Source organism: Lepidochelys kempii, chromosome 14 (genome assembly GCF_965140265.1).
Source record: "Lepidochelys kempii isolate rLepKem1 chromosome 14, rLepKem1.hap2, whole genome shotgun sequence".
In the NCBI taxonomy this organism is placed as follows: Eukaryota; Metazoa; Chordata; order Testudines; family Cheloniidae; genus Lepidochelys; species Lepidochelys kempii.
In genome coordinates, this window is record NC_133269.1 from 32,554,228 (window position 1) to 32,626,316 (window position 72,089).

A 72,089-nucleotide genomic window follows, 5' to 3' on the forward strand; every position below is an offset into this window, starting at 1 on the left:
TCCCCACAAACTAGCTGTAGTATTTTTATTCTACAGTAAATCTGAGAAAATTGACAATCTATGTGTGAGATTTGGCATTTGAGGTGGGCTTAGGAGCGAGGGACCTATGTGCTCTCTCTACATCAAATTTAAAATCCTCCGGCAGACTGAGCACTTCTGCAAGGAGAAGGGAAACAAATTCTTTCTCTCTCTTTCAGATACTCCTATAATGCCCAAATCATTGCAGCAAGATCTCTGCTCAATGTCTGCCACTTTTGATTTAAGAGAAGATTAGTCTGTGAGGCTTCTCTGCACCTGGGCAGAGAGCCCTTGTACCTGAATTTCCACCGTTGATATTCACCCTTCTGTTTCATTCATGCATCCTGTCAGCGCTTCCAGAGAGGAGTCAATTGAAGTAAGTCAGCTGTGCTATGGCTTTGATATCTGATGTGTCTGCCGTGCCCACATCAGCCATCTTGCTCGAAGGGGAGAGGGAGATAGAGTCGGGTCTCCCGTTCTCCTTGTCTTTTGGCCACTTGCAAAGCTCACAGCAGTCAAATATTTATTTACTTACATTCCAGATATTTTCATGTACTTGGTCCTTTACTGGGGGTGGTCAGTCGGGGGCCCTAGATGCCAGATGGAAATGCATATTAGTGGATGGCAGGCTGTGGAGAGCAATGAATGTGCTCTTCCATACCGACTGGAGCTCCATGAATCCCTTCTAATCCATCCTATTACCCAGGTGCATCACTTCCGGTCTTACAAAAAAGCACTTACTTTGTTTTAAGTGAAGTCCTGTTGCCTACAATCTGTGAAACACCTTCTCCGGTGTTGACAGATGCTCAGCATCACTTCCAACTATGATGAGGATGTCATCGATCCTCACTACAACATGTGGGTTCAACAAATTTTTACAACCCTCTGGAAAATTCCAGGTACTGCTAATATTCTATATGGTAATTGATGGTACTGATATAATCCCTTGAGTGTTTTATAGTGGTACTTTTTTTCTTTTCTTTTTCTTTCTTTTCTTTTCTTTTTTTTTTACAGTCCTCCTTCAGCCTCATCTTCTGGTAAGCCTGCAACATTTCTAACTTACTAAATTTTTCAACCCCCACCTAACACTGCCAGTAAGTCCTCTGTCCTTGGAATGGAGTAATTGTCTAACCTGGAGACCTGATTCACCATGGCTTTATAATCCACACAGTTGTGGATGGTCTTATCTGGTTTAACCCTGGGTGTGATAGGTGTGGCACATTCAGAAATGATGGTGACATGATTCCCTTTCCCCCAGCCTGTCTAACTCAGTCTGTCTTTTCTCTGAGGGCATAAGAAACTGGTTTTGCTTTAAGTAATTTTGGTTTGACCCCATCCTGGACATAAATCCTGACTCTTACTCTATCCAGAGCCTCTGACCCTTCTTTTAAAATAGCCGGGTGAACATTCAAGACTTCCTAGAATGCTGGTGTTTTGTTAGGGTCTCATTTGAAAATTTCCTCCCAGTTCAGATTCAGTTCTTGCAAGCAATCTTTGCCTAACTGATTCTGACTTTCTCCCTAGTTTATTAGGGCTGGTAACCTTTTTCTTTTGGCTCTTATATTTTACAGGGACAAGCACAGAACCTACCACCAGGACAGGTTCCTGGTTTAGGTATGCAGGATCACTCCTGCATTAACTAGAGGTCTCAGTCCTGCTTTACACTGCTGATATGTATATTCATTGATCACACTAGCTGAAGTCCCTTTGTTTATTTCCATTTGTACTCATAGAATCATAGAATCTCAGGGTTGGAAGGGACCACAGGAGGTCATCTAATCCAACCCCCTGCTCAAAGCAGGACCAATCCCCAATTTTTGGCCCAGATCCCTAAATGGCCCTCTCAAGGATTGAACTCAGAACCCTGGGTTTAGCAGGCCACTGCTCAAACCACTGAGCTCTCCCTCCCCAAGGGATACTGACTGACTGTTTACCTCTACCATTACTTCATAAGGACTGACTTTCTTTCCTTTCAGACAATACATAGTATGTACCTCCTCCCCCTTGAGGAAAAGAGTCCTCTGTTTTTGTTCTTTTCCTCTGGACATTTGGAGTCTACCCTCCTGAGTTTGAGATACTGTTTGATAGTCACCTTTGTATTTTCTGACTAAATGTGCAATCTTGAGTTACTAGGCCTTTTTAAATTTACAAACAGATTAAAAATGAGCTTCTCCACAGCAGAAACACCCTTTGGAGCCTGAGTCCCTTTCAGCTTGCTTTGCCTTTTTTATACTCATAGACTTTAAGGCCAGAAGGGACCATCCTGACCATCTAGCCTTACCTCCTGGATATCATAGGCCACAGAACCTCAGTGACATACAACCTCTGGCTCAATAACCAAAGTCCTCAAATCTTGATTTAAAGCCTTCAATTTACAGAGACTCCCCATTTAACTGAGTCAGTTTGAGTTCCCCTGCATTGTAAGTGCAAATCTTGCAAATTTTTCACTGTTTGCTTCCATTGCTGTTACCAGTTCTACTGCTTTGGGACAGATTAAATTCATCTCCAACAGCAATTGTCTTTGAATACTTATACCACAAACAAATCTGTCCCAGAGCATATCCTCTAGGACATTTCTGAAGGAACAATATTCCATTAATCATTTCAGCTCTGCAACATACACAGGTATGCTTTCATCTTGTCTTCTCATCCTACTATGAAACTTGAAACGTTCCACAGTAATGTTTGGCTTTGTGTAGTGCTCTGTTAAGATCTTTTTCAGGTCTCCTAAACTTTTATCTCCTGGTTTCTGAGGCTTTAACAAACTCTTTATGAGAGAGTAGGTTTTACTGCCACAAAATTGAGGAAATCTGCTTTCTTTTTGTCCTATCCTATAATCTCATTTGCAAGAAAATAATAGCCCGGTCTTTCAATATATTTCTGCCAATCCTCATCTTCCACACTAAACTCTTGAGTTTACCATAAGTTCCAATTTTTTGTCTGAGTGGGACTTTATGACTGGGTTACTTGTGGTGGGGGTGACCGGGGCTCAACAGCCCTGAAGGTCTCTTCTGGATCATGTTTTATGTTCCTTAAATCTCATGCTTCAGGTCTTCAGTAGGTCACCTGCGAGGGTCAGGAAGGGATTTTCCCCCAAATGTATACTGAAGGAGGGAGGGAGGGGATGGTTGTTTCCTTTCTCTGAAGCATGAGGGATGTCCACAGCTGGAGATGGGACACTGCACAGGGTGGGCCAGGGCTCTGAGGTGGGGTGGATAATTATTTCTCACATGCTTGGCTGTCTGGTTGGTTCTTGTTCACAGGCACAAGGTCTAACTGATTGCCTTTTGTGGACTGAGAAGGAATTTTCCCCCATATCAAATTGGCAGTTACACTAGCTGATTTTTGCCTCTCTTTTTGCAATATGGGGCATGGGTTGCTTGCCAGGATTATCTGGGAATATCTCATTTAATCATTTCCCTAACATTTACAGGGACCTGGGGCACTGGTGCACCATGCTCCCTCTGTTCTCTGCCTGTGGCAGACAATAGTTTTGTCTCCTGTGAACTTTAATATTTTCTAATTCCAGTTATTGGGTTTAGTGTGCAGTTTCTGAGTGGTGTTGGAGGTTTATGATCAATTCAGACTGAATGAGTTAGTGGCCCCTTAGGCTTTGACTCTGACAGCTAGAGTTGCTGATGTTTTTTTAAAAAATCAGGGTTTTTTTAAACTTAGAAAATATCATGAGAATCCCATGCACATCCATGGTGCAAACAAGGCTGCTTGGATAGCAAGGTAGTCCAGTGACCTCAGGAGACATTGGTTCAGTTCCCAGCTCAACCACTGACTTTCTGTGTGATCTTGGGGAAGACACTTAACCTACCCTGGGCCTTAATTCTCCATTGGTAAAATGGAGATAATACCACTCTACCTCATTGCATTGTTGTGACTATAAAATATATTAATTTTGAGGCGCTCAGATACTAGTGATGAGGGCCATGTCAATCAGTGTTAGATTTGTGAGTATTCTGAGTACAAAATGTCGAGAAAAATTAAAACAAGTTACCACATGAACTTATTTTTTCACCTTTGTTCCCCCTACCTCACATGCCAGTCATCATTTGTGTTTGCCATCTCCTACTGTCGCCATAACACAAGCCCCGATCCTGCAAACACTTAGACAAGAACATAACTTTAAGTAGTTCCACGCAGGTCAATGTGCAAACAAATGTTTGCAGGCTTGGGACTTATAAGCTTCTCAGGATAGGGGTTTCATCCTAATTTGTTTCATAAAGCATCATGCACTTCTGTTATGTATGTAACACACAATCAGTATAACAAAACTTATTTCACAATCACAAAACTCAAAAATAGCTGAAAACCTATTCTGTTCAAACTTAAAAAAAAAAAAAAATCATTTCCGGGCTGAAACTAAGCATGAGAAATTTCAGCCCCAAAGTCATATTTTTAGCATTTTATGAGTACCTCATATGAAGATTTTGGATGGGATATAAATCACAATTAGAGAATTGCTATTAGGAAGGTTATTGTGCAAATTCTGTTGAAGTTAAAAGAAAAAAATAATTCAAGCCAAGCCTATTTATTTAATTTTATCCTTCTCAGCCTCAAGCTTGCAATCATTTATGCATCTGAATAACCCCACTGAAGTCAACAGAATTACTCATGTGAGTAAAATAGTCACATACATCAGAGTCTACAGGATTAGACTCAATACATTCAGATTAAATGTTAGGGCCAACAGCACAAGCTGTTGTTAGCATTATTGTAATAATTGCATCATTTCTTTTTAATCAGGACTAGAAATAGGAAATGTAATGGTGCCATTTTGCATGATCAGAGTTCCATATACCGTGTAAATTTTTAGAACATTGCAAGTATCTTGCAAATGCAAAGAAAAAGAACAGTTTACCATCAAATTAGGGAACAAATAGTAGCATATTATAAGTCTTGCTCTACAGCGCAGAACACAACTATGTTCGTCACTATATATTTAAATGTGGCAGATTTACTCTATCATAATTTAATAATTCAGAAGGCGTAAGAAGACACAGCCAATTAGCTGCAGTAATTTGCATTTTTATGCTTCTTCATTATTTTCCAAGTTCTTGTCTGCTATTATAGCACTACAAATACCATCTTTCAAAGGTGAATAGCCAATCTGTTATTTTTTTTTTTGAATGGTAATCAGTCCCCTTTAATTATTGAAAGACAAAACAAATTAATAAATTCCAAATAAAATGCTTTGTTTTTTTAAGTTAGTCATGAAACACCCTTTGTCAATGTAGTTTGTTTTCATTTGGTGCAGAGAGCGGTGCCTGTTCTCAAGTGTTCATTAGGGCTGTGATTCATAGGAGTTCTTAAACTCATGCCTAACTTTAATCATGAGAGTAGTCCCACTAAATGCAAGGGGACTACTCACACGCTTTAAGTCAATCATATGTGCAAGTACCTTCTAGATTCAAGGCCTAGGTTTGGACACAAGTATGGGAAGCATTCTCCCTGATGCAAGAATAATTACAAAGAGGAGTTTTGAATTTTCCCAGCCTTATGCAGGAGGAAGAGTGGGATTTAACCCCCTTGCCAAAGATATCGCTACTAAATACTGGATCTCCCACAGGAACTGTGCCACAAGAAGCTCTTTTACAACTGTTCCAGGAACCTTCTTCACAATGGGGATTCTAAGCCACATTAGAGCCAGTGTATAAATTACTACAAACTCTGGTCCCGATCCTGCAAACAGGCACACATTTGCTTAATTTTATGCACATGAAAAATGCCATTGAAGTCAATGAGCCCACTCATAAGCATAAAGTTATGTGCATGAGTGTTTGCAGGATTGGGGCCTCTGCCACTAAATTGCAGTGCAAATAGATTATACTATGCAGGCCCCAATCTTCGTCTGCAGGGTACATGTTATGCAAGCCCAAATAGGGAAAGAACAGGTTAAAGAATATTAAAATAAGTGTATTCAAGCTGGCAGGGCCTGATGAAATTCATCCTAGGGTACTTAGGGAAATAGCTGAAGCAATCTTGAAACCATGAGCAATTACCTTCAAGAACTCTCAGAGGACAGATGAGATCTCAGAGGACTGGATAAGGGCAGGTGTATTATCTATTTTAAAAAAAATGACAACAAAGAAGACGCAGGGAATTATAGACCAGTCAGCCTAACTTCGATACCTGGAAAGATACTGAAACAAATTATTATACAATCAATTTGTAAGCCCCTAGCAAATCAGTGTTTATGAAGAGTAGCCAGCATGGATTTGTTAAGAACAAATCATTCCAATCCAACTTAATTTCCTTCTTTGATTTATCTTGATTTTAGTAAGTCTCTGACATCATTCCACATGACATTTTCATAAGCAAACTAGGGAAATGTGGTCTAGATGAAATTACTATAAGGTAGGGATACATCTGGTTGAAAAAGTAGTTCAAAGAGTAGTTATCTCTCTGGCTGTCACAATGGGAGATGTATCAAGTGGAGTCCCAGAGGGGTCAGTCCTACGTCCCATGCTAGTCAATATTTTCATTAATGACTTGGATAATGAAGTGGAGAGTGTACTTATAAAATCTGTGGAGGATGTCACCTGGGAGGGATGACAAGCACTGTGCAGGACAGGACTAGAATTCAAAATGACCTTAACAGATTAAAGAATGGATCTGAAATTCAAGAAAGACAAATGCAAAGTATTTTACTTAGGAGGGAAAAACTAAATCCACAAATACAAAATGGGGAATAACAAACTGTATGGTAGTACTGCTGAAAAGGAACTGGGAGCTATAGTGGATAACAGGTTGAATGAGTCAACAATGGGATGCAGTTGCAAAAAAGGCTAATATCATTCTGCAATGTATTATCAAGAGTGTCGTAGGTAAGATATGGGCGGTAATTGTCCCGCTCTACTCAGCACTGATGAGGCCTCAGCTGGAGTACTGTGTCCAATTCTGGACTCTGCAATTTAGGAAGGATGTGAACAAATTGAAGAGAGTTCAGAGGAGAGCAACAAAAATGATAAAAGGTTTAGAAAACCTATGAGGAAATGTTAAAAAAACTGGGCCTATTTCGTCTTGAGAAAGGAAGACTGAGGTGGGACATTACAAAGAGGACAAAAAGAAAAGGAGTACTTGTGGCACCTTAGAGACTAACCAATTTATTTGAGCATGAGCTTTCGTGAGCTACAGCTCACTTCATCGGATGCATACCGTGGAAATGAAGTGAGCTGTAGCTCACGAAAGCTCATGCTCAAATAAATTGGTTAGTCTCTAAGGTGCCACAAGTACTCCTTTTCTTTTTGCGAATACAGACTAACACGGCTGTTACTCTGAAACAAAGAGGACAGTGATCAACTGTTCTCCATGTCCACTGAAGGTAGGACAAGAAGTAATGGGCTTAATCTGCAGCAAGGGCGATTTAGGTTAGATAGCATGAAAAACTTTCTAAATATAAGGACATTTAAGCTCTGGAATAGGCTTCCAAAGGAGTCTGTAGACTCCCCATCATGGGAAGTTTTTTAAGAACAGGTTGGACAAACACCTGTCAGGGATGGAGCTATACTGGAGATCCAGAACATGATCAGAGATGCCAGAGCTGTTGATGGGCTGCTGGAGATTGAATGTACTGTTTGGACTGTGCTGGGGAATTCGGGATTATGGTTGTGGGACTTTGGTACTAGCCCCACAAAGGGCTATTTATGCTTGGAGTGAGTGGGGGAGTCTGGAAGAAGGAAATTGAAAAAGAGGCCTCTTGCAGGGCCACCGTGAGGCCATGAGGGGTTGTCCCTGGAGGTAACCACCCTATGTTAGTCCCATAAAGTTAACAGATATTAAACCAATAGGGGTCTATAGAAATGTAAGCATTCTGTAAGAATTACTCCAAAATGGTAGTTTTCAACTTTTTTCATTTGCGGAACCCCTAAAACTATTCACATGGAGGTGCAAACCCCTTTGGAAATCTTAGACATAGTCTGTGGACCCCCGGGGGTCCACAGATCACAAGTTGAAAACCACTGCTCTAAAAAACTATAGAATTCACATCCTTCCTATGTGTTTTCGAAACCAAACAGTACAATTTTGTAACAGGGACATCATTCTCCATGATGTTCTCCAGAATGGTTCAAGAAACTATAGAAAGCTTATCATTTGCTATTCAATTCTTTTGGATATTTCCACAATGGTAAACTGTGGTGGTACACAACCCATTCCTCACTACCACTCAGTAATCTTGTGGGGTGGGGTTCATTAAACTGAAGTATACAGAGTACATAGAACAACCCTGATTTTCTGGCAGCAAATTAGGGTTCAAGAGTGGGAATGATTTCTGTAATTGTACTGAAGCAGCTATAGAAACTGCACTTTGTCAGAAGTGAAAGACTGAAAATAAGAGCTTCTTGGTGTGCTGTTTTTTTAAACCAGTGTGGAAGTATAACATTGTATAAGGGGACATGCTGGATACATTGTATATGAGAGGGCATGCCAAAACATGTTACAAAGTATCTGAGGGAGCACACGTAGGGACAGTTAGCTTTTGAATGGAGAAGCAATTAAGATAGAGCCAGCACATCTAAGAAGCAGGCATCAGAATGGAAGGTGTGAAGGGCAATTAGTTAAGTTAACTGGAAGCTGTTAAAGGAGATTGTCAAGGGTGGCAGGTAATTGAAGATACGTGACTGGTCTCAAGGATCTCGAAGGGTGGTGACTAAAATCTTTTTCTTCTTTTGTCTGTAACTTCTCTGTAACTTGTTCTCCAAAAAACTGTATAAATTTAAAGACACAAGCCCCACTCGGGGGGCTCACTTCTAAATGTATTAGCAGAGCAGCTTTGCTAATAAAACAGAGTGGTCTGATAAATTGTGAGTCTGAGTCAAACTTTGACACCAGTCTCCCTCTTTTTTTCTTTTTTTTTAAGTGCTGTGTGGAGTCTGGGTGTGAAGACGAGGTTTTGAGTCTTTCTTGGTAAAGACGGGGACACAGCTGAATCAGGTATAATAGCCACAACCCAGCAACCCCTGAGAATAGCAAGACAAATTGTCGTAGCAGGAGAAACAGAAATGGCTTGATGTTAACAAATGCCAATAAGTAGAGACATCACCTGACGTCAAAAATACCCAGAAGACTAAAGAATGGCTATTGAAAATAGTCCATTCTGCAAGAAAAGCAGTATTTCCACTGCTATATGTTGACTGGGGTGAGATTTTGTGCTGCGCTATTAGGAGTACCAATAGCCATGCCCCTGGCTTGCCCCCTACACCAGGGTCTGCAAAGGCGTTCTCAGGACAACCTGAGGCTGCACCAGGGCAGTCCTCCCACAGCTGGATCAGAGGTTCTTAGAACCCCATTTACTCTACTCTGGACCCTTTACCCAATGTACAGGGACCAGGGTAATAATCTTTCTTCAGGAATGCTATCTCCACTATACAGACACTAGTAGTCACATCATTGTTCAGGCAGAGTTCTGTTTGGCACCTCAATCAGAGAATTCCACCTCTTTGTTATGTCTGAGAAACCATACATTACCCTCCCCACATTTACAGCACTTAGTCTTCGAGGGAAGAATTAATTTTCTGAGAATTCACAAATTTGTTAATTAGCCTATAAATCAAACTTAATTACAAACTGGGCCCTTTAAGAAATTGACCCTGTGTTGCAGTCTTTGTATAAAATGATCTCAACAATGGAATAATGTGGACTTAATTTTTCAACTTAATTAAAATTAATTCATAAATTCATAGATTTTTTTAAGCCCAAAGGAAACACTGTGATTGTCTAATCTGACCTCCTGTACAAGCAGCTCTGGGACTCACCTGAATTAATTCCTGTCCCGTGCCCAATAGCTGCGGTTGAACTAGGGCATATATTTCCAAAAAAAAAATAATCCAATTTTGATTTTAAAATTTCTGGTGATGAAGAATCCACAACAAACCTTTGTAAGGTGTTCCATGGGTAAATTATCCTCACTGTTAAAAATACGAGCCTTATGTTTTTTGAATTTACCCAGCTTCAACTTCCAGTCATTGTATCTTCATATTCCTTTGTCTGCTAAACTAAAGAGCCCTTTACTGTCAAATTTCTTTTCTTCATCAAGGTACCTATTCATTTCAAAGGTTCACATGGACTATAAAAGAGAGAGAGACAAGGTGGATGAGGTAGTATCTTTTATTGGACCAACTTCTGTTCATGAGAGAGTCAAGCTTTTAAGCTGAAGAACAGCTCTATGCAAGGTTGAAAGCTTGTCTCTCTCACCAATAGAAGTCCATGCATCCACCTTGTCTCTCTAATATCCTGGGCTACAACAACACTGCACATAAAAGAGGGGGGCAGAAAACCCCACACAGTCTCTCTTTCACCTAAAACAACACATCTTTGGGCCTCTGGGAGAGATCCTGACCAAGGAAAGGGGCAGTCATAATCTTGCCTGGAAGACTGTGACTGAGAAAGTCCCTCTTGAACAAAACCTTGAACCAAAACTTGCTAGATTGTTTTAGACTTCTAGATGCATGTTTTTACTTCTATTTGCTTAAAACCACTTCTAATTTTCTCTCTTATTTGTGAGTTACTTTAAATACTGTGAATTAATTTAAATCCTATCATCTTTTGTTTTGTTTGTTTGTTTGTTTTTTAATCTAGACCAATCCAGTGCTGTGTTTAAACTGAACTGTTTGGCAACTCCAGTTAAAGTAGCAAATTGTTGAATAATTACTTTGTACAAGAGCAATGAACCTTAATATCTGAACTGTTCAGGAGAGGGTTGGACATTGCAGAGCACATGTTTTGGGGAAAATTCAGGACTGGGTATATGGTAGGGTCACCCTGCAAGTAGTAACCAAGGCTGGTGGAAGCCGGAGTGTGGCTGGCATGTTACTGAGAGGCTGTTGGGGTCAGAGATACTAGACCAGGGCTGAAGCAACAAAGAAACACTCAGGGTGTGTCCTGCATGCTGGTAGGCTAGTTGAGAGCAGCCCAGTGGGGGAGCTACAACAGCAAAGCATTGTGAGGGACCCAAGGCTGCAGGGCAGGCAGTGACACAACCCTTCTCTGGTCTGGACTGCACCCTGGAATGTGACTGTATGTCTCTCAGATTAGTCTCCCAAGAAATTGCAGATGCTTTTCCTATATACTATAGGTAGGCTTATCAGCTCCTTAAGCACATTCTTTTGTGTGATCAGGTAGGTAGATCACATTCTCTTGCATGATAAGGTGTGACCCCTTCACTTTCTCTTTGAGTTAAATAGATTGAGCTGCTCAAGTCTCTCACTATAAGGTATGTTTTCCAATCTTTTAATCATTCTCATGGCTCTTCTCTGAACCCTTTCCAGTTTATCAACACCCTTCGTGAATTGAGTACACCAGAACTGGACACAGTATTCCAGTAGTGGTTGCACCAATGCTAAATACAAAGGTAATATAACCTACTTACTCTTGCTTGATGTTCCTTTGTTTAGACAGCTAAGGATAAGATTAGCCCAATTAGCCACAGCATTACACTGGGCGCTCATGTTCAGCTGATTATCCACCATGATCTGCAAATCTTTTTCAGAGTAACTGCTTCCCACATTAGAGTCCCCCGTCCTATAAGTATTCCCTATGTTCTGTGTTTTTAACTGTTTGGGGGGCTGTTGTTTGTGTGACATCTCTAAGAAATACTTTAGGTTAATCTTTCCCCCTGAATGGATAATTCCAGAGTCTTCTCTAAAAAAGGTCAGTGTGACACCACCAGGCCAGCTCAGGTCAAAGCCATAGGCCAATTCACTTCTGTGTGAATATCAAAGAAATGTTAAGTGTACTAATTCATTTGAGTATTAATCTAATTCAAAGGAAATGTGAATGATATTGTCTTCTCATCTGTAACCTGTTCTCTGCTATCTCATACATAATGCATATTGTTAGGTAATAGCATGTAACAATCCATTAGTTCTCATGAACTTTACACATCAAGTAAATTCTCATCTTGATGCTAACACACACTTTTGATCTAGGTCAATTAAGTACAGGGACATACATAATGTAATATCTCTGTGATTTAATTGCCCATCAGACAGGATTGGAGCCTTGGAACAGGAAACGAAGAAGCATGCTGACTTCAAAGCATGGGTCATTGCATTCGACAATGGAAATCTTCAGGCTCAGTCTGCATTTAGTCAACAAAGGAAAAATGCATGCTGTGATGAAAACACTTGGATGATTGCTTTTTGTGGAAAGAAGCCGTAAATACTGATTCCAGGGAATGATCCTGTATCTCTGAACTGTTTTAGATTCGAAGAGGGTAGAATACTGAGTGAGTGGAAGGAGGTCCCCAAAGTGATTTTGGGTATCCCTGAGAGACTTTTGGAAAACTAGCAGACTACTACATCTCTGCTATCATCTTGGAATTATAAACTTTGACTCACCTGTTAATGTATTTTACCTGCTTAAACCTCTCAATAAGTCTGAGTTCTTTTTCTTAGCTAATAAATCTTTAGTTTACTAGTGAATTTACTTCAGCTTTGTCTTTGGTGAGATCCAGAGTACAAATTTGACCAGGGTAAGTAACTGACCGTTTGTGGTTGGGAGTAACCTAATGTGATGTGATATTTGGTATGGTGACCAATATCACAAAGCCCAGTTTGTCTGGGTGCCAAGAAGGGCTGGAGATCCTAAGGGGACTGTCTTTGACTCCATGGTAAGACTGATACAGAGATCCAGGAGTGCATGTTCGTTACTGGTTTGGTGAAATCTAATTATAGAATATACCACCAGTTTAGGGTGTCTGCCCTGTTTTCTGGCATCTGACCTGAATTTGGCATTCACAGTTGTGAGCTATTTCAGACAGAAAGACAGTGAGAACATCAGGATTAAATTCATTAAAGAGATTTGTATCCAAAATGTGAACCTGCCCCACACATTTTGCCATGTAGCCCTGGAGAGAAGCGGGGTTAACATGGCTTCCAAGTCCTTTCCCAGCATGTGAAGTGTGTGTGGGAGTGAGAAAGAGCCATGTACCTGCTCAAGGTACTTCTGACATCCTAGAGGGGAAAAAGAGAGAAAAATAATCTGAGACCCACTTGAAACACACTGAGGATTGCAGGGAAGGGATTTTGCAAATCTTAAAAAAAGAAGCTCTGGTCTGGTCCCAGAACCATGGATTACCTCAGCTAATGGGGCTTTTCCATCTCTCATATCTATATATCTCTAATTCGTCATAGAAAAATTGTAATGCACATTTCAGGAATTCACTGACAGCTGGACTCCAGTGCCCACAATTTGGGAATGGTCCTGTCCCTGTGGTGGGATCTGGGGTATTTCTTACTCTGTCTCACCTGCAGGAATTTGCTTACTAGCTTCAGATACTTCCCCTCCATCTCACTGATCAGCTCACTGAGATGGGAAATCTCCTCAGAGAGTTTAGTAACATTTTCATTCTGTATCTTCACAATCTCCTTGTCCTGTTTTTCCAGCTCAGCCAGCAGGAGTCGCTCTTTTTCCTCCAGGAACTGCCGCAGTTTCTGAAATTCAGATAAAATCTTCTGCCTCTCTGTTTCTGTCTGTTTCTGTAAGAAAATAGGGAAAGGGCTTGTTTGGGATGTGAATGGAGCCTGGGGTCCTTTCATGGAGTGCTGAGTGTACAGGAGGGAGAATTTCTTTGCACATTCTAAGACATCTAACACTTGCTTGTGACCTGTGATTAGTAGAAAGAGGATTTTCTCACACCTTCCCATTTGGCCCCTATATCTCTTAAAGGGATATTCTCATGTCTGACATGGTTAGGATATCGTGTTACCAGGGGCCTTTAAAAATGCAGATCCAAGGCCGCCGGAGGCAAGATTTAGCACTAGATCTGAGTGACATTTTTTGCACTAAACTTTTTTGGAGGGAAAAGGCAGATTCATTGACTCTGAAATATTTAATGAATTCTTCTCAATGTCACCCACCTTTTTTGGATGGATAAATAAAGAAATAAATAAGCAGATAAATAAAGAAATCATTTAAAAATCAAGAAAATGTTTTGATTATTCCATTTGAAATTAGTTTTTGCTTCAAAAAGTCCTTCTTCATGGTCAAAATTGAAGCAAAACACTCTGCCCAAGAAAAAATGGAACACTGATTTGCTAATTTTTTTAAAATTATTTTTGGTTTGACCATTTTTTCCCCAATTTCCAGTCAATGAAAAGTCCTGTTGTTTACTCAGCTCTACACAGAACTACGTTGACACAGATGTATGGAAAGAAAAAATGAATCAATTGAACAAAAGGTGCAGACAGGTACAGAACTGTGCATTGGATACATTCAGATCATTTTGGCAAGATTTTCGTCAAAGCCACAAAAGGTGGACAAGAATTCATTACCAGAAATGAAAGCTTAGAATCTGAAGATGGAGAAGAGGATTGTTCAGGCCATCTGTATGGAGGTGAGTGCACACATACACACAGAGCATCCGTGGTAACGGAGTAGTAGATAAAAGCCAACATTTCCTAAGGCCACAAGGGAATCTGCCTACAAACCAACCTCACATCCCATGTCAATGCAGGTTAATAACAGGAACCTACCAGATACTCCTGGCTTTTCTTCTCTCTATTCAATTTAAATCCCTGGAAATTTTCTCTCTCTTCCTTCAGAATCTTCAAATAGAGCTGGATTTTATCCTGAATCAACAGAAATGATTTGGGTGGTTTGATTTTTATTTTTAGGGGTGAGAGTGCATCTCAGTTTAACCCCTCATGGGAATTCAGACTCCCAAGGAGAAACTTCATCTCCTTACTGGCTTGGAGGGAGGGATAGCTCAGTGGTTTGAGCTTTGGCCTGCTAAACCCAGGGTTGTGACTTCAATCCTTGAGGGGGCCATTTAGGGATATGGGGCAAAAATTGGGGATTGGTCCTGCTTTGAGCAGGGGGTTGGACTAGATGAGCTCCTGAGGTCCCTTCCAACCCTAATATTCTATGATTCAGACTTTTCTCAAAGAGTCTTCCCCTTCTAACAGACTTCATCGCTGCTAGGGCCACAACAGCATGGTCTCATGGTTCAGGCACTGGTGTGGGCCTTGAAAGACTTTGGTCCTATTGCCCACCCAGTCGCTTTCCTGCTGGGTGACCTTAGGCAATTAATTTCCCCACTCTGACCCTCCATTTCCCATCCCACTCTGCATTTTTCTTCTCAGATTAGCCTATACATTAGAATATCCCTGCTCAGAGCCGGGATTGTCCCTCACACTGTTTTGTGCAGGTTCCAGCAAAATCAAGGTCAAATCTCATCTGGGGTCTGTAGTGGCTACTGGGATGCAAATAACAACAATGATGATAAATGCTAAGATACAAATCAGCAATGACAACATCAGCTTTTTAACTTGATATTCTCCAGTCTGAAGGCAACAGTCTCACATAGACAGGCCTGCAGGTGATTTAAACCTCACTAATCATTTAACAGCTTCTGTTCCATAGAGAGTTCCCTTAGTTCACCAGTGGGAGCTGGGTTTGAAAAGGATTCTGCTTCTCAGGTAAAACTTTCCCCCATTAGAAATTTTTCAAGTCTTAATTGTTTGCCCTTCCTGCCACCCAGCTGTCTCATTTATTGTTGATAGCATCTCCCATACAATGAAGGCCTTACAGAGTTGAACAATGCAGTCACACCTCTGACAGGCAACTTCCACCTGTCATAAAAATCCAAAGCTGTTACTCATTGAACTTGACAGCAATTCCCTACCTTGTACTCCTGGTTATCCTCCTTTATGGGAACCACAGTGTGAGCTCGGTGAGTCCGGGACAGATGGCAAACCACCCAGATGGGGGTTTGATTAGGGGTCTAGAACACATGAGTTATGAGGAGAGGCTGAGGGAGCTGGGATTGTTTAGCCTGCAGAAGAGAAGAATGAGGGGGGATTTGATAGCTGCTTTCAACTACCTGAAAGGGGGTTCCAAAGAGGATGGCTCTAGACTGTTCTCAATGGTAGCAGATGACAGAACGAGGAGTAATGGTCTCAAGTTGCAGTGGGGGAGGTTTAGATTGGATATTAGGAAAAACTTTTTCACTAAGAGGGTGGTGAAACCCTGGAATGCGTTACCTAGGGAGGTGGTAGAATCTCCTTCCTTAGAGGTTTTTAAGGTCAGGCTTGACAAAGCCCTGGCTGGGATGATTTAACTGGGAATTGGTCCTGCTTCGAGCAGGGGGTTGGACTAGATGACCTTCTGGGGTCCCTTCCAACCCTGATATTCTATGATTCTATGATCCTCTTCACAGAACAGTGTCAGAGCCTTCTGGCGTTCCACACACACTCCTGATCCCTTCGCTGCCTGGAAACTCAGCCATTTGGCTATTTCTAGGACATTCGCCAGCTGCCTGTTTGGCCTGAGGTTTCTCTGTTGCACAGCTTGTCTGCACTTAGGGCAGGTGATGCCTGTGTCTGATTCTCCCCAGCACTGGCTGATGCAGGCTCGGCAGAAATTATGCCCACACTCCAGAGTGACAGGTTCTGTGAAATACTCCAGACAGATGGGACAAGTAGCTTCATCCTGGAGACTTTCCACAAAGCTCCCTGCAGCCATGGCTCCCTCTGGACAGTGTAACAGGGTAAGGTTCACTTTCCCGAGCTCAGAAACAAGCCCCACCTGTAGCAGCACCTGGGTGTTTCCCTTCCTGGAACTGACTCCTGCTATTTGCTGAGCTGGAACGAGCCCCCTGGTAACTTTACAACCCTGGAGGCTCTTGTGAAAACAATACCACTAGGCTAGGCTGTGGTCCTGCAACCAGCCCCCTCTTCCTGGCAGCCAGGTCCAGGCAGTGAGACAGGAGGTGAGCCACCACTTCCCAAGCCAGGCTCTGTACACAAAGGCAGCAAACCAGAGTAGCCACTCTCAAACGTGAGAAGCATCTCTGTCCTGCCCCCTCTGCTCCACATTTGGGCCTGGCTGCCAGGGAGAGAGGCTGAGTGAGCCAGAAAAAAGCCAGGGGGAGGTGCAGCAGGAGAAGGAAAGGTCTCCCACACCCAGTCAGTAACTTTGGCAGGAAGAGCATGGCAGCACTGGGCTAAGGGTGGGAGGGTTGCTGGGGAAGGCACTGCGGAAAGGTTCCCTCTGCTCAGCCTGAGTTTGGGTCATTGCCCGCTGTGAGAGGTTGTCACTCCCCAGGGTGTAGTCTGGGAGTGGTTGGAACTGCTGTGCCTCCTAACAATTCAGCTGAGTTGTCCTTTCTCACACTGCTCTACTGGTGATACACAGCCAGCCGCTCCAGGCCCTGTTATCACCCAACATGACAGCAGGTGATGCCACACACCTAACTGAGTTACCTCAGTGCTTTACCTAAGCCACTCAAGGACAAACAGGAGATAACCTCCATTTTCCCAGCTCCCCAGCCTTGCTCCCCTATTGGAGTATGAGCCCAGAATTATACCATCTTGCACTGCACAGGATGTGTACAATGCAAGCTCATTAATTAATTTTCTCCCCCCTCGATGTGGGGAAGATGTGCAACAGCCTTTGTTTACCAAGCAGAGATTTTCCCAAACACCTCACTTAAAGACACACTAGTAAAGGTTTAACATCCCTGTGGTGGGGAAAACACTACAGCAGCCCAACACCATAGCATTTAATTTCAGAAAGGGGAACGACACAAAAATGAGGAGGTTAGTGAAACAGAAATTAAAAGGTACAGCGCCAAAAGTGAAACCCCTGCAACCTGCATGGAAACATTTTAAAGACACCATAATGGAGGCTCAACTTAAATGTATACCCCAAATTAAAAAACATAGTAAGAGAACCAGAAAAGTGTCACTTGTGGCTGAACAACAAAGTAAAAGAAGCAGTGAAAGGCAAAAAGGCATCCTTTAAAAAGTGGAAGTTAAATCCTAATGAGGAGAATAGAAAAGAGCATAAACTCTGACAAACGAAGCATAAAAACATAATTAGAAAGGCCAAAAAAGAATTTGAAGAACAGCCAGCCAAAGAGTCAAAAACTAAGAGCAAAAAAATTTTTAAGGACATCCGAAGCAGGAACCCTGCTAAACAACCAGTGGGGCCATTGGACAATCAAGATGCTAAAGGAGCACTCAAGGATGATGAGGCCATTGCGGAGAAACTAAATGAATTCTTTGCATCAGTCTTCATGGCTGAGAATGTGAGGGGGATTCCCAAACCAGAGCCATACTTTTTAGGGGTCTAAATTAGCTGTTACCACTCAAGAAAGAATTCTTGGAGTCATTGTGGATAGTTCTCTGAAAACATCCACTCAATGTGCAGTGGCAGTCAAAAAATCAAACAGAATGTTGGGAATCATTAAGAAAGGGATAGATAAAAAGACACAAAATATCATATTGCCTCTATATAAATCCATGGTATGCCCACATCTTGAATACTGTGCACAGATGTGGTCGCCCCATCTCAAAAAAGATATATTGGAATTGGAAAAGCTTCAGAAAATGGCAATAAACATGACTAGGGGTATGGAACAGCTTCCATATGAGGAGAAATTATTAAGACTGGGACTTTTCAGCTTGGGAAAGAGACAACTAAGAGGGGATACGATAGAGGTCTATAAAATCAGGACTGGTGTGGAGAAAGTAAATAAGGACTTTATTCCATGGATTCACCAAGGGAAGGTCATGCCTGACTAATCTAATCGCCTTCTATGATGAGATTACTGGTTCTGTGGATGAAGGGAAAGCAGTGGATGTATTGTATCTTGACTTTAGCAAAGCTTTTGACACTGTCTCCCACGGTATTCTTGACAGCAAGTTAAAGAAGTACGGGCTGGATGAATGCACTATAAGGTGGGTAGAAAGTTGGCTAGATTGTCAGGCTCAACGGGTAGTGATCAATGGCTCCATGTCTAGTTGGCAGCCGATGTCAAGTGGAGTGCCCCAGGGGTCGGTCCAGGGGCCGGTTTTGTTCAATATCTTCATAAATGATCTGGAGGATGGTGTGGATTGCACTCTCAGCAAATTTGCGGATGATACTAAACTGGGAGGAGTGGTAGATACGCTGGAGGGCAGGGATAGGATACAGAGGGACCTAGACAAATTGGAGGATTGGGCCAAAAGAAATCTGATGAGGTTCAATAAGGATAAGTGCAGGGTCCTGCACTTAGGACGGAAGAACCCAATGCACCGCTACAGACTAGGGACCGAATGGCTAGGCAGCAGTTCTGCGGAAAAGGACCTAGGGGTGACAGTGGACGAGAAGCTGGATATGAGTCAGCAGTGTGCCCTTGTTGCCAAGAAGGCCAATGGCATTTTGGGATGTATAAATAGGGGCATAGCGAGCAGATCGAGGGACGTGATTGTCCCCCTCTATTTGACATTGGTGAGGCCTCATCTAGAGTACTGTGTCCAGTTTTGAGCCCCACACTACAAGAAGGATGTGGATAAATTGGAAAGAGTCCAGCGAAGGGCAACAAAAATGATTAGGGGTCTGGAACACATGACTTATGAGGAGAGGCTGAGGGAACTGGGATTGTTTAGTCTGCGGAAGAGAAGAATGAGGGGGGATTTGATAGCTGCTTTCAACTACCTGAGAGGTGGTTCCAGAGAGGATGGTTCTAGACTATTCTTAGTGGTGGAAGAGGACAGGACAAGGAGTAATGGTCTCAAATTGCAGTGGGGGAGGTTTAGGTTGGATATTAGGAAAAACTTTTTCACTAAGAGGGTGGTGAAACACTGGAATGCGTTGGCTAGGGAGGTGGTGGAATCTCCTTCCTTAGAAGTTTTTAAGGTCAGGCTTGACAAAGCCCTGGCTGGGATGATTTAATTGGGGATGGGTCCTGCTTTTGAGCAGGGGTGTTAGGGGGCTTACTCCTTCACCCACTTACTTCCCTGGTCCTTCTCGCATGAACAGAGAGCAACAATACCCGAAGTCCAAAGGTGCAAACAATTCGATGTTTATTGGGGTGAACTTCCAGCAAGCATGATTCCAGTTTCCTTCCTTAGTATCCTCCTTCCCAGCTCTGACACCACAGAGCCTTACACCTGTGTCCCTGTTTCCATTCCTACCCTTAGCCAAACATGATTCCAACTTCCTTACTCCCATTCCCTGTTCCCATTTCCCCCTTTAGCAAAACATGATTCCAATTTTCTTACCCCCATTCCCTGTTCCCATCCCCCTTACCCCCATGCCCACGCCCACCCCCACCCCCACCCACTCACTTCCTCATTGACTACAGATTATATAGTAAAACTTGAGTTCTGCTTAGCTATACCTTAACCAATCATTTTCCTGAAATTTAACTAACCAATCCTAACATATTGTAACATGATTATATAACCAATTATATCCCACCACCTTAATTAGTTTACACCCAGCAAAATTAATTATACAGAAGACAGGAACAATCACAGAACCAGACAGAGATTATACAGATAAACAATAGCAAAGTTGAAACTATAATGACAAGAGAATACAGAAGTGAGGGTTTCACATCCCAGCTATTGATAAGTGAGTTCTTGCCAGACAGGATGCTATCAAACTAAGTTTCCTTTTACATTTTCTAGGCACTTCCCTTTCTCTGGAGGTGATAGGAATACAATCCTGTCCTGATAGTGCCTAACAGCCCAATTGCACCTTATTTCAATGTGACTAGTTTGGAATGTGAGGATGTGACCGTTCGCTTCCCAGCTTATGGCTGCCTCTGCTGCTTGGCCAAAGGCCTGAGCCTAAGCACAGGGCCACAAACTGTCACAGTAAGAGAAGGCCCTTACACTGGCAGACAGTGATTTCTTTCTTTTATACCTCTAGAACTAGCCAAGCGATAAGAATACACCTAAATTCTTAAAGTACAGGCCTTTGCAGACAGGCCTGAATATCTATATCCTAACACTCCACCCCTTTTTTTTCTTTTTCTTTTGGGATCCTCCTGCCCAGGTATCCCTGGAAAAGCATAGGACATATGGCGACACATTTCCTGATAGGGCATGGCATCAAGGTGGAAGGTGTCAATATTCCATTTGTCCCACTGCCCCTTGTGTAGTATAGTGCCCTGCACCTTCTCTCATACGGGCATACCACACCTATTCCAATTAGTGTTCCAGACTTCCCATTAGAGTGGGCCTGAGAAGGTTGGGTCCGGGTTGTCTAGTACACTGCAGGGTTTGGAGGGCTTATTACATTACTTATACGTTATCTCCCTATGCAACGTAACACAAGTACAGTTAACAATTCAAAATCCACAGCAACACTGAGTCCTGACCACTGCAGTATGGTCCAACATCCGAGACACCCCCAAAACACTGCCTCTCCTCCTTCAACAGGGTCACGATCTTATGTGTGCAGTTGCTGGCAGTTGCAACAAGCTGCCCCTGCAGGTTTTGCTTGCTTTTGTCCATATCATAAGTCCATTGAATGTTCACAGAGAAATGGGATATTGTCCAAACCAGCTTGACCACTTGGTATGGAATCAGGCAGTAGGCACTGGCTTATTTACAGCAATAAGATTCACAGATCCATTTGTGCACCAAAGTCCATATAGCAGAATGTAGATGTGTGTAGTTTGGTTATGAGCTGGTGTAATTGTGCCCCCAGTAATATGTACATTCCCAGCAAAACACCTTATACACAGTACACCCAGTTGTCCACCCCTTGCATAGGCCATTGATCCTGCTCCTCTATAGACATAGGAGAGGGGCACATCCAAACATCTTCTATTGATTTACACTAGATGACCTCCTGAGGTCCCTTCCAACCCTGATATTCTATGATTCTAAGTGTTTACTTATTCTCATAACACAAGAACTAGGGGTCACCAAAAGAAATTAATAAGCAGCAGGTTTAAAACAAACAAAAAAAAGTATTTCGTCATACAACACACAGTCAATCTGTGGAACTCTTTGCCAGAGGCTGTTGTGAAGGCCAAGACTATAACAGGGTTCAGAAAAGCACTAGATAAATTAATGGAGGATAGGTCCATCAATGGCTATTAGCCAGCATGGGCAGGGATGGTGTCCCTAGCCTATTTGCCAGAAGCTGGGAATGGGCGACAGGGCTTGATGATTACCTGTTCCATTCATTCCCTCTGGGGCACCTGGCATTGGTCACTGTCAGAATACAGGATACTTGGCTAGATGGACCTTTGGTCTGACCTAGTATGGCCATTCTTATGTTCTTATAAAACAAGTTTATTAACTACAGAAAGATAGATTTTAAGTGATTATACGTGATAGCAAACAGATCAAAACAGATTACCTAGCAAATAAACAAAATTGGAAACTAAGCCTAAATTACTCGAAAGATAGGATTTGAATTAGCAATATCTCCCCTTGTCTGATGATACAAGCAGGCTTGCACATTCTTAAGGCACAAGGAACATGTGCCTTGCAGCTTGGCTGCCCTTCCCCTGTTCCCAATCCTTTGTCTTCCAGAGCTTCTTTCAGGTGTTGAATTGTGGGGGAGCGAAGACAAATCATGATGTCACTCCCCACCTTATATAGTCTCTCCATATGGCAGAAACCTTTTGTTTCAAGCTAAGTTCCCAGCCCAGTTCACGGAAAAACACAGGTACCAAAATGGAATTTAGTGTCATGTGGTCTGGTCACATGGCCTTGCATGCCTTGCTGGGTCACAGGAACCATTACTCATAGACTGGCTGAAACATTCCCCAATGAAGACAAACCTTTTCCATGGTCCATTGTCTTTGCTGATGGGCTATTAGCACTTTCTAGCTTCTTCACTGTTATACCTGAGAGGCTAGTTGTGTGTGTTATCCAGAGTAAGCACAGTTGAAATACAGATACATAATTAATATTCATAACTTCAGATACAAAATGGTACATGCATACAAATAGAATAATCGTACTCAGCAAATCATAACTTTTCCATAGATCCCTCACATGACACACTTTGTACAAGATGTATCATAATTATGTCATAATCATATCATTATGATATCATTATGATGAATATGGGGTGCTGTGTCACACCTGCATTATGGGGTTTATCTCCTTTATGGATTGTCTGATGTGTATTAAGGTGTGATCTCAGAATGAATCGTTTCCCCCATTCGAGGCATTGATTGGGTTTCTCTTTATTGTGATTTGTCTGCTGGACTGTGGTTTCCTCAGGATCCTTGAATCCTCCCGCATATTTGAGAGTTTCAGCCACCTTCTTCCTGGGGTGGTTTCCGAGCAGCCTCTCTGACGCATGCCAATTTCCACAGGTTTTTCCTTCTTCCAAGCACTGTGAGAAATTCCCTTCAGCTCTTCTCACAAAGGTCCCCTGTGGTTCCACTTTCCCAGGAACTTCCTGATGTTGATTCTGTTCCTCGTTCTCACTCACTCTCTCATCACCTGCTGGGAGACAGAGAGACAATTCAGGCAGGAGTAAATGCCTGTGGTGGGGAGAAAAAGGAATAGCACAAAGGGAAAACCCAACACAATAAAGTTTCAAAGACTGAACAACTGTATTGTGCCTCCACATCCCATCCGAACACTCACAGGGAAGGAAACTCCTGCAGCTTACAGGACGATTGGAAAGCCATGAATGATATATATTGACTACAGCCCTGCATTGGGTGAGATGAGGCAGGACTGAGGCATTTGCTCACACCACGTTTTTGGGATTCTCAACATTTTCCCTCATTTGCCAGGTGGTTTCTCTGTCCATTTCACTGACTCCTTACCTATGTGGGTACCTCTCAGAATCACCCTTTCCTGGAAGGCCAGGAGATCAGGTACCCATGGCTCTTCTCCTCATTCCAGCCAGGTGATTGGGTCAGGTTTGGGAATGGGAAATCCTGCTCAGGGACTGAAATGAGAAAAGATCAGGGTGCATGGAGGATTGGTAGAGTATTTGTCACAAAGGACATTCCATGAATTGAACCTATCCCCATACTGTGCTGGGGGAACATGGAATCCAAGAGGACGGGAACACGGTTGCTGAGCCCCCTGGGGAGAGACAGATGTCTGGAGAGGTGAGGGGAATTGTCATGCCCTCACTAGGAGTTTTCAGGACCTGTGCACACTGATGGCCTTGCTGACACACACACAGCTCTGGAGTTAAAACCCTCCCTATTTATAAACCGGGAGAGCCCAGAGCCCTCCCATGGCTGGAGCTAGTCCCAAGAGGTGAGGTGAACAGGAATTCTGTGTGTAAGTGAGAAACAGTACTGACAAGACAATACATGGCTTCTACCCCCTTGAAAGCTGGAGGGGTGGGGATGATTTAGCATGTCCATTAGCTTTTGACACCCCTGTCCCATTGGAGATGCAAATCTCTCTCACACTGCAGCTATGGCATACAGGACCCATTCACCTCCAGTCCAGCTCATCAGGGAAGCACCTGACCAGATTTGGAAATGCAGACCCACGATTTCTAATAGCTGAGGGGACAGGAAATCCTTACCCAGCAAGGTCACAGTCTCATAATTCTCCTGCATAATGTCCCAGTAGAGGGCTCTCTGTCTGGGGTCCAGCAGAGCCCCCTGCCCTCGGTGAAGTACACAGCCACCTCCTCGAAGGTCACCGGAATCTGAAACAACAGGTGCTCCCCACTCAGTACCTGCTGCCCCAGCCAAAATCCCACTATTCATAAGAAAGAAAGAAAGAAAGAAAGAAAGAAAGAAAGAAAGAAAGAAAGAAGCTGGGGGGGAGGGCACAGAGTAGCAGAGTCTCACCCCACCCTGCTCAGGAGGCTTCAGGGAGTGGCAAGAGACCGAGAGCTCCCAGCAAACAGAGGAGGGCAGGGTCTTCTCATTTACCACACACCTACTAGGCTAGAGGTGGGCAAACTACGGCATGCGGGCCACATCTGGCCTGCGGGACCCTCCTGCCCGGCCCCTGAGCTTCCGGCCCCTCCCTTGCTGTTCCCCTCCCCCACAGCGTCAGTCACTGCGCAGCCAGCGCAATGCTCTGGGCGGCAGGGCTGCTGCAGAGCCCGGCCTGACCCGGTGCTCTGAGCTGCATGGTGGTGTGGCTGGCTCCAGCTGGGAGGCGCAGTTGTAGCTCTGCCAGGCACCGGTGCTCCAGGCAGTGCAGTAAGGGGGCAGGGAGCAGGGGGGTTGGGTAGAGGGCAGGGGAGTTCAGGGTGGTGGTCAGGGGGCAGGGGTGTGGATAGGGGTCGGGGCGGTCAAAGGGCAGGGAACAGGAGGGTTGAATGGGGGCAGGGGTCCTGGGGTAGTCAGGAAGGGGGGGGGGGGGGTTGGATGGGGCAGCTGGGGGCAGTCAGGGGCAGGGGTTCTGGGGGCGGTCAGGGGACAGGGAGAAGGGGTGGTTGAATGGTGCAGGAGTTCCAGGGGGGCAGTCAGGGAACAGGGGGGGTTGGATGGGGCAGGGGTCCCGGGGGGGTGTCAGGGGGCAAGAAGCAGGGAGGGGGCGGATAGGGGGTGGGGGCCGGGCCATGCCTGCCTGTTTGGTGAGGAACAGCATCCCCTAATTGGCCCTCCATACAATTTCCGAAACCTGATATGGCCCTCAGGCCAAAAAGTTTGCCCACCCCTGTACTAGGCAGACACCTACTAGGCACAGGCTGAGGTGGGAAGCAAAGTTCCAAGCAGGGAACAGAGACCCAAATCCCAGCACCTTCCCTTTCTATTTCACCGCAGTCTCTGACTAGGGGGTTCAGGCTCCAGCACTCTGGTCTCTTTTCCCAGCCCTGTCCAGGGGGGTTGTTTCCTGTTCCAGAAATGGGGGAATGTTCACCCCACCCTTCCCATGGGCCTATTCATAAATCAGGCCTTAGCCTGAGCAAGTCCCAATGGGTTTTTGGCACCCTGTCCTCTCCCTGCCTCACCCTGTGTATTTCCTCCCCCTCACCCCACCCTGACCACAGCACAAACCTACCAGCAGCTTCCTGAAAATCCCCTACCTGAGCTGGCTCCACCACAGCCATTTCCCTGCCCCATCCTCTGGAAGACTGGACAATCTGGAGGGAAACAATTGTTAATATTCAGCCTGTCAGAGAGAGAAAGGAAATTGGGGATGTTTCAGAAGGGGCTTTCGTCCATTTCACTCCCTGATTACACCCAGCCAAGGTCAGTCTTCATCACACATATAGGGCTGTATGAATTTAATGTGCTCCCTTTCGGACTGCGAAATGCATCTACCACCTTCCAGACACTGGTAGATAACCTTCTGGCTGGATTTGGGGAATTTGCAGTCGCCTGCCTTGATGATGTAGCTATATTCTCAGATTCATGGGCAGAACACCTGGTACATCTCCAAGCTGTCTTCCAGCGCATAAGGGAGGCAGGATTAACTGTTAAGGCCAAAAAAGGTCAAATAGGCCTAAACAGGGTAACGTACCTTGGACACCAGGTGGGTCAAAGAACTATCAACCCCCTACAGGCTAAAGTAAATGCTATCCAAAATTCGCCTGTCCCTAAGTCAAAGAAGCAGGTCCAATGCTTCTTGGGCTTGGCCAGATATTACTGATGATTTGTACCACACTACAGCCAAATTGCCACCCCACTGACATACCTAACCAGGAAAAAACAGCCAAATGCAGTTCAGTGGACTGAGAAGTGTCAGAAAGCCTTTAACCAGCTTAAGGCGGCCCTTACGTCTGACCCTGTACTAAGGGCCCCGGACTTCAACCAACCATTCGTCATAACCACAGATGCGTCCAAGTGTGGTGTAGGAGCAGTTTTAATGCAGGAAGGACCAGATCAACAATTCCATCCTGTCGTGTTTTTCAGCAAAACACTTTCTGAGCGGGAAAGCCACTGGTCAGCCTCAGACAAAGAATGTTACGCCATCGGGTACGCTCTGGAGAAGCTACGCCCAGACATTTGGGGATGGCGGTTCCACCCGCAGACTGACCATGCTGCACTGAAGTGGCTTCACACAGTCAAAGAGAGGAACAAAAAACTTATCCAGTGGAGTTTAGATCTCCAAGACTTTGATTTGAAAATACAACACATTTCAGGCACCTCTAACAAAGAGGCTGATGCACTCTCCTGGGAAGGTTTCCCAGAATCAGCCAGGTAAAAATGTCCCTGTATTCTAAGTCAGTGTAGTCCTTGAAATGTGAAAAATACAGTTTAGGTCTTTATGTGATTAGTAGTAAAATTAGATGTGCATGTATCTTATTAATTCTATTTCCTAAACCTCCAGGAAAAAATCCCAGACTGTGTGGACCCGACCTAAACCAGGCTGGCCAGCACCATCTGTGATTTGGTGGTGGTGGTGGTAGGGGGTGATAAATGAAAGGGGTGGGGGGAAGCTCCCTTTTATGGACACCCAGCCAGCCAGATAACATTTTTCTTAGTAGTTGTTCTCTACTTGCTTTTCCTGTAAAGGGTTAACAAAGTCTCCCTGCACAGGGAAAAGGAAGGGAGTGGGCACCTGACCAAAAGAGCCAATGGGAAGGCCAGAACTTTTTAAAATTGGAAAAAACTTCCCCTTTGTCTGTCTGTTGTTCTTCTCCGGAGAAGCAGAAACAGGGCTGGAACTATGCTGTAAAAGCTTTGGGCCAGGTATGAAAAAATTATCAGCTCATACCTAGAAACTACTCATCTGAAACCCCAGATATGTAAGTAGATCAGGAAATGTCTAGGAAGATGCAATTAGGTTTCTCTCTTTTATTTCTTTATGGCTTGTGGACTCCTCTGTGCTAACCCCAGGTGCTTTTGTTTTGCTTGTAACCTTTAAGCTGGACCTCAAGAGAGCTATCTTGGTGCTTAATCCTTGTAATTGATTGGTTTTTTTTTTAAATCTAGCAAAAAGCCTAAGTTCCAAATGTATTTTCTTTCTTTATTTTTGTTTTTAATAAAATTTACCTTTTTTTAAGAACAGGATTGGATTTTTGTGTCCTAAAAGGTTTGTGCATGTGTTGTTTAATTAGCTGGTGGCAACAGCTAATTTCCTTTGTTTTCTTTCTCAGCTCTTCCCCAGGGGGTGGGGGCTAAAAGGGGTTGAGGGTACCCTACAGAAAGGAATTCCCAAGTGCGCCTTCCTGGGTTCTCAAAGGGGTTTTTTGCACTTGGGTGGTGGCAGCATCGACCCATCCAAGGTCAGAGAAAAGCAGTGAACTTGAGAGCGTAATACAAGCCTGGAGCGGCCAGTATTAATTTTTATAATCCTTGTCGGCCTCCACCTTCTGCACTTGAACTGCTAAAGTGGGAATTTTAAACCCTCCCAGGAAAAGAGTCTCTGAAGCAAATGCTAGAAAAGAGTAGGATCAAAAGAGCCACTTTGGGGAATTCCCCTGACACTGTCCTCGAGGGCAGCGCATCCCTCCCGCAGTGACTCAGCAGAGACAGGAACTGGCTTCTGCTCTCTGGTCCTCACTTTGTTCCCAGGACAGTCAATCTTCCCAGGGTGGGGCAGCAAATGGATCTAGGTAGGGTTGGGACCTGGGAATCTCTTTTTCCACTTATTGTTCCTGCTGCCCCTTTCAGTCTCCTTCCCTTTTCTCCCAGTGCTTTATCTGTAATGAAAGAGGTGCTGGGGCTCAAGCAATTTTTTTACTTTCATAACTGACTTGGCAAGCCCAGAGGTGCTGGGGCTCAGCTCTGGCAAGCCCTGGCACACATTAAGCACTGCTTTCTCCCCTCTTGTACAAACTCACCAGCGGGTCCCTTAAAGGGGGCTTTTGTGCAGTCACTTTCCTGCTAGTCCCCAGCACTTTCCCCCAGGTCTGTCCCATCATCTGGAGTCTCAGCTCAGGAGTTGGAGTCAGCAGAGCCCAGGGCTGCCTCAGGGGTCTCATTCTAGCCACCAGAGAAAGTCCCCAGCTGGGCTGGGCACGGAGGAAGCTATAATGAAGGTCTTTCCCCAGCACAGACCGCACTGGGGGAGCAGCAGCTGCTCAGGTTCCCAGATCACAGTGCAGAGAGCTGCATCTGCCCCAGGGAAACCAACTCCAGAACTCTAATACCATGAGCAGAGAGAGACAAGGTGGGTGAGGTAAGAGCTTTTATTGGACCAACTTCTGCTGGTGAAAGACATACGTGTATGAGCTACACAGAGATCTTCTTCAGGCCAGAGAGAGGCAGACACCAGCCTCTTCTCCCTAAGTAATACTGAGATCCTGCTGGTGGCAGCAGCTAGTGACTGTGCCCCACTGGGCTCCCTGGGCAGCCGCAGGGACAGCCAGGCAGATACTGATCCCATTTGCCCATCTGGACCCACCCCCTGCTATTCTGGGGGTGACTCTGAGCCCTGAATCCTGCACAGAAATCCAAGAGGGACCCTGGTCCATCCTGTCACCCCAAACAGTCCCAGTCAGAAGCCAGAGCCCAGAAATCATGATTTTGGCCTAAGAAAATAATGCAATAGTGTGTCTGTTGGGGGGTGAGTTCTGTGGGGATATTCACCTTGTAGCTTTGGAGCCCTTAGGGGTTAGTCCTTTGCCGCCCCCTCACCCCCAACACTTTGACCGTTTCCAGTAAAAACAAAATCTCCCGTGGCTGCTGGGTGGGGAAGACCCCTCCCCCTCCTACTGCCCCTGGCCTGTACCATGGACTGGGAGAGCTGCCATTGTGTCTCTCACCATCCCTCTACTTAATCACTAGCCTCTCTCCCCCTCCCCCAGCCAGTCTCTTCTGTCACTCTCTCTCCAGCCCCCTAGTGTCACCCCCCACTTTCTCCCCCTCTTCCCTTCTCACTGTCCCCCATTCCCATTTTCTTTCTCTCCCAGCCCTGTTCCCACCCACCCCATGATTCTCCCCCTGCATCTTGATTCCCAGGAATTGCCTCATCCTCCCTCCAGCGCACCCACAGCCCCCCAGTCCCAACCCATGCCCCACATCCCTGTTCCCTCCCTCCTGCCCCCTCACACATCCCATTTCATGCCTCAATCCCCTCTGGCCCACACTCCCCCTGCCCCTTTTCAGCCCCCTTCCGGCTCCCACTCCCCAGGTGTCGTTGACCCAGCTGTCCCCACAGCGCAGTCTGGAAAAGGCTGCCAAGTCTCACAAGATAAAAAATCTGCACTGCCCTTTCCCAGCAAGCCCAAAGCAAGCCAATCCCATTTCGGAGGCACCGCCCAGTCCCACTCACCAAGCCCCAAACAAGCCACACACTTCAATGGCAAAACAAGCAACAGGCTTCTTAAAGAAAAGCAACCCGCTACTGAGAGAAATGAATGGGCAAGTACAAAGAAGCCATTATAGGCTTCCTAATAGAAGCCTCCCCACCCCACCCAAAGCCCCCAAACAAGCAGTTACATAACAAAGAAGCCAAAGGGAGCCCTTTGGCTCCCAGCAAATGAGATCAGCATCGACCTGACTGTCCCTGGGGGCTGCAGTGATCACTGGGGTCACCCAGTCCAGCAGCAGGAAGTGAATCGCTCTCGCTGCAGTAACTCTGGGGCGCTGTGGGGGGGCCATGCTCCTTGCAAGATCCCCGAGCCCCGGCGGCTGCTGCTGGGGACCCCGGGGCCCTGGCTGCAGCCGGGAGAGGGGAATTTCCAGCAGTAAGATTCCCGCTGCTCCCAGGAGCCTCTCCCGGTGCAGAGACCCCAGCCTGGCCAGGACCCCCCATCCCGGGCTCCAGCCCCTGCTCCCGGGGAGGGCACCGCTTGGAGGGAAGGTAAGAGAGACCTGCCCATCCCCACAGGGAGAGGTGCCCCCCCGGTGCCATCCTGGCTGCAGGGGGAGGGTTTGGCCCCAGGCTGCTCCCAGCGGAGTTGGCTGCGATTCCCTGCCCTGGGCCCAGGGAAGCTGCCGCCAACTCCCTTTGGCTCCGATGCTGATCTCATTTGCCCATCTGGTCTCACACTGGAACCGGAGAACTAGTTCAAACCGGGATTTCGTACTGGAACTGGAGCTGAACCTGAAGCATAATTTTGTTTTACTGATTGAACCTGCACTGAACTGAAAGAAAAAGTGTGTGTGTGTGTCCAGTTAAAATTAAGATTTCGCATTTTTTAAGCTCATCATTTAAAAAAACTTACGGTCATCTTATTTTCATTTTGAGAGATGAAAACAAAATACACAATGGGCTGGTGATTTTCCCACAATGGGAGCAATCAACTGTTTCAGAGTAACAGCCGTGTTAGTCTGTATTCGCAAAAAGAAAAGGAGTACTTGTGGCACCTTAGAGACTAACCAATTTATTTGAGCATGAGCTTTCGTGAGCTACAGCTCACTTCATCGGATGCATACCGTGGAAACTGCAGCAGACTTTATATACACACAGAGAATATGAAACAATACCTCCTCCCACCCCACTGTCCTGCTGGTAATAGCTTATCTAAAGTGATCATCAAGTTGGGCCATTTCCAGCACAAATCCAGGTTTTCTCACCCTCCACCCCCCACACACAAATTCACTCTCCTGCTGGTAATAGCCCATCCAAAGTGACAACTCTCTACACAATGTGCATGATAATCAAGTTGGGCCATTTCCTGCACAAATCCAGGTTCTCTCACCCCCTCACCCCCCCTCCCAAAAACCACACACACAAACTCACTCTCCTGCTGGTAATAGCTCATCCAAAGTGACCACTCTCCGTACAATGTGCATAGTAATCAAGGTGGGCCATGTCTAGCACAAATCCAGGCTGTCTCACCCCCCCCCCATTTTTTTTTCCCCAGGGGCACACACACACACACAAACTCACTCTCCTGCTGGCAATAGCTCATCCAAACTGAACCTGAACAGTAACAGATCTGTGGGCGGGCAGGGGGAAAGACAAGAAGGGGTGGCAAGCATGGAGTTGGGCAAAATTTCGTTTCACCAAAATGTGGGTGCAGATAGGCTTGAGTCAGAAGTCAGAAATAATTATGTCTTAGCATCAATGTCAGACATATTTGAATTTGAAAGATGAATTGGAACTTCTTATGAAGCTTGTGAAATCTCCAAAAGGGAAGCAACATCTGGACCAAGGAAAGCCCCAAAAGGCTGGGGCTAATTCTTTATTCGTTTGCAGATGAGCCACTTATCACTTCCCCCCTGCTTGTTTGACCATTTCTAGGGGAAAAGATTCCCCCCTGCCCCTCTCCTACCCCATGGGCTGGGGGAGCTGCTATTTTATCTCTCACCATCCCCCTCCCTTCTCCTACCCTCTGGCTCTGCCTTCTCCAGCCAGTCTCAGCTTGCTCTCATATTCTCCCTCGAGCCTCCCCACAGCCCCTCTCCACACATCCCACCCTTTCCTTCTCTTTATCCCGCCACTGAGAGTTTCCCTCTATTCCAGCTCTGTTCCCCTGAGCCCCAGAATTCTCCCCCGCCCCCTGATTTCTGAGTATTCCCTCAGCATCTCTTCAGCAGCCCCACATCTCCATGGCCCCATCCTGCCTGTGCTTCCCTGTTCACCACCCTCCTGCCCCCTCACACATCGCTGTTAACCCCTCAGTGCCCTCTGGCTCTCAGAGCCCCCTGCCCCTCTTCACCCCCCTTCCGGCCAGCCCCACTCCCCTTCCCCTAGGATCCACCCCCTTCCCCTGCCGAAGCCCCCCTCTCCATGTCTGCCAGCCCCCCCAACCCAGAGCACAGGGAGGGCAGGCGGCATGTGCTCCCCCACCCCGCAGCACAGGGTGGGCAGGTGGTGCGTGCCCCCCCAGGTCCCCAGCACAGGGTGGGTGGCATGCAACCACCACCACCACCACCCCCGGCCACCCCACACACAGGACAGGCCACCTCAGCACCTCCGTTCCCCTCCCTCCCCCAAGCAGCAGGCGGCATGGCCTCAGTGCCTGACGCCCCCCAGCACTGGGCAGCCACAGCTACGCCAAGTCCTGGCCGCCCTAGCCCCCTCCCCAGCATGCTGCTTCCCTGAAGAGGAGTAGCCTGCCTGGGCTGGGGCCAAGAAGGAAGGGCAAGCAGGGCTTTGAGGAGGAGCATGGGCAGGGCCACACAAGGCTATTTGGGTAGGCACAGCCTTCCCCAGCCTATGCAATGCAACACCCATGCGGGTGTTGTCAAGGTTCCTTCCCCACTCTGAACTCTAGGGTACAGTTGTGGGGACCTGCATGAAAGGCCCCCTAAGCTTATTCTTACCAGCTTAGGTTAAAAACTTCCCCAAGGTACAAACTTTGCCTTGTCCTTGAACACTATGCTGCCACCACCAAGCATGTTAAACAAAGAACAGAGAAAGAGCCCACTTGCAGATGTCTTCCCCCCCAGATATCCTCCCAGGCCCTAGACCCCCTTTCCTGGGGAAGGCTTGATAAAAGTCCTCACCAATTTGTACAGGTGAACACAGACCCAAACCCTTGGATCTTAAGAACAATGAAAAAGCAATCGGGTTCTTAAAAGAAGAATTTTTTAATTAAAGAAAAGGTAAAAGAATCACCTCTGTAAAATCAGAATGGTAAATACCTTACAGGTAATCAGATTCAAAACATAGAGAATCCCGCTGGGCAAAACCTTAAGTTACAAAAAGACACAAAAACAGGAATATACATTCCATTCAGCACAGCCTATTTTACCGGCCATTGAACAAAAGGAAATCTAATCCATTTCTAGCTAGATTACTTACTAACTTTTTACAGGAGTTCTGAGCTGCATTCCTGATCTGTTCCCCCCAAAAGCATCACACAGACAGACAGACAGACCCTTTGTCCCCCCCCCAGCTTTGAAAGTATCTTGTCTCCTCATTGGTCATGTGCTAGCAAGGTTATCTTAGCTTCTTAACCCTTTACAGGTGAAAGGGATTTGTCTCTGGCCAGGAGGGATTTTATAGTTCTGTATACAGAAGGATGGGTACCCTTGCCTTTATATTTATGACAGGTGTGATCTGACCTCATTGGTTTTGTTGAGATCGTTACCATTTAAAACACTATTTCAGTTTATCAATTCATTCTGGCTATAAAATAGCAGCAGCGTGTTCTCATCGCTTTTCCTTACGCTTCTTTAAGGAAATCGGTTTTTGTACCAAACTGATAAACACACTCTTCTCTTGCAGCATGTGCAGAGGTAGATAGAAGCTGGAAAGTGGCAGCAATTTCTACTCCTGTCATGTGGGGAGATTCGAGTCCTCTCTTAAAGAAACGGCCACAGTCCCACTGAGTTGGAAGTGTCTGTACCAGCAGTCTCCAGCTTTCAGGGTCCCAAGTTATCTGACTCCAGCAAAGATTTTGAAGTGCCCCTTCTTCCTGCTCTTCTTGTGGGCTATAATAAATTGAGTGATGAAAACACTAACCACCCAGCCAACAAACCTTTGTTAACAGAGTTAAGGTTTCCCAGTGACAGCTCAGGCCCTGCCACAATCTCAAGTTCATCAAAACGCTTTCTACTGAAAACCAGGAAATAGAGAGTTAAGGTCCATGCCAGTGCAACCTTCACCCTGCCCGCTGGAGTTGGGAATAGTCACTGAGAATTATCTGCATGCACCCCAGCTGCATTCAATGTGTTAGGTGTAGCTGTACTGAATGGTGAAGAAATCAGTTGGAGTAACTTAAGTGAGCTGTGTCAGGGATCCTTCCCCACTCTGAACTCTAGGGTACAGATGTGGGGACCCACACGAAAGACCCCCTAAGCTTATTTCTACCAGCTTAGGTTAAAACCTGGTACGCTGCCACCTCCCAGCGATTTAACAAAGAATCAGGGAAGAGACCACTTGGAGACGTCTTCCCCCAAAATATCCCCCCAAGCCCTACACACACCCTTTCCTGGGGAGGCTTGAGAATAACATCCTAACCAATTGGTTACAAAATGATCAAAGACCCAAACCCCTGGGTCTTGGAACAATGGAAACATCAGTCAGGTTCTTAAAAGAAGGATTTTATTAAAAAAAAAAAAAAGAAAGGTAAAAATCATCTCTGTAAAATCAGGATGGAAAGTACTTTACAGGGTATTCAGATTCAAAACACAGAGGATCCCCCTCTGGGCAAAACCTTAAAGTTACCGAAAACAGGAATAAACCTCCCTCTTAACGCAGGGAAAATTCACATAAAACAAAAGATAAACTAATCCGCCTTGCATGGCTTATCTATACTGGTTGCAATATTGGAGACTTGGATTAGGATGGGTTGGAGAAGATGGATTTCTGTCTGGCCTCTCTCAGTCCCAAGAGAGAACAACACATAAACTAAAAGCGCAAACAAAAGCCTTCCCCCAAGATTTGAAAGTATCTTGTCCCCTTATTGGTCCTTTGGGTCAGGTGCCAGCCAGGTTAGCTGAGCTTCTTAACCCTTTACAGGTAACAGGATGTTGCCTCTGGCCAGGAGGGATTTTACAGTATTGGAAACAGGAAGGTGGTTACCCTTCCCTTTATATTTATGACAAGCTGTGATTGTGATATGCGGAGAGCTGGGGATTAGTTTGAGGAGCGTCTCAGAGCTGTGACTGTGATGTGAGATCTGGGTTTGAAGCCCCCATGTCTGTTATCAAAGGACAGAGCTGCACATGTACCTTGAGGGATCCAGTATGCATCATTCCAGCACTGAGTTAGGGAGGTTCAGTCAGCAGCAGGACCCAGGGGATCTTCTTGCCATGGGGCTTGTCAGCAGGGTGGTGGGAGAGGAGAGCTGTCTGTGTGTTGAATGAGAAGTGAAAGTACAGTGTTGAATGCAATCTTGTGAGAAAGGGTTGTAAAAGGGCAGGAAGGATTATAAAATTCGACACACATGGGAACAGACTCAGTGTTTGAGCATAGAACAGACGTAGGTAGCTCCTGGCCAGTAAAGCTCACCAAAATCAAGTTGTACTTTAGCAAGAAGAAAGTGTTTGAGTCTGTGTTACAGTTGTCATGTGCCCTATTCCCTGAGTGCTCTGCACCATCTGCAAAGGCAGAGTGCCAGCGTGCAGGATGGGGGTTCTGGGTCATCCTGCAAAGAGGGCAGAGCTGAGGCTGTGTTGCCATTTACATTAACTCTTTATTTCCTGGTTTTCAGAAATTTTAGTTTTGATGAGCTTGAACTTTTGATGTCAATGAGCAACCCGAACTCTCCTTTAACAAAGTTGTGGGGTTCTTTGTTTGCCTGGGGGTTTTGCTTGTTTGTTTGTTTTGCTATTTAATTTCCTAGTATTTTAAATGGAAAGATACTTGTTGTAAGAGTTAATGATCACTTAGACATTTGTAGTTCTCATCTACATTTTACAGCTGATACAATACTGTGACAAGAAAATAACAGAAAGACCTACGGAGAATTTGGGGTTGACAGCCCACCCGTGCCAAGCCCCCCCCAACTTCCTCTGCCACTTACCCCCATATCACCACTGACATTTCTTCAGACGAAACAATAAATAATTATAATTATAAAGAAACTTTGGTGGAGGTGAATGTTACCCACAGGTTTACATTTCAGTCTGAGATTTGTGTCCAGGGTGGATAGAATCTATGAATTTCATGAAATACTGTGTTTTTATTTCATTTTGTTGTCATTCTGTTTTGTGTTTTGGAACAAGCTGTATCTCAGGAATATCTTGATCCAATGACCCTAAATTTTAATCACTAACCCTACTCTGCTCTCCCATCTGGGTGAAATTAGTGAGTGAAATTTTAATCATGTGTAATGTATATAAAGAAACAAATACTAGCTAAAAGGCAGATAAGGTTACTCATGTGCAGTTTCCCACCACAGCCCCAATCTTTAAAAGCAAGGCGTGATAGAGCTTTCAATGGCCAGATGAACTAGTGGCTAGTTTGTTGCTCAAAGGGGATTTAGGGGGATCTGGGTCACACACCCCCTCCATCAGGTCCCAGCCCAGGGCCCTGTGTGGTTCAACCCCTAAACAGGGGAGATGAGTCTCTCTCTCCCTGTCGGGGGGGCAGGGGGGGCCTTCAAAACCAGTTTCCTCAGGCTGCTTCCTTCTAAAGTCTCTTTAGTTTGGGGCACAGCCCCACTAGTCCAGTTGCCCCACAGTTGGGGCTTATCTGCAGGCTCCCCTTGGCTTACTTGCCTCCAGTGGCTGCGTTGGCTGGCAAGTCGCTACTCCGTCCCTTCAGGCAGGCAAACAGGGAGCTCCTGCCCCCTCACCAGTCATCCCCTGGCTGAGCTGGCTCCCTTCTTTTCTCCTCCCTCCAGGCCTGGCATTGGCTGCAGGTATAACGGGGCAGGGCTAGCTGAACCCAAAGGTTTTCTTTGATCCCTGCTGTGACAGTCGGCACTTTCTCTTCTCCTTCATAGAAGGAAATATAGATTTAAAGAGAATACCTACCCCATTCCTGGCTACACACTTCTAAAATCATTCACTGGCAATAGGACACTGCCCCATCCCAGGTAAGTACCTTTGACAGAAGAGTTCTACACACGACACTGAGTGCGTTCATCTCACTCACAATGTAAAGCAATGTAAAGCTGTCTCTGTTAATGAGGTTTCATTTCCTTGGTGTTCCTGATGTCATAAACCTGGTAGGGTTAACAGTCACCTACAGAGCCTTCGGTTTGATATGGAAACCCCCACCCCACCCCAAGCACTCTCAAAATGAAACCTCCCAAAATCATTTCTGTTTCTTCAGGAAAAGATTCAGGCCCATTTGGAGATTCTGAAGGAAGAGAGAGAAAAGCTTCTGAGATTTAAAGTGACTGGAGAGGTTTAAAGCCTGGAGTATCTGGTAGGTGCCCATTGTTATTAACTTGCAGGGACTTGCAGTGGGCCATCTGTTAGGAAGCTGGTCTCGGGACCCCCCACCCATGGCTTCTCCCAGCAGCCTGGGCTCCCTGGGCCTCTTTTACCCTGGCCGGGCTCCAGTTTCCAGCCTGGCAGGGAGGCTGGACCTCGGGGAGAAGAGGAGCGGTAGATGGCTGGGTCTGTGGTGAAAAGTGGATGGGCCAGGCCCCTTGGCTTCCCTTTGCGGGTGCACCTGGTAGGACATCTGTTTGTAGGCAGCTTCCTCCATGGACTTGGGGAATGTGGGCTTTGTGTTTCTTCATGGGCATGGATGTCTGTGTTAGAGTCCTATGTCTTCGCACACATACACACACCGGCCCTGAGAAATCCTCTCTCAGGAGCAGGACCACATCATATTCTGTAGAATCTAAGCTTCCATTCCAATTAATGAGTTAATTTCTAGCCCTTGTGTCTTTCACAAAACTCCTCCCAAGGTGAGCAGACTATGTCTCGTGCAGTGCTATCTGCCTGAGTCTGCAGACATTTCTTGCATTGTTAATTATTTCTCTCCCCTCGCATCTCTGTTAATGTAGTGCTCAGTCCTGCTGGCTGCTGCTCTGGGTCTGGCTTAACACAGTGTGCTGACTATGTCAGACATAGAAACATACCATGAAAAAATGTTAGGGACAAATGGGAAAGTGGTAGAAAATCCTCTCCCTAGTAACGACAGGGTATAATCATGTGTTAGACATCACAGAATTTTCAAAGAAATTCTCCCTCCTGCAGAATCAGCACTCCATGAACGGACCCTAGACTCTCTCTCTAACCCTTACCTTTCCTTTCTTTTAAAAAAAATAGATACAGACACAAAACAAGAGGCAGAAGGTTGTATCTGAATTTCAGCAACTGCGGCAGTTTCTAGAAAAAGAAGAGCACCTCCTGCTGGCCCAGCTGGAAAATCTGGAAAAGGCGATTGTGAAGATACAGAATGACAATGTCATTAAAATGTCTGAGGAGATTTCCCGTCTCAGCAACTTGATCAGTGATCTGGAGGGGAAGTGTCAGAAGCCAGCAAGTGAATTCCTGCGGGTGAGACTGAGTTATAAACATCCCTGATCCAAACACAGGGACAGGACAGCTCCTGAATCATGGGCACTGGAGACCAGCAGTCAGAGGTCACAGTGTAATTCAGTGTGTGCATTCCTGAAATGTGAATTATTGTTTCTCTTTGAAGAATTACAGACTCATTTATATTAGAGATGACATTAACTCAGCAAATCCATGGCCCTAGGGCCAAGGCAGGGCCTCTTTTACCCATATCTGCAAAATCCCTTCTCTGGGATCCCCAGTGGGCGGCATTTGGGACTAAAATTGTTTTTCTGTCTCTTTCCTCTCTAGGATGTCAGAAGCACCTTGAGCAGGTATGTGGCTCTATTTCACTTCCCCTCATTCTTCACGATGCTGTGAAAGGGCTTGGAGAGTGTATTGACTCTACATTTCATAAAAATATAAGAATGGCCATACTAGGTCAGACCAGTATCCTGTCTTCCAACAGCAGCCAATGCCAGGTGCCCCAGAGGGAATGAACAGAACAGGTTATCGTCAAGTGATCCATCCCCTGTCACCATTCCCAGCATCTGCCAAACACAGGCTAGGAACACCAAGCTGGTTTATAGCCACTGATGGACGTATGCTCCATGAACTTATCTAGTTCTTTTTTTAACCCTGTTTGTGTCTTGGCCTTCACAACATCCTCTGGCAAAGAGTTCCACAGGTTGACTGTGCGTTGTGTGAAGAAATACTTCCTTTTGTTTGTTTTAAAACTGCTGTCTATTAATTTCATTTGGTGACCCCCTAGTTCTTGCATTATGAGAAGGAGTAAATAACACTTTCTTATTTACTCTCTCCACACCAGTCATGATTTTAAAGACCTCTATCATAGCCCCCCTCTTAGCCGTCTGTTTTCTAAGATGAAATGTCCCAGTCTTATTAATCTCTCCTCATATGGAAGCTGTTCCATAACCAGTATCATTTTTGTAGTGCTTTTCTGAACCTTTTTTGAGATGGGGTGACCAGGTCTGCATGCAATTTTCAAGATTTTGCATGGATTTATATAGACGCAATGTGATATTTTCTGTTGTATTATCTATCTCTTTCTTAATGATTCCCAACATAGTTAGCTTTTTTGACTATCACTGCACATCGAGGGGATATTTTCAGAGAACTATCCACAATGACTTCAGGATCTCTTTTTTGAGTGATAGCAGCTAATTTAGACCCCCTCATTTTATAACTATAGATGGGATTATGTTTTCCAATATGTATTACTCTGCATTTATCAGTATTGAATTTCATCTGCCAAATTTTTTACCCAGTCACCCAGTTTTGTGAGATCCCTTTGTAACTCTTCACAGTCTGCTTTGTACTTAACTATCTTGAGTAGTTTTGCATTATCTGCAAATTTTGCCACCTCACTGTTTACCCCAGATCATTTATGTATATGTTGAATAGGACTGATCCCAGTACAGACCCCTGGGGAACACCACTATTTATCTCTCTCCATTCTAAAAACTGATAATTTGTTCCTACCCTTTGTTTCCTATCTTTTAATCAGTTACTAATCCATGAGAGGACCTTCCGTCTTATCCCATGACAGCTTACTTTGCTTAAGAGCCTGTGGTGAGGGATCTTATCAAAGGCTTTCTGAAAATCTAAGTACACTATATCCACTGGATCCCCCTTATCCACATGTTTGTTGACCCCCTCAAAGAATTTTAGTAGATTGGTGGTGCATGATTTCCCTTTACAAAAACCATGTTGACTCTTCCCCAACAAATCATGTTCATCTATGTATCTGATAATGCTGTTCTTTACTATAGTTCCCCAGGGCACTGCAGCAAAATATATGGGGCAAGGTCACGTTCAGAATGTAATTCCCATTTATGCATTTAATCCTCACCCTTTAACACAGGACTCTTGAATTATCTATTCAGTGGGAAAGATTGGCCTACAGTATTTCCTAGAGATGTTACATCCCTGGGGAATTGGCTGCCTCAGAACCCCGAGGATCAATATGGGCCTTTCAGCTCAAGGCACTGGTTACAATCATGCCCTGGACAGCGGAATCAAGAGTCTTTACCACCTCAGGACTGTTTGGAGACCTGTGTGGAAGGAACTGGTGGGGGCGGGGGCCCCTGAGGTTTCAATCTAGTTCCTGAAAGAACAATCTGATAACACTGTGCGCATGAAATATGGGAACATACTAGTATTAGTGCATGGAGGCGAAGGAGTGAATTGGTCATGAAAACATGATTCCCCTTTGATGTACAGATCTGCTCTGTCCAGGCCAGAGATGAAGAATATTAATGGGGCCTTTAGGGAAAGGTTGCACTGCCATGGCCAGTGCTGTGCCTGCTCTGAGACTGGGAGAAGTGGAGGAATTCTAACTCCAGGCCCATAAGAGCAGCAACTTCCACTAGCAAGGAATTATAATGAGTCACTAAAAGAAACATAATATCATGAAATTCTTCCTCTCCAGGTGCGAGAAGGGGAAGTTCCTCCAGCCAGTGGAGATTTCTCCTGAGCTGGAAAAGAGACTCAGTGATTTCTCCCAGCGAAATATTGCTCTAATGGAGATTCTGTGGAAGTTCAAAGGTACTGAGAAGGGATCTAGGAAAGGAAACCAGGGTGTGTCTCTGGGACTATGGGTGGAGATGGGCTCTGGGCAACTGGTTCAATTAGATTATGTACCTATTTAATAACAAGTAGAAAGCAGACAAACTGAGCAGATGAAGTAAGGGCCCAGGTGCCAGGATCTTTCACATTGTTTCACTCTGTGAACTTTGGTACAATCATTAAGGTAAAAATGTACAAAATTTGGGGTACCTCAGTTTCTCTCTTCCAACTACAGAACTACGGGGCATGTGCTCCAGAGCTTTTTAGCAGCCCCACATGCAGCTGGAGTCCGTAGGATCTGCAGGTGCCCATTACCAAGGAACTCCGGGCCCCAGGTGCCTAAGGCCTTGTCTATCTACACTACAGAGTTTTGTCGATTCCAGTTACGCCAACAAACAGCCACTACTATAATTAAACCACTGTTGCATGTCCACACTGTGCTCCTTGTGTCGGCAAAGCACATCCACAATAGTAGCTTTGCGTTGACACAGACAGCTCTGGGTAGCTATCCCACTGTGCCACTGGTCAGAAGGTGCTTTGTGAAGGGTTTGCAATGCCTCATGCAGGCAGGTAGAGAGTCACATGATGAAGGTTTCTCAATCTCATTGTTCCATGGGCATCCTACTGTATGGCCAGCTATTTTTCAACTGCCCTGGCAACCTGCACCCCAGCCATCACTGTCAGAAAGCATGGATACTACGCTGCTGTTCAGTATTGTGCTGTGCTGTGTATTGTGCTTGTATTGAACACAAGGCTATAGGGGGAACCCAATGGGGGGCTATTTGGCTGGAGGATGCCTTGAAGGAGCATTTTAACACTGAGCCACAGTAACGTGTGTTGCTGTAGTGTGCTGAACCTGGCATTGTTTCTTTGCACTGTGCTATGAACCTTGTAATGATTTCTGTGTGTGCCTGAAAAGTTACACATCTTAGATCCCTTTTTAGAGTAACGCTTGATAATATGACCAAACTGACACTGCTGAACAGTAATTAGGGTTACCATACGTCCGTATTTTCCCGGACATGTCCAGCTTTTTGGTTCTTAAATCACCATCTGGGAGGAATTTTTAAATATCTAAAAACGTCTGGGATTTTGCCACATCGGTCGGGACGCCCTTTGTCCCGATATTGGGGACCGCTCACCTCACCACACACACCAAAGTCCCGGGGCTGGTGGCGCTTCCTGGGGCAGCTCCCGGCACCTGCCCGCTGGCAGGAGCCTGCAGTGTGGGCGGCCCCTAGGCACAGAGGCAGAGGTGGTCTCCGCGTGCTGCCTCCTGCCCAATCAGAGCTGCGGGGGCAGGGCCTGCAGGTGCCGGCAGCGGGCAGCGAGCCCTCCGCCCCCGCCCTGACCCGACCTGACCCGAACCTAGGAGCCAGAGGGACCTTCCGGATGCTTCCTGGGAGCCGCCCCAGGTAAGCACCGCTGGGACTCCCCACCTCGCCCCCCGGAAGGTGCCTCTGGCTCTTAGGGTCGGGTCGAGTCAGGGGTGGGGGGGGGAGGGCTCTCTGCGTGCTGCCGGCACCTGTAAGCCCCACTCCATGGCTACGGCAGCTCCCATTGGTGCTTTTCTTTGGTGCTGGCCAATGGGAGCCACGGAGCTCACGCTTGTGGCGGGCGCAGCCCGTGGAGACCCCTTGGCTGCCCCTGATCCTAGGAGCCAGAGCGACCTGCGGCAGGAGGGGTGAGTAGGCGAGTGGGGCATGGTGGTGAAGAGGCGAGCGGCGAGGGAGCCAGTGGCTGGCTGGTGGGTGGGTGAGGAGGCAAGTGGCAGGCGGGGAGGGTGAAGAGGCGAGCGGCGAGCCAGCGGTGGGCAGTGAAGAGGCGAGCGGCGAGGGAGCCAGGAGTGGGCGGGGTCCAATGGGGCAGAGAGGGGGCAGAGTTGGGGACTTTGGGGAAGGGGTTGGAATGGGGGCGGGGAAGAGGTGGAGTTGGGGCGGGGGCAGGTGGGGCAAGCAAATACCCCCTTGCCCCCCCCCCAATGTAGTGTCCTCTTTTTTGAATATTCAAATATGGTAACCCTAACAGTAATACAAGAAGCCCACAGAAGTGTGTGTTTGTGTGGGGGAAGCATGTGTGACAGCATGTGGGGGGGTTGTGCATGAGAGAGAGAGAGAATGTGTTGGCGGAGCGTGTGAGAGACTGTGTGTGTGGGGAGTGTGTATGTGAGAAAGAGAGACACATTGTGTATGGGGGACTTCCTGGGGCTTTGAAAGGGGAGGGACACATGTCTACATAGCTGGATGAATGGCAGCAGATTTCCAAACAGTGAGCAGAGCGGTTACGGTGGGCATCGTGAGATACCTTCCGGAGGCCAGTTACAGCAACGTAACAAACACAGTGTCTACACTGACACTTTGTTGATCTAACTTTGCTGCAAAAATCTCTGCCTCCCATTGAGGTGGTTATATTTTGTCAGTAAAGCAGGAGAGTTTTGTCACCAAGAGGTGCATTATAGTGTGTACACCTCCACTGTTTTGTCAATGAAAGCTGCCTTTTGCCGACAAAACAGTGTAGACAAGGCCTAAAGGTCGGCACCCAAAACGTAAACCCTCAATTTAAGGCCACTTTTGAAATGTGGACCCAGCTCACCATTGTGCTCTGGCCCCGTGTGGCAGCTTGTGTGGGCCAAAGGGGCTGTAGGGAAGGTGTAAACCCAGGGGAATCCTCGCAGCACAGGAGCCTCTTGTGCCTCCAGCTCCTCCACAGCAGCTGCAGGCTCAAGGAGTGTTCCCGGGAAAGCAGGGAATAGAGTGGAGTTGTTGAGGGCTGGGCAGAGGAGGAAGGGGTGGAGCAGGAATAATGGGGTGTGGCCAGGGTAAAGCTGTGCCTTTGACACTGCCTCCGGGAGAAGTCATCTAGGGGCCACTGGACCAGAGGTGCAACTCAGGCTGGACCTCCGGACTTCCGCAGCCTGTGCCAATGTCTGCACTGACCCCAGCAGCTACTGAATAGGAGAACCACAAACTGCTTCCCCCATCCTTTCACCAGTGCAGGGGTGAATGAGGCCCATTGAGCCAATTCTCTCCCTGACTCAGTTTCCACATTTATGAAATAATTTTAAGATTATTTGTATTTCAGTCTATGCAGAATGAAAGCCCCGTTGTGCTGAGCTCTGTACATATACTGAGCTCTGTACATATACTGAGACCCAAAGAGCTCACAATTCAAGCTCCTCATCCTGAAAAGTCTCAGCATCCCACTGATGTGAAAGAGGCCAATGTTTGTAAAGTTACATTAATGCTAAAATCTTTGCAGGATCTGGCCTGGCTCATGACAAAATGTAAAAGGAGAATGAGAAATCAGCTGGGTTTGGAGGATGAGGGAACAGAAAATCTATCTTCCACATAGTGTCTCTTTGAGTGGTTCTGAGGCTTCATGGATATTGGTTCTGTTGATTTGAGACGCTTGAATGAAAGAGAAAATAGGATGATTCATATTAGCTTTGTTAAAAATCTGGGTGTGTCTCTGTCTCTCTTCAACTGTTTTTCTCTCATAATTAAAATACAATTATGTCAATTAAATGTGAGGATGTCACAAATATGACAGCATGAAATATCATCTGTCTTATCCTTTCCCCCTCCAGACATTCTGTCATCTGAACTGGAGACAATAAGAGGGAAATCCTTAGGATCACACAGACCAGGTGAGACTTCAGGTGGAGATTATCATTAAATAAAGAGGAAAATCCCATGAAAACATTTTCATGAACTTCTAGATAAATGTACAAACCAAACCAACACTGACCATGACACCCCCCCCTAAAAATAAAAATAGAAACAAAAACATGAAATACTAAAAGAAAAGGAGTACTTGTGGCACCTGTGGCTCACGAAAGCTTATGCTCAAATAAATTGGTTAGTCTCTAAGGTGCCACAAGTCCTCCTTTTCTTTTTGCAAATACAGACTAACACGGCTGCTACCCTGAAACATGAAATACTAAGAAATCCCAAGCCGAAATCACACAAACAATCCTGATACCATCTTTAGTGTTGAGTCCCTGCACCCACTGACGAACAGAAACACTCTCCCTGACCAACAAACACTCTGAGGCTAGGCCTACATAGCAATGTAAGCGTAAGGGATATGAGTCAGCTGACCTCTTGTCAGGGAATCCTGGGCTTGAGCATCAACACTGCATTTTAACTCTAGGTTAAGAATTTTCTGCACTGGGGGGAAACGCGACTGCCAATCCTGTTTCCTAACTGTGGTGGTGCTATTGATGGGACGCGGGTGCCCGTAAGGAGCACGTGAGTACATACGCCGCGTAATTAGCTCATTTGGTGGCTGTCTCCATTTGAGAGGGCATTATACTGAATTACTGTCTAGTCGGATAACTGGGTTCTCCAGCTCTAGGCTCGGTCACATTGGCAAAAACATGCCCCTGTGCCTGTCCTAAGGATAATGAGGACATCAGTCTCCAGGGTGTCAAACTATTACAGTGAAACTTTGTAATTCTTAATTTTTCAAATACGATGATCAATGATCAAGTTTTTGCTTGATCATTTTGCAGAGCAGGGACCATAGCAGCTGCCCTGCAGGGAGAAGAAGTGGCAGAGCTCTCGGCTCAGTATGGCTGAGGGAAGGATGACCAACCTCCTAACTTTGCTCCCTGCTCCAGGCAAGCTCCGTGCACCACCATGGAGGAGAAACTTCCACCACCACTGTGGGAGGAGCAGGAAGGGGGACCTCTCGGCCAGGTAGTAATGCTGTGTCTGGCATGCTGTGCTGACTGCCTGTAGCACTGCTCCTCTGCCTCCAGGAACTATAGGATACACCCAGAAGACTTCCACACCCAAGTCAAGCCACGGATGCATGCACATAGGAAACCAATAGGGCTTGGACCCTGGGTTCCAGTTTAACATGGGCTCTGACCCTCCAGACCTGCAGGGTCCTGGGACTCTGGATCAGAGCCCTAGATTAGCATATTTGCAGTGTGGATGCAATGAGGGTTTGTCTTGAGCCCAGGCTCAGACCCTGGCTTAAACTGCTGTGTAGATACACTCTCCCTCACCAATCATTAATGCTGACCCTGGCATTTCCATACATGTCCGTAAGCCCTTTAAATATTAAATTCAAAGGGTTGCCACATTTTTTTCTTTTCCCCTATGTGAGAGGCTCGCTCCGATTGCTCTTCACCAGCATCCCATCTTTCTCTTCAGCTGGGCTGGGCTGAGATCTCCCATTTGAGTTGCTCTCTTTCTCCTCTGTTAGAGATATGGTCCCTCTGTGATGTTGCCACATCCTCCCTGCTCTCTGGGCTGGAGAAGGGGCCACTCTCTGGCCTGAGTGGATCATCCCCAATACCCATCCCCTTCTCTTCTCCCAGGCCAGGGAGAGAAGGACAGGCTCAGTATAGAGCTTCCCCCAGGTTTATATCTATTACCTTCCTCCTCTAACTCCCCTCCCTGCAACTTCAGGTTCTCACCTTCCTCTCTAACCCTCAGAGGAGAAGCTCCAGCAGGAAAAGCAGGGAGATGCTATTTGCATGTACTGGGACATGGTGGATCTACGCCTTCCCAAAGCTAAAGGCCCGTCCCCTCAACTAAGGGGGAGAAACCATGAAGCCCAGGGAACAATGGAGTATTTGGGACAATGAAAGAGAAACCAGGACAAGGAGAGAGGTCAGAAGTTAAAAATGAGGGAGCCAGAAGGGGACACCAAGCAGAGAACCCCAGAGAGCATCTGTTGCTCCTCAAAGGTGTCTAAGGAGTCAGTGAACACTGCCCAGGGGAACTGTGCCTGGAGACATGATTTTAAAAGGGAATGGATATACATGCCACAGTCTCAGAGCACTTCTTCCTCCCTCCAGATTTGTCCTCCTGCAGTGATGTGTGGCCATCTTGGCCATCACCAGGAGGAGATTAATAAGGAGGTCTTGCCACTTTCTGAAGTCACAAATGGGGTGTGTATACATCAGGAGGTGCAGGGGATATTGCAGCCAGAACTTTAGTAAGAGGTTCAAAAAGAGCTGGAAAAGGGGCTGCAAGCTGACACACCACCTAATATCCCCAGTGGGCTGTGGAACAAAAGTGGAGTACAGGCTGGCCCACCACAGTTCCTCATTTTCTCTCCTGTAGGTCCCACCATTTGGAGTCAGGATGGAACACAAAGGCAAGGAAGTGGATGGTGTGGAGCACAAGCATGTACAGATGTTCTCGGGGACTGGTACAGAGGTGGACCAGCTGGATGTCCTTCAGCCAATACAGGTGGCGTGTCAAAGGTGGCTGGGGAGGCTTGTGGTGCAAGAGGTGATGATGAGTTACAGAGGGCCAGCTGTGAGGGATGAGTGGGAAACACCTTCTCACAGGACCTGGTTGAGGAAAGCAAGAGAAGCAAGAGGCTAGGTTGTCCTCACCTTCTGGAACACAAAGGAGGGGACATGTAGGGTGGGCAGCCCCGTGCACTGGCTGAGCACTGTGGGCTCCATCCAGTCACTCTAGTTCTGAGTCTGGTTGTACCATCCAGGGCTATCCTCTGATGCACCAAGGGGGATTCAACCACCTGCACACTAAGGTGTGGAAGAGTAGGGAGATGCAGCTGGGAAGGAGGGGAAAAGCAGCCACCACAGAAAGTCTCAGCAGCCAGGGGGACGAACTGCCAGGGCATCTCTGCTTATTCTCAGGCATTCAGGAGAGAGAAGCAGCTCCCCAGGCTGGTGTTGTAAATCAGAGACGCTGTGCTCTAATCTCTGTGACCCTTTTCCCCTCCAGACTCTTTCCCTCCTGAGCTAGAGCAGGGAAGGGAGGATCTCTGGGATCACACATCCAGGGTGAGCTTTGGGGGAGTTTTTCCTTCCATTAACAGAAAATGTCCATGAAAGCAACTCTCCCACACAGCAATAACCAGAGACACTTGCACTGCCCAGCCCTAAAGCCACCTTAATTGTGATCTGAGAATTTGTATTGACATTGACAAGCCTTTCCAATATTACCTTCAAGGTGGTCAGGAGAGAGAGCCTCCTGGTTGCCACACCCTTCCCCATTTCACCTGGGGGACAGACTGTTCCCCATGGCTCTTCTCCTTTGGGCAGGGCTGGACTCTGCCATTGCAGCTGCTTTGTGGGTTGGGGAGATGGTGTCTCTCTAGTGCTGCCACCTGCAGACCTCCCTTCTCTCTGGGCTGGGAAGGGGCTGCCCCACCCATTGCCACCTCCTGCTTCCTGCTCACTGGCCTTGAACTATTGGCTCTTCCCCTGTGCTGCGAATTCATCTCTGCTCCCAGGCCTGGCTGTGGAGGATGCATTTATGGGAGGAGACTCCCTCTGGGGTTCAAAGTTGGTACCTGCCTCCTCAGGACTCTCCTAATTACAAGCTTTTGCTACCTTCCTTGCCAAGTCTCTGTTGCTGGGAATGAACCAGCCCTAGCTGGGGAGCAGGGAGCTGCATGCTCTATATTCAAATGAGAAAGTACAGAAGTGGATCCCATTACACAGGTTGAGGAACTGCCAAGCAGGGATGTTAGGGAGTGTGAGAAATGGTCCCAGATTCCCCCAGGGCTGAACTCTGATTCTCTCTCTCCCGTAGTGAATGTGATTCTGGATCCAGACACGGCTCATCCCCGACTCATCCTGTCTGAGGATCAGAAAAGTGTGAAATGGGGAGACACCAGGCAACATCTGCCAAACAATCCAGAGAGATTTGACTCCTGGGCCTGTATGCTGGGCTCTGAGGGATTCACTTCAGGGATATATTGCTGGGATGTGGAGGTGGGGGACAGAGGATTCTGGGCTGTGGGAGTGGCAAAAGAGTCTGTGAGGAGGAAGGGAGAAGTCAGCTTTAACCCTGAAGTGGGGATCTGGGCTGTGCAGTAGTTGGGTCTGTTCCAGGCTCTCACCTCCCCTGCAACCATACTACCCCTGAGCCAGGTCCCCAGGAGGATCCAGGTTTGTCTGGACTGTGAATGGGGCCAAGTGACATTTTTCGATGCTGATAACAAGGCCCCAATCTTCACTTTCCCACCAGCCTCTGTCCCTGCGGAGAGAATCTACCCCTGGCTCTGGGTGGGGGCAGGATCCGAGCTCAGACTGTGTCCCTGAGACACAGGGGGTGGAATATTGCACTGAGGACCCTGAAATCAGCCTCTCTAGCCTTGGAAACTCCAGTCTTTATGACCCTGGAGGGTCCTTGGGGTCTCATGTCTGGACTGTGAAACCACAGAAAGAAGCAAGTAATCAAGATGGAGAAGCCAATCTCATTGCCCAGGGAGCTATTTAGACTGTTTGTCGCTATCTTCTATGGTCCAGGAGGACTCTGGGGAGCTTCAGTCAGACAGTGTCACTAATACATGGGGGGAATTAAAAAATGGGCTTCCCTAGCCCCAGTCATGCTAGTCTCTATGACCCTGGAGGACTCCCGTGTACCCAACCCTCTGGTTCCTTATTCCATCTCCTCCCCCTCCATCTCTGCAGCACTAGGAATTTTGGGAGGCGGGGGGGGGGGGCGCGAGAGAGAAAGGGAGACCCATTGAAGCTGCAGGAGAAGCAGAGGGTCACTGTGGGGCAGGGAGGGATGTAGGGTTTTGGTGGGAGAAGTAATTGCTGGGCTGGGGGACAGGCAGATGTGGTGGCAGCAGAGATGGAGAATTAATTAATTGGGATTTGGAGTTTAGAGAGAAGCTGGAACCTCTACACCAGCAGGGAGCATTTTGTACAAAACTCTTTAATCAGATCTCATTGGGGCCCCCCAGTGACAGCTCCTGCAACAGGGGCCAAAGTCACATTCCTCTGTAGATATGGGATGTCTCTATTTGTCACACAGACATAGGGGATAGGAAGGGGAAAATTAAAAACCAAGAGACAGACCAGAAACCATTATAGAATCTTCTTTAAAAATCTCTTTTGGGGGGGGGGCAAGCGGTGTGTCAATCTCATGATTTTCTAAGAATTAAGAACATAAGAACGGCCAGACTGGGTCAGACCAAAGGTCCATCTAGCCCAGTATCCTGTCTTACGGCAGTGGCCAATGCCAGGTGCTTCAGAGGGAATGAACACTGGAAGAAGCAGGGACAGAGTGGGTTTAACCAGAGGGAGCAGAGGAAGCAAGAATAAAGGGAGAGTCCTAGAAAAAGGGTGAAAAACAGAAATGGATAGAGTGAAAGGAAAACATTCTTGAGAGGGGAAACACCCAGGGGGAGCAAATGGGGAAGGGGTAAAATTGGGGGACAGAATGGAGACTATGAGAGAAAAATAATCAGTTAACAGTGACTAGAGGAGAATGGAGAAGTCAGAAATAAACCAGGGTGGGTAACAAAAGCTAAAAAAGATTATGAGCAAAAATGGATAGAATGAAAGGAAAGAGAGAAGGAAAGAGAGAGTGTGAGAGAGGGAGAGATGACTTATAAAATGTTACTGAAAGTGAAGCTGTAACTCTTTAATTTCATACATTAATTCATGGACATTTGTGCCATTTTAGTTCCTCAAAAGAACTATGCTTCATTTTTTTGGACATTTTCCCATATGTTCTGGTTACTGAAGATCCTCTCAGCTGCTTTAAAGCCTGACATTTACTTAATGTAAATGAAGCCTACAAAAAGTTCTGTTGGCTTGTTTCCCTTTAATTTCCCAGCTGTGATTTTTGAAGGCCTTCATGAAGGGGCAGGACTAACTCAGAAATTTTAAAAGGCAGCTTCTAAGTACCAGAGGAGCTAGCAAATCAGGGAGTTTTGTGAGGGAGTTTAGAGATGGAAAACGAGAGCCAGATATACCTAACAAACATTCATAGAATCGTAGAAGATTAGGGTTGGAAGAGACCTCAGGAGGTCATCTAATCCAATCCCCTGCTTAAAGCAGGACCAACCCCAACTAAATCATCCCAGACAAGGCTTTGTCAAGCCAGGCCTTAAAAACCTCTAAGGATGGAGATTCCACCACATCCCTAGGTATCCCATTCCAGTGCTTCACCACCCTCCTAGTGAATAGTTTTTCTAATATCCAACCTAGACCTCCCCCACTGCAACTTGAGACATTGCTCCTTGTTCTGTCATCTGCCACCACTCAGAACAGCCTAGCTCCATCCTCTTTGGAACCCCCCTTCAGGTAGTTGAAGGCTGCTATCAAATCCTCCTCCTCACTCTTCTTTTCTGCAGACTAAATAACCCCAGGTCCCCCAGCCTCTCCTCATAAGTCATGGGCCCCAGCCCCCTAATCATTTTTGTTGCCTTCCAATTTCTTCGCATCCTTTCTGTAGTGGGGGGGCCCAAAACTGGACGCAATACTCCAGAAGTGGCCTCACTAATGCCAAATAGAGGGGAGTAATCACTTCCCTTGATCTGCTGGCAATGCTCCTACGAATGCAGCCCAATATACCGTTAGCCTTCTACCGTTATATATCAAGGGCACACTGTTGACTCATATCCAGCTTCTCGTTCACTGTAATTCCCAGGTCCTTTTCTGCAGAACTGCCGCTTAGCCAGTCGGTCCCCAGTCTGTAGCGGTGCATGGGATTCTTTGTCCTAAGTGCAGGACTCTGCACTTGTCCATGTTGAACCTCATCGGATTTCTTTTGGCCCAATCCTCCAATTTGTCTAGGTCATTCTGGACCTTATCCCTACTCTCCAGCATATCTACCTCTCCCCCAATCTTAGTGTCATCCACAAACTTGCATGAGCGTGCAATTCATCCCACCATCCATATCATTAATTCTCTAAATGTAGGCCAATAAGCACCCCCCTGCAAAACAAACAAACTAACAAACAACAACAACAAAATCCTGCTGAAGTAAAAATTATTGCTCTGAATGCAGCATCTATGATTACCAGTCTTGTGGGGTGGTGGCATGCGTGGGCATTTGGTGAAAGCAGTTCAAGGTCCTCAGAGACTGAGGGCATGTCTGCACTACAAACGTAAGTCAAACTATTCACATCCACACTACTCTCCTTCTGTCAGTCATGCGCATCCTTACCAGGAGTGCTTCCATCAACTTAAGAGAGGCAGTGGGGTGGGGGCGGGAGGGGAGAAGGACTGAGAGACTGGGCTCCCCACTCCTCCCTGGCAGAATGTTTTTTAAGTACATCAGAAGTAGGAAGACTTCCAAACAATCAGTGAGGCCCCAAGGTAACCGAGGTGCCAAAGGAGCACTTTCAGAAGACAAGGCCATTGCAGAGAAGCAAAATATATTCTTTGCATGGGTTTTCATTGCTGTAGCCCATAAGGTCAGTTTGCTAGCTTGCCATATTGTGTAATATGTTTTCTTTTGGTTTGATTCATATTATTTTGTTATCATATCCTATTATTAATTAATCATAGTATTTTCTGGGGTTTTGTTTATGTGGAATTCCAGTTTATGCTATTCATAAGGGTTATTCATGGTTATTCATAATAGTTGGCTGTAATGCAAATAACCTTCAGGCCTGTATCCTGTACGATTAGCTAGAGTAAGTTAGTATAAGTGTTTGTAAACTTTGGCATAGATAAATGGCATACCAGTTGCCCCCCTTAGCTTTGGGGAACTGAACAAAAAACTTGAATCTGCTAACCTTAAGTCTGGAGCAGACCGGTAACTGCAAGGCACACTGCAGAACATGGAAGTCATGAGTTAGGTCAGGGTTAACGGTTTCGGGAATGAGATAATCGATTCGTATGAGTATATGGCATAACATGTTAACCTATAGAGTAAGTGTACCTGCAGATTTATGGGGTTGAGGAAATAAGATTTGGGCATGGTAGGTTGGGCCTAGATTCTGACAGCGGGCAGTACCGGGACCCTATAAGATGGCAAACAACCATACAAAGGGGTCACATTTTCCTATCTTCTATCAAGCTATCACCTCAGTTTCACAATATATCCTAGCCACTCAACACTTGAACCTAAGCCCTACCAATTTGGGAAGCCTGGACCATTAGTTCCTCAGACATGCCAGAGACAAGACTGATCCTCTGTCTCCTACTACCAGGTCTTCAGGGATGGGTGTGAATATGCTAGCTTTAGTAGTCTTTTAGAATAGAAATGTTACCACCAGGGGTCATAGAATTGTATTACTTCTTTGTGACTCTGTGTTTTGTAGCATTTATGCTTCTTTCTTTTATTTTAATAAAGATCTTAACAAGTTGGTTTTGTCCTCAGTATAAGTGTCCTTGCCACACACCCGGAGGGTCCTCTCACAATATTGAACTCTCTGTGTTCTCTATCCCTATAGCCTGAACTGGGACAAGAACCTAAATTATCTTCTGATCAGATCAGTGCTGAGCGGTAAACACATTAGCCCATAAAATTCAGGTCAACACTGCAAAGGTGTGGGAGATTCCCACACATCAGCCATTCTTTTTACGTGACAAATCTGAGGACCTGTCCCAGACTGAGGGGTCAATAGAGGTGGTTTTGGGGAAAAAATACAAAAATACAAAAAATATTCAAAACAATGGGATCTAAATTAGCTGTTACCACTCAAGAAAGAGATCTTGGAGTCCTTGTGGCTCCTAATGTGACCCTGAGTTTAAAGGTTCAAAAGCAGAAGGCACATTGGAAGAATCCACAGTTTAAATGAGACACACTTATTGCTTGCGGGCCCCGCTGCCTGATTTTGAGATCCTGGCCAGGCTGACGAACGGGGACTTGGCTCGTTCAAGTAGGTGTGAGTTGGATCAGTGTCACGTCTAGGAGTCCCATTTCGAGCCCCCTTCCAATGCAGTCTCTTTTCCCATCACATACACCTCAAGTTTCCTACAGATCCACCGTCTTCCCATGTAGCACCGTGAGCTGCTGACCCCTTTCTCGTCGTTCAGATACGCGCAGTCACCTCCTCCTCTTATCTGAAACCTGCAACACAGAAGCCAGGGAGCTGCAGTCAGGCAGAGGCCAGGCATTTCTCATCAGTCCCAGCCAGGGGAGCCGTTCTCCACAGTGCAGGCCTGAGTGCGGAGCAGCTACTCTCCCAGCCCCTCAGGAGCAGAGCTCAGGACACGGAGTCTGTACCCCAGGAGAGGGCCACAGAGGCCCAAACTCGGGACAGTGTCTGGTGGCTATTCAGACCCAGTCAGGCTGGAAGCAGGTGGGATCCAAAGGTTGGGTCCAATACAGCAGAATGGGGACTGTCCATTGGGGAGCCCTGACCCAGCGCCATAAGAGCCTGACTTTTCAAAGTACTGAAGTAACCCAGACCAGGGAAGTGGGGGGTCTCCATCCGCCTCTAATGGCTGGCCTCCATAAGAGCTTTATCAATCGGAGGGGGGGGGGTTCAGTTAAAGAAGTGGATTCTTTCGCTCCTATGGCAGAGGCTCATGCTTCTAGTGCTGAATTCCGGGGTTCAAACCCTGCTCCGGGCTCAAGCAGCGCTGGTTTTGTGATCACACTTGGAGCCCACTGAAACCCATCGCAGGGTGGTGGCTGGGCAGCCATCACTACTGTACCCCGTTCCAGTGGGAGCCCCAGGCGTCCAGCACCTGTGAACCGCAGGCTCCCTTAACATCGGTGCCTTGTTGCGGATTCAGAGGCCTCACCAGCAAAGTCACTCAAACCTGCCGGCTGCAATCCCCAGCGGGACCTGCACCTGCCATGCAGTGCTCGGCATGCTGCCCTCTCTAGCAGCCACTGTTAACCTGAGCTCCCTGCTGCCTCCTTTCCCCAGGGGGGGTCAGACACCCCAGGGACCTTGCTGAAGAGGGCTGGGGGAGAACAGCGAGTGTCCCAGCTGAAATCCCAGCGCGCTGCGAGGGCATCTCTGGCTATGGCGGGCTCTGTCTCCGGCCCAGCACCGTGCTGCGGGGAGGAGCCGAGAGTTCAGGGACACGCCGGCTCCCATCGGTCTCTGACACACGCAGGATGCGAACGGACCAGGGTCATGTCTCGTGGTTTCACTAGCACTGAATGGTGGATCTACCTGAGCTCAAACCACTCAGACACCAGAATCCCCAAGCCCAGGGAATTAGTCCAGAGGGGCAAGAGAGACTCACAGGTGGTTGAATTTGGTGCTGTTGGTCCATTTCCAGGGCTGACCCTGCTCCCTCCAGAGGCCGATCCAATGGTCATAGACACCCTTATGGCGCAGCAGGAATGCCTTAAAGAAAGCTGAGGGACAGCAGGTATCAGCCCCAGCTCCCGTGCTCCCCCCACCGCCCCTCCAGGGCTCTGTGCTGCAGAGAATCCCAGTCACATATTGAAGGGTGCTCAGTTTATTTTCAGGGGGGATTTTCCCCTCCCTCTTGCAAAGCACAAGATCCCCCGGGCAGTCTTAACCCTCCCACCGCACACAGCAGCCCCACCCCAGTGCTCCCAGTCACCCACACCCCAAGTCCCCCTGAGCTGGGGGCAGCTGTTGGGTCTGAGCTCTCTGCAGAGACGTCTCTTCTCACAGAGCAGCCACCGCTCACCCCAGCAAGGCAGGAGGAGGGAGGGAGGCAAGCTGAAGTGGGAGGGGTCAATGTGAAAGGATCCCCTCCTCCCCCGCCTCCTCAGCTGGCTGCTCCTTTCCCATCCCCACAACAGGTGCACTGGCTGGGTTCTCAGTCCCACTCCAGCAGCCAGCAGGCCAGGAGATGCTTGAGCCAGCCCTGCCCTAGACAGAAGCTGTCTCCCTATTTGGGGAGGGGGGCAGCGGAGAATGGGCAATCCCTGTGATCACACACAGACAGTAGGGCCCTGGGCCCAGCCAGGGCTGGCGTTCAGCGGCTGGAAGTTCATTCACTCCGGCCTCCCAGCACGGGAGGGCTCACAGCTGCTCCTCACCCCACGGGGCAGAGCCCAAGTCCTGCTGCAGCAGCCACCCCTGTGCCCAGATTAGTGTCTGGCAACTCGAGAGTCTCTCACTGTTTCCTGCTCACTGTCAATCCCAGCCAGGGAGGCACCCGGGGCAGAGCAGCGGCTTCGGCTCTCGGTCCAGCTCCCTTCCCTCTCTGAGAAATAGTAGCATTTCCCTCGGTATCCCATCCAGCCGTCTGCGCACGAGGAGCTAGCAGGGGGGCACAGATCAGCTGATGAAAGCTGAGAGGTCAGCGCTGAGAATGAGACAGTCACATGGAGGGTAAGAGTTGCATCGAGAATTGGGCATTTGACTGGTACAAAAATTGGTCAACTGACCAGTCAAATCTGTCAAAGAGTGGTCAGATATTTTAAAATACCAATTTATCAGAATTGGTTACCTCCCGCCAGGAAGAAAAAAGAGCAAGACGTCATTGTCTCCAGTAGGTTTAGCTTTCGATAGATACGGATCTACCTAATTTTTTAAAAAATGTACTTCACTGAGTTATTTTAGCTCAGAAAAAAAAGGCAAAACAATGAAACCAAGTTCTTGAAAACACCAGTGAGGCTCCAAGACGCAATCCGAAAGGCAGGCTACCTCCTACCCCCAGGGCTCTCGCTGGAGCATTTGACTGCGGCCAAACAGGCAGTCAATTGACCGGCTTGCCAAGCCCATTGGGACCCCCAGCTGGGGCTGGTCCACTGCAATCAGATGCAGGGGGACGGAGACGTTTGTCACAGTAAATTTGCCTGGCAAGAAGGATTCCAGGGACACTCCCAGCCTGGGAGGGACTGACACAGCTCAGAGCATTTCACCCCAGGCACAAGATCAACAGCTGGACGTTCAACCTAGCAACAAACAGCAGGTGAACTACTGAGAAGAATGTGGGAACTTTCACTCAGGGACATGAAAGCCACAAGGGGGCGCCAGAAACCACAGCCATGGGAAGTGACCTGTTGCACTGTGGGCCAGGAATGATGGAACTTAATTCACCTCCTACCTGCAGACTTTTCTCTCCCCAAACACAGCAGCAAGAAAGGCACTTTCTGGAAGCCCTCATGGCAGTGTAACCCTTTCAGAGCCATGAAAGAGCAGCAGTGGGGTCACCCATAAGTGACACCAAAGAGGATTTGAAAGGCCTGTCTAGTTGAGAGGAGTTGGACTCAAACCCCTCCAGATGTTTTCGAGCACGTCACTTTTGTTTGCACCACAGTAACTCGGTAGCTGGTTTTCAAGCCTTCCCATGTGGCTGGCGCTCAGCGAGGAACAGACACTCTAAGTTGGGAAGAGTTAGGAAACGTGGCAGCGGTGATCAGAAAGCAAGCATGTGTTCACCTCACTCACAAGGCATGTCTGACCCTGTAGATTTAACTGTCCAGTGCACGGTAGCCCACACCCCTGCCCTACTGAACTGAGCAGAGAAGTCAGTGACGAACAGTTGATGGCACAGGCTGTCTCCACCATCCATCTCCAGCTCAGATGCCACATGTTCTGCAGAGCTCCCTGCACCTGCAGGTGTGTAACCAACCCTAAGCTCACAGATTCCCACCTTACACAGTGAGAGCCAATGCTGCCCGTTGCAGCAGCCTGCCATTACAGCAGGGAGCTGGGATTCAGGGCCCATCTGTATCCGAGCAAACTGCACCAGTATAATCACAGTGACGCAGTGACATCAGGGCAAACACCTCCTGGAGATGAGCTGGAGCAGTGCGGCTCGCTCTGGTAACTTCCTGCAGCAAACTGCACCAAGGCAAGCTCCTTTGTGCACCAGTGCAGTGCGTCTGCTTTAGCGGTTTGCCCCAATTCAACTGCACGGATGTCATGACATCGGCACAGAGGATTCCTAATGCAGACGGAGCTGGATTCAATCCCCTCTGCCAGCTGCTAAACCCTCCTGGGGCCCAGTGATCAGATCCCAGGACAATAGAGAAATCCCACCCCCGACATTCCCCAGCATGCCCTGCCCCAGACAACGGGGGGATACAACAGGGTTCATGTTCACCGCAAACAGACGCCCTCTGCACGAGCACACACTGTCTGGGCAGCCTGGGGGAGTGAATGGTGCTAAGGGACCCTTCATGGCCAAGCTCAGCGATTGGGGGGTTTCCACACTGCGCTGGTGGAGGGGTCTCGACTGACTTCTACGGCTCATTTCAATAACACGGCAGCACCTGCCGCCCGGCCACAGGCGTGACCTGAAGATCCAGGAAGGCCAAGCTGGTAACCTCAGAGCAACACAGGGAAGGCAAAGGGCTCAGGGTTGCACTGCACCCTGTCCCACTGGACACCCTGGTCAGGGACTGCTTCATGGCGCGTGGCAAAGGTGACTTGGGTCCAAAGTGCTCAGAGATGGGCTGGGGGGGCTAATGTCAGTCAGATCATCCTGACACAGAGAGTGCCCAGGTGCAGGGGTCTGGGAGGAAGATCCCCCAGGAATCCTCTGCCCCAGGGGCAGAAGCCGGACAGGCCGGGAGGAGAGAGTGAGTGTGGTAGGTCACGGGGGAATGGGATGCGCGGAGATCATAGATGGAGGGGAAGGGAGCGGGGCGGAAGCTGGGAACTCACCTGCCAGAGCAATGATGGCAGCAATCAACGCAGACCATACAACTATCACTGCAACCACAACTCTACAGGTTGGACTTTTCTTGCAGTTCCAAGGAGGGTCTGAAACAGAAAGACCCGTCAGGCAGGGCTGGGAGGACACGTCTCACTGACAGCACCGGGGCTGGAGCTGCCCTGCAACATGCACCGTTCTTGTCTAGTTTTTGTAAAGCTCTCCAACACCACTTTCTACAAACCATTACCCTCTGATCCCACTGAGGGTTTCCAAAAGTTAGTGCCTGTCTCACCCACTGCAACCTGCAAGGTCTCGTGCCAGCAAAGGGAAGCTGCTCCCAGATCTGGAGCTGCATTCGCATGTCCTGAGGGCTGTCCTGCACCATGGTCACCACGGGCAGGTAGGTCATCAACCTCCATCTCTGTCCCAGCTGCAGGATGGCCTCTGGTTCCTGCTCCCTCAGGCACCTGGAGATACTGAAAAAGGGGTGGGATTGGCAGAGCAGGAGAACAACCCATGAGGTTAAGAAATGGCAGTGAGAGCCTTTTCCCTCCCTGGGAGATTATGGTGTCCCTCTGTGGGGACTCCCTTCCTGGCAGATGCTAGTGAGCTATTGAAAGAGCTCAGCCTGTTTAGATTATAAAAAAGATTGGGTGGTGACATCATAGAAGTGTTGAAGTGACTTCATGGAGAGAAAATATTGGGTATTAAAGGGCTCATTAATCTATCAGAGAAAAGCATAACAAGACCCAGTGGCTGGAAACTCAAAAGAGACCAATTCGTAGTAGAAAGAGGGCACACATATTCAACAGTGAGGACGAATCACCAAAGGAAGAAACTAGAAAGGGAAGTGGTGGGAATTCCCCACCTCTTGATGTTTCTAATGAAGACTAGATGCCTTTCTGGAACGTGTGTAGTCAAAAATTAGCTCCTATGCTCTACAGAAAGCATGTGATATGCAGGGGGTCAGATGACACGCTCTAATTGTCTCTTCTGTCCATAAAGTCTGCTAATTTATGAAAAAATGAGCGTAGCATGGGGAGAAGCCTCTGATGTTTTACTGTGTTCGGCTTGAGCCCACAATGAACGCTCATTGAGTGGGGTGATCCAGGGGAAGCAGCTGAAACATCCAATGTGGCTGGACAGGGGCAGGACATCAGCACTACAAGGGAGTGGTGGGTGTGGCAGTGACATCACAAGGGCCTTTGGCAGGACCTCAGCCTATTGGACAAAGGTGGTGGGGAGGCGATGACCTCACAGAGAGAACTTGACATCAGCCAGGCAGGACAGGGGTGCAGGACAGGGGCAACCTCGGAGATCCCTGTGGCTTTGCTTCAGCACGTCTCCTTCTCGAGGTCTCTCCTGGAGGACTGAGAGAGCATTCACTTGCACGTACGTGAGCGCAAGGAGGACCCCCTTTGGAGTTTTCTCCTTTTCTTTTAGTGGATTTGCTCGAAAACAGACGTCCCTGTATAGAAGGTAAGAGCCTCGGAGAGGTTTGGAACCTGTTCAGTCTGATCCATCAGGTGCTGGCTGATTTTTAGGAAAGGAAAACATTAGATTGTGGGGGCAGTATTTTATTTCCGACCTAGGATTTTGTCCCTTAGAATTACTGGGGACATTGGGGTTTCTCCTTTTTGTTTTCCTCTTCTTTTTCCTACCTTTCCTACCTTTCTCTTCTTGCTTCCTTTGTCCTTTTCCTCTGTTCTCCTCCCACCACCAGGAGCTCTGTGTGTGGAGCGGGGTCCGGGGGGGTTGTGGGAGGCCCTCACAGAGAGGTGAGACTGGACTAGTGCTCCGAGAGTGATCCCCTCGGTGGTGACCGGGGCCATTCTTTGGGCTATTTGATGAGATCCCTTAGCCTCCCACCCCTCAAAGTCTCAACCTTGATTGGCTGAGGAGGGGGCTATTGACAGGGAGGAAACTCTGGTCTTTGTTGTTCTCTTTTATGACCAAGCAAATAAGTCACAATCAGTTATACGTTTGACCAATGTGGATGCTGCTCTCCATTCATTGTCTCGGAGCAGTTCATGATCCTCTCGAACATTCCAGTTCTTCTGAAATAATTGCTGAATAATTACTATGAACAATTGTTGGTCTGTAGCTCATTTGAGAGCAATTCTGCTACTGACTGGCTGCATCAGCTAAGACAAGTCCCTGCTCCTTTCTCAGCCTTCGTTTCTCCTTCTGTCAAGAATGAATAACAATCCTCTCCCACCTACCTCGCCATGGGTGGATGCTGGGGATCCACTGAAGAGTGTCACTCGGAGCAGTGCAGACTAGGGGGTGTCCTATCACACTGAGCCATATCAGATTATAACCTAATATTCGATTTGATTTGTATTTTATTGTTTTGAAATTGTGAAAAGCAGCAACTACTTAGCTCAGACTGAAGCATCTCATCCAATTTTCTAGAGCATAGTGTCTCCCCTTTGTGTATGATGAGACAGTTGAATGCACTGTGATGGACAGGAGATGCTCTTGTTTTGCAAACAGATATTTTTGCAAAGAATTTTCATCCTACTTGTTATGATTTCAAGAAACAAAGTGGTTTCATTTGAATGGATTTTCTGACAGAAAAAGGTTTCCATGAAAATGTTCACCCCTTATTTCCTGGGCCTTATCCCTGCCTCTGGGGGGTTGTTGTCTGTTAGTTAGAACAGGAATCAGGACAGTTGTCTTCTCTTTCTGTCTCCGTCACCGCTTCGCTGTGTGACACCTTGGGTAGGTCCAATGGGAACAGGGTCAATTCTCTAACTCCAGGCAGCAGGAAGCCTGGGTGAGATAAGGGATGTTAAGGCCATCTGCGAAGGAGAAAGGGATGTTTCCAGGTGTTGAATGTCAAGAACTCTAAACTTTGCTAAAATGGATAGTCTCGAGAAACAAGAACTAGTTGGGGCCAAACTTTAACCATTGTCTTTTATAAAGCCCATTCAGGAATGTGAGTCCCAGAGAGCCATAGAGAGGGGGAGCAACTTGCCCAAAGTCCCACAGATCAAGAGGCAGCAATGGAAGCAGGAGTGACACTCTCTCTCAAAGGCAGGGGGACCAGACATTAGGGCCTGGTTGCAATTGCCAGCTGTGGGAGGGAGTGTGCGGCAGTGGTCAGTGAAGGGGTCCATCCATGGCTCTGATACTCGGTGTGACCCTGTGGTCATAGCTGAGGCCCGTTTGCCATCAGTAGGGTTGGGGTCCCATGGCTACAGCCCAGTGGGTTTGGGAGGCTCCAGGAAGGTGAGTAAAGTGCTGGGATGTCAGGATCCCGGAGGCGCTGTCACCTCCGCCCTAGGGCCGTGTTCTGCACCCCCTGCTGCTGGCTGAGTTTCTCCGTCCCTTGGCAATCAGACAGACTCTTGTTTGCACAGCCAGTCGATCGCCCTCGTGTCATCACCCTGCCTGCTGGCTGGGCAGGGTAACTCCTGAGGTCACCACCCTCTCCAGCCTGCCTTGGGCTTGGAGAGTGAGGAGGAGGGTGAGGGACGTCTGCTGATCCTGAACATCCGCCATCCATTGTACCATCACTGAGAGCACGTGAGTGGCATTCGGGTTCCTCGGTGTCTTCCCCTCTCTGTTTGGGGAAGAGACTATCTCCAAAGGGGGATTTCATTTGCAAACAGCCCCCAAGAGCCCCTCACTCTTAGGCCAGGCAGGGGCTTCTCCAGAGCCGTCTCCAGTGTGTTTGGAAAGGTTCCAGCAATGGGGCTTCCCAGCCCTTCCCCTCCCAGCCCTTCCCTCCCAACCCTTCCCCAGGCTGAGAGTCTCTGAGGTGAGCCAGACCCTGTGAGCTGCTGAGCCTGGAAATCAATGGGGAACGAGGAGGGCTCTGTGCATCCTGTGCCGAGGGCCTTTCTGACTTTGATGTGAGGAATGATTTCCCAGGAGAAGTCCGGACTCCTGGGTTCTGTTCCTTCTCTAGCCTGGGCGGGAGAGTGGCCTGGGACGACAGGAGGGGACTGCTTCTCCAGAGTAACCGATAGTCTTTGGGACTGACCTCATTGCTGGAAAAGGATGAGACTTCCTGGCTATTGCAGCAGCAGGGATTACGAGGGGGAACGTTGGGAGCGGATCATGCAATGAACTCCTGCCCGTGTGTGTAGATGGCACTCCCTGCACTCCTGTGCGGGCAGAGGGGGCGGCTGTGGTTGGAGGAGGGAGGAGGAGGGACGGAAAAGGCCCAGGAGTGAAAGGCTGCCTTGAGCCCAGTCTCACCCCTGCTCCCCGCTCGGTTCCAGGATGGCCAGGCTCCTGCGGATGTTGCGGAGGAAGGCTCTGCAGGTGGCCCCAGAGCCTGAGGGAAGCAGCTGCCGTCTTCCCAAGGGGCAGAGCAACCCCTGCATCCCTGCTGGTGGGGAAGCAGCTCCCGTCCAGGCCAGACGGCGGAAGTGCCCGGCCTTCTGGAAAAGGACCCCGGCTCCCGGCGCAGGCGCCGAGCTGGGAGAGGCCCCGACCAGGCCCCAATGGAGCTGGCCCAGGCTGCGGTTTCGCAGACAGGACCCATCCCAGGAGGGGCGCCGGGCAGGGTGGCTCTGGGGCTTGTTGTGTGGGCAGCAGCGGCCCCAGGAGCCCAGACCTCGTTCCCATCAGGAGGCATCGCCCTGCCCGGTCTCTGAGGACCTTCCAGCCCCCGCCGGCCAGGAGGGGGAAGGTCCCTGTCCCAGCACCAGCAGCTCAGCCTGGGACAGCGGCAGCACCTGGGTCTCTGGAAGCAGCCAGGCCGATGGAGGCCACTGCTTTGTTCCAGGTGAGGAGCCGGGCTGGGCTCCGGGAGGGCTGAGGACGGGATGTGAACACCCTGGCCCAGATGCTCTCTCAGGGATATGGAGGGGGGTCCCCAGCCCAGGTGTCTGGCCTGAGCCCCGCGAAACCCACGGACAGCAGCAGCCGTCACACAGCTGCCCCTTCCGCACGGGGACCTGGGGGTGGGGGCGTGAAGAGCTGCTGCTTCAGGGCCAGGGGAATCGGCACCTCCCCTGGAGTCCTGGCCAGTGGAGGGGGGGCTCTGCTCTGGGCTTCTGAAGCTGTTGGGGCCTGAAGGCATCCCTGAGAGGGAGGTTTGGGGCCCGATCTGCCCTGGGTGCCTGACGTGGGAAGGGGGGTCTTGAATCCTGCTCTGCCCACCACGCCCCTCTCCTTCCCTCCGTGGTGCAGGGACCCCCCGGGATTCAGAGCATGAGGAAGGGGTGGACATGGCCAAAGATGAAGCTGCTCTCAAGGTCATCCGAGAGCAGCTCAAGTGCAGAGATAAGGTACAAATGTTCCCCACCTGGGCTGGAACCAAGATTGCCCTGTCCCTTCCCAGCATCCCCACCCCTGCCGAGGATCTTGTGCCTCCTGATCCACCACCCCCAATGGGACCCTTTTACATCCATGATGTGGGACCCCCAAGATGGGGGTGTCCCACAACAGCCAAAGTCATCTCCCCCCACAGGCACTGTCCCAGTTCCTGATCCTGCTTGTGTAGGAGTGGTGGGGGATTTGGACAATAGGCGGGTCCCCACAATCCCCCATTGAGGCCTGAGCCCTGGAGCTGGTGTGGGTGGGGCAGGAAGGTCCCTCATTAACAGGTTGTCTCTCGCTATACCCCACTCCCGGTGGGTACAGGATGAGGGGCAGCAGCTCCTGTTCCTTCAGGCCATCTACCCCGCATGTCTGACTGCACGGGAGAGAGGGGAGGACACACTGGAGCCGCGCTGCTGCAAGGCGGCTGTGGTGAAGAGGATCGTGGTGAGTGAGACACGCCATACGGCAGCTGGAGGGAGGGGGAGAATTGTGGGGCTGCGGGGCAGCTGAGAGTGGGGGACAAGGAATCTCATGGTCCCAGCTCAGTCGTCGGGATGAATGGGGCAGTTTTGACAGGGAGGAGGAGAGAAGGGGATTGGGAGTGAGCTGGGCAGGAATCTGAGAAGGGGAACAAGTCGGATGGGCAGGAAGGAATCGGGGGAGTGGGAGGTGGTGGGGGATCCTGCTGGCCATGTGGGGCACTGGCTGTGTCATCTCCTCACTGGGAGGCGTCAGTCGGGCGTGAATCTCACACGCTCCTTTGTCTCTTTCACGTCTCACAGGAGCTCATCGAGGAGCTTCCCGATGACTCGTCACCCAGCGCCGTCCTCGCCCACTCCCTGGCTGCAGTGGGCTACCTCTGGTACTGAGACAGCCCCACCCCCCCACCCTGCCGGCTCCCCTCACCCCAGTGCTGCTCAGGCCCAAGGCTGGGAGTCACCGTCACTGTCCCTCCCAAGTCACCTCCCAAGAGTGGCGCCTCTGGCAGAGATGGTGGGGTGGGGAGGGTCACTCTCTCCTGGCAGGGCTCTTCTTTTCACTCCCATAACATGACAGGGGCCTTGGGGAGGGGCTCACTCCCAGGCTCCGATACAGGAGGGGCAGCAGGCTCCAGGGAACAGCAGCTATTCCTGTCCTGCCACTGTCTGTCTGGGACACCTTGGCCTTGTCATTCCCTAGCGAAGTGCCTCAGTTTCCATTCTCGCCAGCCTGTGCCTCTATCCCTGTGGCTTGGTGTCTGTGTTGGCGACAGTCCCACCCAGTACTGCACAGTCTAATAGCAGCTCCTCTCTCTTGCCAGCACCATGAAACCTGCCCTGGAGCCAGCCCTAGAGACCCACCTCTTGCGAGCTGCCCTTCACTCCGTCTTCACCCTGGGCACGGAGAAGGACACCACCGGCATCCAGGTACCTCCTCCTCCTCCATCCTCCTCCTCTTCCAGAGTAGTCCTTGGTCCCTACTCCCTTGATTCGCTGGAGCTCCAGATTTAGGGGTGGGGTAGCGGAGATGGAACAAGCTGCAGGGTTGGATCCTTCCCTCCAGCAGGGAAGAGATTACCCCTCCCTGGGGGATTTCTTTCTTTCTTTCTTTCTTTCTTTCTTTCTTTCTTTCTTTCTTTCTTTCTTTCTTTCTTTCTTTCTTTCTTTCTTTCTTTCTTTCCTAAGCCGCGTTTGGCCCAGAAGCCCAGGTTCCATCCATAGCAACTTGGCTGTTTCCTACTCTTCTGCCTACAAGGCCCTCTGCAGAGACCTGCTAAGCTCATGGATTAAAGGTCCAGGGGTCATCAATTCTTGCAAATTGCCTGCAAAGTGGGATGTGAAGGAGAGAGGCCAGGAGATGTGTTTGGGAGTCTCCTCAGTGCTTCCCAGAGACCCCTCTTCCCATCCTGTGGCAGGTGTAGGCCCAGGTTCCCTAACTCTGACCCATGCTTTGCAGACTCTGCACAAAGTCATCCCAGAGGTCCTGGATGCCATGCTTGGGAATCTGCTGGCAGAGTCCCCAGACACAGACAGGCTCCACTTCATCTTGGAGGTGAGCCCCATTTGACCGTAACTCTTTGGGGGACTGGTAAGGAGAGACTGGAAGATGCATTTTCTACTCTGTCCTCCTAGCTGGGTCCCCAGTGGGCCGTCCTTGGTTGGGGAGGTCAGTGCAATGTAATGTCAGGTACTTCCTTCTTGAGGGACAGAGGAAGGAGCTGGGACTCCAAGCCAGAGCTCTGCCTGGTTCTGCTGAGCACTAAGCACAGGGCTCCTGGCTGTCTTGGGGAGTGAGAGTCTGAAAATCCACCCTTCCCGCACCCCTCCAACACACAGAGCCCATGAGATTAGGGAGATGGTTCTCAGAGAAGAGGCACATGCTCCTTCCTAGAGAAAGAGGAGGAGCCCAGGGAATCAGCCCTTCCCTCTGATCTACTCTGAAATTCCTGGGGGGATTGTGCTCTCAGTCACTCCCTACATCCCCGCAAGGAGTTGCGTAGCAGGGAAGGGCTGAGGGTTCAGTCGTCTTTCTGGTGAACTGTTCAGGAATCAGGAGTTTTGGGAGGATGGGACCAGCCCCGACCCCGAACATTGTCCCAATCTAAAGAGACGCTGACAAGTTGTGACCTGAAGGGTACAAGCTGCGTCCTGGGGGAAAGAATCCCCTTCTAAAGCTCTGCCATCAATGACTCAGCTATTTCTCCCTGCGCAGAATGTCTCAGGCCCCTGGGGCTGGGTGTGTGGGGGGCTCATTTGCAAAGCAGGAGCAGCTGGCCACTGAGTCTGACCTGCCTCCTTTCCCCACAGCATGTCAACCTCTGGGTCGTGTCCAGGGTGTCGCAGGAGCGAGCCAAGGCTATCAGGAGCAGCACAGCCCTGCTGAGATACACAGTCACCCTCCCTGAGTTTGATGTAAGTGAGCTCTGAGCCCAGCTTGCTGGCTCCAGGGGGAGGCGGGCTGGCTCCAGCGGGCTGCAGGATCTGCTGCTGCTGCCGGGGCTGTGGCTTAGGAGGGTTCTTCATGGGGAGGCAGAGTCAGAGCAGAACTGAGCTAGGCTTGAGTCAAGTTCTTCTTGTCCTGGTTCAGTGTTGTCCCTGGGCCTTTAAGGGGACCATGCTCCAGCCCCTGCTTGGCATCCCAAAGCAGCTGCAGGCTCCCTTGGCAGCAGAGCAAATGAAGGGTCGATCTCAAGCTCCTCTCCCCCAGCCTCTCCTGCAGAAGGGCTAAGGGGAAGGAGCCCTCTGGCCCAGGGCGGACAGGGAGCTGAGAGGAAAATGCTGACGGAGTCCCCTCTGCTCTCCCTTCCATTAGATCTCAGCCGAGTTCCCTCGGATGGGTCACCATGTGGCCCAGCTGGCTCTATTTGTCAGCGATCCAGACAAGGACATCAGCCGGCAGGCCAGGGAGGGGACTTACCGGCTCTACCAACTGCTGCTCCAACAGAGGGGTAAGGAACCCAGCTGGGACACGGAACCAAATAGGGGACTGAGAGTGACCATATGTTGATAATGGGACCCTAGACCATTTCTCTCAGACTGACCCCAGCCGGAGGACAAGTCTCTCTCTGCCTCTGTTCTTCTCCATTCCACTGTGCAGCCACCAATGGGATTGGAAGGACACAGAAACTGCAACCAGAATGAGGAGAAAAGTCGCTCTCTCTCTCTCTCTCTCTCTCTTCCAGGCCTGACCATACATGAGGCGGAAGATCTCTGGTGCTACGACTGGCACCAGGACAGCAGGCTGTTGGGCTACAAGAATACAGCCAGAGTGGGGGAGGTAAGGGCACTGTGCCAGGGCATGACACAGCTCAGGGAGTGTAGCTGGCTGGGTTCAGTGCAGTGGAGGCCTCCTGAAGACAGGAAAAGAGCCCGCTCCTTATTTCCAGCTCAGAGTTCCTCATCCAGCAACCAGTGGGACACGCTGGTGCCAAAGGTCCCACACTGGGACTGGGCCAGGAGTCTCCTTGTTCTTGTCAGGCTGCAGGTTGGATTCCCCTTGAAGAAACCAAGGAGCTGCAGAGGCCATACACAGCGAGGAGAGAAATCACTAAGCTGCAGGGAAGAGACCTTTGGTCTGTCAGCTCCAACCCCCTCCTCCCCTCAACAACACACGCACACTCCTCTAGCCGCTGAGGTGCAGGAGATCTCTCTGCTGGAAGCAAGACAGAGTCCCCTGTCGTCTCTGTGCCCTGCACAGCAGAGTGGGCCTGCTCACACACATTAGAGATCCATTTCCAGCCCATCCTGGCCCCTGCCATAAATTGCCTTCCCGAAAGAGCCACTGGAGGCTTTGGTCCCTCAGCAACTGCCACCTCTTAATAAAGGGGCTTCCGTGAGCCCTGGGACCCTGAGAGCCTGGGGAATGAACTGCCTTGGCCACAGCAGCTCTCTTCCCCGCCCTTTGGGGCATGAGACGCCATTGTACCGCCAGGACTTGGAGGCTGGCTCTGGGCAATCTACTCAAGCCTCATGTCCTCTTGGTTTTAGGTCTTTGAAAAATTCTTCTCCGTCGGGCAGAGAAGATCCTTCGTACAGACAGCATTGCTGGCCATCCACGACCCCCTGCTGCGTGTCAGCCAGGCTGGGCTGGTGCTGGTCTACTCCCTCCTGGGGGAAGCCCAGCAACTGATGGGGGACACGGTAAGCAGCTGCAATCGACTCAGAAGCTTGGGGTGGGACCCAGGGCCTCATTCCCATCCTCTCGCCATTTGCTGGCCTGGTAGCAAGGAGCCCAGTGGGGACTTCTGGCCTTCATGAACTTCTGTTCTTAGGATGTGGTGCTCTGCTATCACTCCTGGGAAGGACAGGAGAGTCCCCTAAGTGCCCTCTGGGAACCTTTCCTGCCCCACAGAGCTGCACCCATTTCCCCATGGCCTAGTGTCCATGTCACCCCAGCCACCATCGAGAGTTGCTCCCATCCCTGGCAGCCTGGGAGGCCAAGGACTGACTGGTGATGGTGACTGACTGAGGCACATGGGCGTGGAAAGCTGGTCTTGCTGCTGGTAGGGCTGGACCCGCTCTCGAGAGATTGGGAGGATTCAGTAGTCAGGGGCTGCTGACCTGCTCCATTCACCAGGGCTGCCATCCTGTGGTTTCAGGTTTTGTCACTGGGGTGTCTTGGGGAAAGGTCTCAAGCTCTCTCCATTCCACTTCACTGCTGCCAGAATCCTTCCCGCCCCCCGCCACCCTTCTAGAGCCTCCTCCCTGCCCTACCTGGGTGGGGATGGAGGTAGGGGTGGAAGAGAGGGTTCTCCGAACTTGAGCGGTGTCCCCAGGTGGGTTGGAGGTGGAACAGCTGTCAGGGGCACTGATGGGGAAGTGGCAGGAGCTCACCCTACAAGGAGGGGGGTTGGCACTGAAGGTCACTAGAGAGGACAGCAAGCCTCCATCCTGGGGGTCAGGAGGGTGAATCTACCACTCAGACATGAGCAGCTGCTGGGTGGAAATGATGGTGCTGGTTCCAGGTGCCCTTAATCCTCCCTGATTCCTGGGGAGTGTCTCAGTCTCTGACATATTCTCGTTCCCCTGCAGCATGAGGATGTCACAGCCAAGGTCATGGGCCAGCTTCACATGATTCGGCACTTGCACCAGATGCCCGAGGCGCTGCAAGGGCTGTGGCTCATCTGATGCTCTTCAAGGTTCCCCTCCCTGTTCAGCAAGTCCCGCTCCCTGCTGCAGGTACTGCTGTGTCTCACTATAAATGGGGGACTAGTGGAAGCAGAAATGGAGGCCCCTGGCACTCACAGGAACCCTCTCCCCTCTCTGTGGAGCTGTGTCCTTCCCACGGCCCCCCAGATACCTTCATCTGGGGCAGGAGCTCTTTCCCTCACACCCATATCCCTCCCCTCTTTCCTTGATCTCACCCCCATCCCATTTCCCGTGCTCCCAGGCAGAGATGTTCCTGCCCCATATGGCGCAGAAGGACCTTTGCGTCAGGGCTACAGACTGTCTGCCCAACTGAAGCTCAGGAAGCTCCACCTTTGAGGAGGTGAGGATGGGACAGAGGCTCCGGGCTAGCTTCATCTCCTGCCCTTTATTCTTCCTTTGGCCCTTCTCTGGGCTCTCCGAGTCTGACATGAAGAGGAGCCTCCTCCCCCCGTGTCTTCTAGGTCCTGGGGTGTGTGACAGCCTCCCAGATGGGTGCAAGCAGTAGTAGTTCTCAAAGAGGCCTAGAGGGAAGAGCCCACTCCCTCTTGGAGGTAAGAGCCATTGACTTCTTTGGGCAAAATGGGTTTCTTGGGGGAGAAATGGGATCCCTGCTGCATAGCCTGGGTGGGAGCTTCCCCCATCCCTGGGACAGAGACATCTTCATCAATGTGCCACCCTTGTTTTTTTCCAAGCAGGAGGCTCCCCAGAGAACTCCTCCTCAAACCTGTTCTCCTGGGAGCGTTTCTGGGAGGAGGCTCCCGTCCCTCAGTCTCCAACTCCATCATGCAGTCTCTTTCACCTAACATCTCCGCTCTCCAGCTCCACTTGCCGCAGCAGGACAAACGGACCTTCAGCTCGTAAGGAACAGACTCTGACCTCCTTCTGATCAGCAATGGGGTTTCCCCATCCCCTCAGCAAACCTGTCATCCGGGCTGGACCAGATTTGAAGGAGGAGGGTATCTAACAGTGTGGCTTGGCCTATAGCTGCCTAGCCTGGGGCTAGGCCAAATTGATGACCAAGTGAGCCCCACCTGAGAGGAAACAAGGGAAAACAGCAGCAAAAGTCCAGAAGCAGAGCAAGCTGTTCAGGAGATGGCCTTGGGCCAAACCCTGGAGTCCAGAGTAGGACTGGCTTCTCTCACTGTCCCTAAGGAAGGGGACATAGAAGACCATAGAAACCCAAGAAGGGCAGGCCGAACCGAAATCAGGCTGAGGAAGAACTCCCCACGAGGGTGGAAGGCCATGTTTCTGTTCAAGACATTTTGGGACTTTGTTTGCAAAGAGCACGACCCAGGAAGGAGTGGAGTAAAGGACAGTCACCTGGTTGGAGGGCTGAGTTCCCAGCCAACAAACTGCAAGAGTGAGTATGAGCGGGGTTGCTAGCCCAGCGAGAAAGCAATGACACAAGGCCTGGCCAGCATCTAGCAGTGAGTGAACTCTGGTACACACCCAAAGTGGCCGTGTCTAGAGCCCTGGGTAGGCTCTTCTGTGGGAATTTCCCATGGGTCAGTGGGGCCGGAATCTCTCCTGCTCCTTTGGTTTCTTTGGGCTTCCCACAAGATGTCTGGTGAACTGCCCTTGGACTCTGGGCCCAGCACTGCTCAGAAATTATTCGCTACCTTCAGAGAGACAGGGCACAGCTCAGCCTGTTGGGTAGGCTGGAGAATCACACTTCACTCGAACACACAACACTGAGGTGGTTTGGGAAGTATAGTAACAAAGAAGAGATTTAAGTGATACTAAGCAAGAGAAAGAGACAAATTTCAAAGAGAGAAACAAAACACAACACACTTTGTAGTGACTAAAACTGAATCTTAACAAGTCACAATCTTTGCCTTAGCAGTTTCCAGACTAACATATCAGCTTTCCTAACAGACCTTCTTTGATGTCCCTGTAGGGTAGAAAACTTCTCTGTCGAATCCGCTGATTTGATTGCTTCGTCTTCTGGTTTCAGACCCTCTGTTATCCTTCTGGGGTGCCTGGACCCTGATTGTAACATCTCTCTGGCCCAGCCTCTTACACAGATGTGTGCTGCAGCCAGCCCAGCGCAGGGAGCAGTGGGGACAGATGATCTCCTCCTGTCAGACCAAGCAACAGGGGTCCCATTGAGGCTTAGATGGAAGATCCCAGGCATCTTCTGGAGGTAAGAACCGTCCACTCTTTTGGGCACTTGGGGCTGTTGCAACAAAGAGGGGGCTCCTCTTCCATAGCCTATTTGTCCTCATGACTGTGCTTTTTCTTCTCAGAGGATGCGCCCGGGACCCTGGAGACTGTTTCGTGCAGGAGGTTTGAGTGGGGAGAGATCACTCACTGTCCTGACCCATGGGTCATTAACCCGGGTCTGCAGGGTTCCTGGGAGCAGCCACCCTCCAGCACGCCACCTGGAAGCCTACGAAAAACTGCTTACCTAGGACTGACGAAGTCCAGACCCAGTTTGAGGCTCCTATTGGCAGAGTCCCAGAGCAGCTAATCGGCCCCCGGGACCTCCTTAAACCAGCAGCAGGAACAAGAAGCTGTCTGAACAGCCGAGCTCCTCCCCGGCTCTGGACCGTGTGTTGGCTGTTCCTGCTCCCACTCCCCAGGCTTGATTTCCTGGCATCTGGACTCAGGGTGACTCACCTGACTTGAGGTTCTGAACACAATTTGTTCTTTTGCTTCTGCTCTTCCAGTGTCCTGACCCAGCTGACTCTCGACTCCTTACTTGTGAGTGTGGACTCTGCCTCTGACCACTAGGTCTGGCTGCCCATGACCCGGCCATGACAATGACTTTTCTACAATTCCTCCAATGCCCTTTTCTGCTCTCCAGCTCTGCTCTCCCAGCAAGACACACCGATGCCTTGGCTCCCAGAGTCCTGCTTACCTGCTAGTCAAGGGCTCATGGGGAGTGTTTGTCTTGCCCCCTCCCCCACCACAGCTGCTTGTCCTCGGGGACTCTCCCTAGCGCAGAGGAGAATCCGTCCTGGCAGCAATTCAG

General features: G+C 48.6%; 1 pseudogene; it reads left to right on the top strand.

Annotated features, from left to right (window-relative positions):
• Positions 1 to 30,191: 30,191 nt before the first annotated feature.
• Positions 30,192 to 49,398, top strand: LOC140898120 (E3 ubiquitin-protein ligase TRIM15-like; annotated as a pseudogene).
• Positions 49,399 to 72,089: the final 22,691 nt, after the last annotated feature.